At 32.3% G+C, this 72089-nt stretch overlaps 5 protein-coding genes and 1 non-coding gene across 6 annotated transcripts; 3 read left to right on the top strand and 3 right to left on the bottom strand.

The window, feature by feature from the left end:
• Positions 1–4742: 4742 nt before the first annotated feature.
• Positions 4743–11204, top strand: LOC125829487 (bifunctional aspartate aminotransferase and glutamate/aspartate-prephenate aminotransferase). Its single transcript, XM_049508700.1, has 10 exons — positions 4743–5074; positions 7256–7490; positions 7589–7682; positions 7761–7864; positions 8519–8767; positions 8871–8984; positions 9107–9190; positions 9553–9723; positions 9902–10015; positions 10895–11204. The coding sequence occupies exons 1-10, from the start codon at positions 4938–4940 to the stop codon at positions 11033–11035; spliced, it is 1443 nt and encodes a 480-aa protein (XP_049364657.1). The 5' UTR covers positions 4743–4937; the 3' UTR covers positions 11036–11204.
• A 1549-nt stretch (positions 11205–12753) lies between these two features.
• Positions 12754–14382, top strand: LOC125829507 (protein NEN4). The gene is made up of 6 exons (XM_049508727.1): positions 12754–13239; positions 13313–13359; positions 13441–13504; positions 13592–13669; positions 13762–13941; positions 14032–14382. Exons 1-6 carry the CDS (start codon positions 12787–12789, stop codon positions 14119–14121), a joined length of 912 nt encoding a protein of 303 aa, XP_049364684.1. The 5' UTR covers positions 12754–12786; the 3' UTR covers positions 14122–14382.
• Positions 14383–19224: 4842 nt separating this feature from the next.
• Positions 19225–21009, top strand: LOC125829478 (uncharacterized). Its single transcript, XM_049508692.1, is given in 3 exon segments — positions 19225–19683; positions 19686–19925; positions 20017–21009. Coding segments are annotated over 3 exon segments (1512 nt in total). The 5' UTR covers positions 19225–19289; the 3' UTR covers positions 20895–21009.
• Positions 21010–23961: 2952 nt separating this feature from the next.
• On the bottom strand, positions 23962–31864 carry LOC125829464 (low affinity sulfate transporter 3-like). The gene is made up of 12 exons (XM_049508674.1): positions 31360–31864; positions 31237–31285; positions 30939–31146; positions 30677–30848; positions 30501–30569; positions 29412–29642; positions 28726–28852; positions 27048–27334; positions 25969–26162; positions 24785–24876; positions 24582–24658; positions 23962–24319 (listed from the first exon to the last, which is right to left on the bottom strand). Exons 1-12 carry the CDS (start codon positions 31777–31779, stop codon positions 24176–24178), a joined length of 2070 nt encoding a protein of 689 aa, XP_049364631.1. The 5' UTR covers positions 31780–31864; the 3' UTR covers positions 23962–24175.
• Positions 31865–42358: 10494 nt separating this feature from the next.
• TRNAM-CAU (transfer RNA methionine (anticodon CAU)) lies at positions 42359–42432 on the bottom strand. Its single transcript has one exon. It is a non-coding gene; the product is annotated as a tRNA-Met (tRNA).
• Positions 42433–45184: 2752 nt separating this feature from the next.
• LOC125829588 (uncharacterized) lies at positions 45185–45802 on the bottom strand. The gene has a single exon (XM_049508794.1). It carries the CDS (start codon positions 45800–45802, stop codon positions 45185–45187), a length of 618 nt encoding a protein of 205 aa, XP_049364751.1.
• Between the last annotated feature and the right edge of the window lie 26287 nt (positions 45803–72089).

Consider the following 72089-nt stretch of genomic DNA (forward strand, 5'->3'; position numbering starts at 1 on the left):
ATGATTTGCTCTATGGCTAAAAAAAATTGTGGAATACTTTTGCTATTATTGCTAATGTGCAGTGACCATTTTTGCAGCTTAGTAATTAACACATACAGAAATGACGGAGTAGAGACTACTCGTCAAAGCTTAGACCTCTCTTCAAGGTTATCCCGTCATTTATCACTTGAAAAAAGTTGGAAAAAAAGAGAAATATAATTTCTCAGGAAGGTAATATGTCATTTTATGATATGATTATGGAGGTCAGCATAAATTTATATCATCTAGCTATTTTTAGCTATTCTTGATTGTAAAACTTTCCTAGTACTTGACATCTGATTGGTCGTCTTTTTTATTGAATACACATTATTTATTAATTTTAAGATGGTATACTGGAAATTGCCTAGATTAGGGTCCTACAAGTGTAACTCAAATGGTGTAGCGAAATGTCACGACCCAAAAATGGACGTGATGACACTCGTCTATCCCACCATTTCAGACTCAACTAATTCTGATTCATATAGGAAAATCTAGCAAATCCCCTCTAAAGTTTGAATTAGTCTCAACCCAAAGAAAACGAAAGAAATACGAAAATATAAAACAAGAACAAGACAAAGGCGGAAACATATTCATTCTAAACAATACTCCAAAACATAGTTATCGCGTGTACAAGCCACTAATGAAAATACAGAATTCGAAAAATAAATACAAGTCTCAGTCTTTGTTTCTCAAGTAGAACAAAACTTAAAGAAAAGGAAAATAGGGTCCACCAGGATAACAAGTAGCTACCTCTCAAATCCTTCAACGAGCCTCGACTATCAGAAGGAGAAGAAGATCACACGGGTCCAAGCTTGGAACCTATACACGTGTAGAAGCAAAGAGTGATTACCAACAACACGGTACCCATCAAGCAACCTAGAAAATAAGGCATCTAGCTAGAAAACTAATACCCCTTACACTTAAATTGAACCTCCTCAAACTACAACCTGCACAAAAATCAGTCCAATGTAGCAATTCTACAATACACAGCTCACAAGGCTCAATATACACAGTTCAATCTTCACAATTCAACAATCAAACAAATCAAATAAGTCAATCTCAATGTCATGTAGTTCAGTTACACACACAAGTACATCAATCTCAATTAACAAGTAAGTCACACATAAACATCAAAAGTATCAAGTCACAATGATCAATATCTCGTCGGAACCATTTCTCATCGGCACAATATCACTAGCAAGAACCATTTTTCATCGGCTTTATACCAAATCACTAATCAAAACCATTTCCTATCGATTTTATATCACTAGTCGGAACCATTTTCCATCGGCTTTATACCACTAGTCGTAACCATTTTCCATCGGCTTTATATCAAATCACTAGTCGAAATCATTTCCCATCGGCTTTATAAACACTTGCACGAAATGACCTCGGCATCACAACACTCGCCGACAAAAACATCGGCATCACAAATCATCACATGTCTCATCACAGTGTTCACAATCAATGCATACAAGCAATATCACACCACATAGAAGAGACAACAATTCACACAATTCAAGTCCACATTCATATTTTCAAGTATTTCATCAATCAATCAACAAGAGTCACAATAAAGCAATTCACATCATTATGTTCATCATATAGCCTTTTTCATTTCCATATTCATTTAGATGTATCAAGTGGACAATTAAACCCTCTACCTCATCCACATTACTCCCAACACATAAGCAATGAAGGAAGCACATGGATTTTACTAGAATACAAAGTTTAGGATATCACTTGACTTAAATCAATTAATATAACTCCAAGAGTTGAGTCTTCCCTTTCCGAATCGCTTTCAAAGCCACACAATCTATGCAAAAGCAAGTATTCACAATAAATTTTCGAAAACAACATTACCAACATCAATCCTCTTGAAAAGTGGTTCAATCAACACAAAATTCAATTCCAAAATAAGGTTTGAATCCAAAATTTAATACTTGAAAACATTACTCAAGTATTTAAGAACTCATTAGGGGAAATCATTTCAAAAAAGGACTTAAAATCACTTCAAAATCACCATTTTACTAAGTTCTTGGGTTCTTGACGATAACCCTAAATTTCTTATTTCAAAAGCTTGATTTGAACACATAAATCCATAAATAATAATGGGTAGTTGAAGCTTTAGAGTGAAAAATCGTTACCCAAAAGATTTTCCTCAAAAATATGATCAAAATCGTCACCCCAAAGCTCCCAAAACTAAAAAATGATGAAATGGGACTTAATCCCCAAAATGGCAGGTCAAAAACCCTCTTTGATGTCGCAAAAGTGACTAGGGGTTCGCTTCGCAAACGCAAAGTCTCCTACACTTCAGCGAAGTTCGCTTAAGCGACATTCCCTTCGCTTAAGCATATGTCACTTAAGCGATAGGGCCTTCGCAAAAGTTAGGTCTGTTGTACTAGAAAATACATCCAAAATTCAAAACATCGAAAAGACCCTTGTGATTCATTCGAAACCTCGTACACATGAAAATCAATTATACTCGATGTTGCGGACTCAATGGAATCGTCAAAATAAGAATCTGAGGTCTCTTTGACCCGACATTTGTGATAAAACAAGCTTGAGACCTCTTGAAAATTAACCAAGACCTCACTTAGGCCTAAAATCATCCCCCAAATTCAACGGAACTCTCAGAATTTCGATATGAGCATTCGGACCCCAAAAGTTGACCAAAGTCATCCCAAAGGCTAAAATTCCATAATTTCACAAACTTAGGACCTCAAATCCCCAAAAAGACCCGGAATCAACAACTCTCACAGATTAGATTTCACATTTCAGGACTAATGGATTCGATGGAATCCCATTTTGACTCCCTAAACTTCAAAAGACACCGAAAATCACTTTCTTAACAACTTAGCCTTTCAAACTCAAAACTTGCCAAATTCTCAACTTTTAACTCAAAGTTCAAACCAACTTTTCAAAACTCACTCATAGAAGGGAAAAATGAAAAATTCATGAAATTTTCTAAAAATGGCCGACCGGATCATTACACGAAATGAGTTGGTGGCCCTAGTGCAAGGCCTTTTTGTATTAGAAATGATGTAGGAAATTTGGTACATACTAAGTCTTTTGGTTTGGGAGAAACTTCAGTTATAATGCCTAAGATAGTGGTTTTGGGAAGAGGACTGGAGTATTGTATACTACGTCAATACTTACCAATAATATTGGGGAGTAATATTGGAGACTGACTCATTTATGCTCGACAAAGTTTTGGATGAAATTTGGGAGGTTCCTTGGAGCAATGTGGTGAAGGTGAAAAAGATTAATGGTTTGAGAATTAATGTTAATGCAAGAGTGAAACATATCCTTAGGGAAGACAACACTTTTGCAGATTATTTAGCTAAACAGTTTTTTCTTTTTGCAAGCACAACAAATATCATTTATTCAGATTTTCAAGATTAACCAGCAAAAGGAAAAGCAACATTACACCTAGATAAACCACAAATACCCAATCTTAAAATTAGAAATATCCAAAACATGAATTTTGATACACAAACATAATTGAGACAAACAAGAACAATCAGGCATGAATGACAGAGAAATATAAAAAATGATGGCAGTACTCACATACTTGCATGTGTGGATATAATTATATTAGACTGGTTATGCCGAGACGAAACTCATATGTGACCTCCTTATGCAATGGTATCAACCTATTTGGAGGCTCAACCTGTAGAAAAGGTCATGTATGAATTAAATCAAAGTATAACAGTGCATAAAAATGATAAAGGAGAGTTTTGTTCACTTAACTTCATTTTGTGGTATAAATCTGATCAATTAGAGTTGAAGAAGTCTTCAAAGCACCTGATTTCACGGTACTTGTGAGCGTTTTTGAGTGTCTTCAGTGAAATCTATCCAAATTCGAATCAATTTCAATCTATGTCTATTTATAAAAAGGTCTTTGAACTATCTTCTATCCTCTTCTCACCGTTACCATCATAAGATAGGTCGATTTCTCCAATCATGGATCAGCTTGGAGTCTACGAAGATTCAGTTTATTGGAAATGGTCCAGAGATTTGTGTCCTTTCTTTTTCTATTTTTTCTTTTGATTTATTTGTTTCCTATTTCTTTTTCCGGGTTGTTCTAATTCCCTTGTAAAACTTAAAGAATCTCATATAGGAGTTAATTACATCCTATCCCGAAAATTTTCTTAATTATAAAAATCTCAAAATTTTCATTGCTCTCGATGCATTCCTTAGTTTTCCGATACATTACAAATGATACATTACTTAATAGGAGAGTTATGTCTGGGAAGAGATAATGATACATTCAAGAGGGGATAATGATCTATCCGAGAGTGGATAAAGATGTATATGAGAGAGGATTTTAAGTAATAATTTTTTTAAAGATTATGATATCTTAAGTTATATATTTATGTAATTCTTCCTTATAAACATTGAACCTCTTTTATTTCTAATAAAATCAACTTTGGCTTATAAAAAATTCTTAAAAAAGAAGAAGAGGAACATCATGATAGATTTATTCTAACAAAAAAAATAAAGTAATAAGTACAAGAAAAGAAAAAAGAAACAACTTCACCAACCAAGAAGAGCAAAGCAGCCTCCAACAACAATTAGGCTTCTTCCTCTAATTTTACCAACCCACTCCCATTTCTCTATATAAAAATAAATTCAACTTTGGCTTATAAAAAATTTCTTAAAAAAGAAGAAGAAGAGCATCATGATAGATTTATTCTAAAACAAAAAAAAAAAGTAACAAGTACAAGAAAAGAAAAAAGAAACAACTTCACCAACCAAGAAGAGCAAATCAGCCTCCAACAACAATTAGGCTTCTTCCTCTAATTTTACCAACCCACTCCCATTTCTCTATATAAAAATATTTATTCCATCGCCCAAATGAAGTTTCATCATCCACTTGAAAACCCAACTTTGAAATTGCTTATAGAACCCACCAAATGACTGCTGCTTCATCTTCTTCTCTACTGGGTTCATCAAGAATTGGTTCAAGACCCACCATTTCTAGACTTCATTCAGATTCACTCAACCCCAGATCAATCTCCTTCTCTTCTACCCTCCAAGGTCTCTCTCTCAGGTAATTTAATCTCTTACCTTGTTGTTTTCTTGGTTGTTAATTGTAATTACCTCAAAGAATTTTGAATTGTTAACAAAATATTAAAGTTGGTGGATTTAGTTTTTGTTTAGTTAGAGGAATCTTATTGTTAGTATGTTTTCTGGACTTGAGAAAATGCTTGGGAAGGTGAAAGTTTCGATTTTTATGCAGTAGAGGTTCGATCTTTAGGGAGGAGGAAGGGGATAGGAAGTCACAGTTAGAAGGTTATATACTTTGAACATGTAGATATCATACTGGGGTTGGTTCAAAATTTTTAATTTTGTATTCATGTACTTTTTAAAAGTGTGTTCAATCCCCAAAATGACGTCAATTGCTTCGGAGTTGGAGTCAATGTGTAATAACCCAGACAAATCAATAAACTAACTGATTATATTAGCTTTAACTAAACAGAATTACAAGCCACTAATAGCAATGAAACACTAAAACAAAGTTTGAATGAAATAGAGAGGAGTTGAGAAGAGAAATACAGCAGAAAGATAGATGAGATAGCAGAATCCCGATACACAAGAATAGCCTAGTTTCTTATGACTCCTGATAGCTACTTGTATACTTTGCACTTGTAGATGTCATACTGGGGTTTTAAAAGTTTTAATCTTGTATTCATCTCTTTTTAAAAGAGTGTTCAATCCCCAAAATGACATCAATTGCTTCGGTGTTGGAGTCTATGTATCGTCTTGACTTTTCTGGGAAGAAATGTGTATCACCGGATTCACAAGTAATTAAGCTGGTTCTCCGACTAGAGGATCTATTCCGACGTTGTTTAAAGATCTGTAGCTGGAGGTAGAAATATCTGTAGTGTATGAAAAGAAAAGAGAATGGATGATCATGAAAACTAAACTAGGAGGGTACTTAAAAAGATTCGTGCAGCACTCCAGCATTTGCTGCAGAGTTGTAGCATTGAGGAATTAGTCTTGGTGGAGAGAAAATGCTAAGAGTGAAAAAAATCGGAGAAGAAAATTTTATATTGTTATTGATTTTTATGTCGATCACCGTTAATTGTTTCTGCTCTTTAAAGATCTAGGTTGTATGAAATTAATAAGGGAAAAAAAGTATGAGGTCCACATGACAAAAGAAGGTTTGTTAGAAAAGGAAGGAAAAGTTAACAGAAGGATGATTTTGGTGAAGTTTGGTAAAACTTAAAGGATGTTGCTGGTTAGGTAGGATAGCATAAGGATGTAATGGAGGTTAGGGTGAAATAATAGGGATGATTTTGGTCAAAAACTCTTATAGTAATTGACACTCTATGAAACCTTGGGCCACAAAACTAATTAATGTCATCACTGTTATTAGTTTTCTGATTAATAGTTAGTGGCTAAGAAAGAAGATAATGCTACAGAGAGAGCCACTGCTAGAATCTTAAGTACAATCATATTTTGATAAAGAATCTTAGCATAATCATTTTTTGATAAAGAATCTTAAGCATAATCATTTTCTGATAAAGAACCTTAAGTATAATCCTTTTATGGTAAAGATGTTAAGTATGATTATTTTTTGATAAAGAATTGCAAGTATAACCAATTAACCATTATTTAATGATGGTGACGTATGTGTAATCTTTCTTCTTATTTATTGGGGACAACAGGCCTTCTCTTTTCCTTTTGTTCTCTCACTATTGTTTTTCTAATCTATTGTGTTATTTTTAATTTTTTTTTGACATTCAATCTTTAGCTACCCTGGTTCTGCTTATAAAATGTTTCCAATTGCAAAGATAGCGTCTCCCTGTCAATTTTGGTGTATTACCTGATTTTCATTCTAGGCCATCCCAAGAAGGTTAACCTTTTAACCGTAAGTGAGAAAAGTTGTGATATTGAAATGTGTGAATGAACATGTAAATGCGATTTGCTACTTTTATTATTTGAACTTATTATTACCAGTCAAGAAAAGAAAGGGGAAAAGGAAAGAAAGAGAGCTTGAAGAGATATCATTTTTATAGAAAGGTAACACGAGCTTGAGGAGAAATCTTTTCACTGTTTTTATCCTCTCTCTGACAAAGACATAAAAACATGGACTTTCCTATATTTGCTGTTCTCTAATAACATGAAATAGGGATGTGTCATTGAACCATTGTAAGCATTCTGTAAAAAAATACTCCTCCTATATGTTTTTGCTGAATCAGAATATTTGTTTATATATGTCTGGCAGATCTTCAGGGTCAAAGAGACAGCTATACTCACGTGGAACAGGTTCAGTTGTCACAGCACAGAACATGGACAGAGTTGAGGTTGATCTCTCTCTCAGCCCCAGGGTAAATTCAGTAAAGCCTTCAAAAACGGTTGCTATAACTGATCAGGCAACTGCCCTCGTGCAAGCTGGTGTACCTGTTATTAGGTTAGCAGCTGGTGAACCTGATTTTGATACTCCAGCCCCAATTGCAGAGGTAATATTTCGTAATCACGTAACCTGATCTGTACCTATTCTGAGGAAATCAATGTTCTACTCTTTTCTCTATTTACTAACTTAGTCTCACTTATTCAGGCTGGCATAAATGCAATTCGTGAAGGTCATACCAGGTATACACCAAATGCAGGTACAATGGAACTTCGATCGGCTATTTGTCAGAAATTAAAAGGTACTAATTTCTCTAGTTTATGTTCATTACACAGTTTTTTGTTTCTATTTACTTTTCTGATCTAATTTCTTGATGTAGAGGAGAACGGGCTATCATACACTCCTGATCAGATTGTGGTAAGCAATGGGGCAAAACAAAGTAGTGTTCAGGCAGTGCTTGCAGTTTGTTCTCCAGGGGATGAGGTAACTCTACACATCCAAGGTTTATTAACTTTCCACATAATTGTCATTTCCATGTTGAATTATTATAACATGTCTTCTTTATAATTTTTTTGTTATAACGGGTCTTCCCACAATTTCACTTTGGTGGTGAATGACTTAAAAAGTTGATAACTGTTTGATATTTTAAACGTCTCTTTTTCTTTTGATTGCTGCACTCATTGTTTGGATACAAAATTTTAACTCAAAAGAGTTATTTTGTTTTCACTAAAGGAAGTGCCAGCATATTTCACCTTTTCTCTATTGTTTAATCTCTTGGTAGAAAATTACTATAGCTGGTTTAATTGTGACGGGAAATATAATGTTATAGTACCATTACTTAAATCAGTTTTCTGCATTCCTCCCCTTCCCCCTGAAAAGAGAACTTTCATTTTGGTGAAGTATCTACCGTTTGTCTTCTCTCTATCTTAAAGTATCAGATGCAGGGGATAAGGTTTGATACTCTTTAGTTTTTCCTCCTCGAATATGAATGTTAAGCAGTGGAATTTTACAATAGAAATCACTCAATTAGTATTGCCATAGTGACAGTTTATGTACTGAAGATTGTTTGTTAGCTCTGAGATATAAGTACTTCACTTCTGAAGTTTGTTGGCTTATTAACCCACATACACGGCACAGGTTCTTATTCCAGCTCCCTATTGGGTGAGTTACCCTGAAATGGCAAGGATGGCAGATGCAACGCCTGTGATTCTTCCGACCAGCATATCTGAAGATTTTCTATTAGATCCAAAGCTTCTTGAATCTAAACTGACTGCAAAGTCAAGAGTTCTGATTCTTTGTTCTCCATCCAACCCAACAGGGTCTGTTTACCCTCGGAAATTGCTTGAGGAGATTGCTGAGATTGTGGCTAGGCATCCGAGGCTTCTTGTAGGTTCATCATATCTAACTCGTCCTGAATATGATCCCAATCTGTTCTTTGAATCTGAACTACCCCCTTCCTGCCCCACAAAAAATGCTTTCTGGTCTGCAGGTTATATCAGATGAAATTTACGAACACATTATTTATGCACCAGCAACTCATACCAGCTTTGCATCTTTGCCTGGTATGTGGGATAGGACTCTCACTGTAAATGGTTTCTCTAAGGTAATGCAGCTCTTATTGTATGAAAATTATAATTCCTTAGTTCTTCCTTGGCAATGACTATTTCTTTTACATATATTGGAATATATATCTGGAGGTGTGCCTTATAATATGCATTCTTGTAGGCCTTTGCAATGACTGGTTGGAGACTTGGCTATATTGCTGGTCCTAAACACTTTATTTCTGCATGTAATAAGTTACAGAGCCAGGTAATATCTTTTGTTCTTAATAAGTTTATCGACTTAAATGAATGTGGTATTTTTCCTTCGGAACTCTTATTAACAAGTTAACTGGTCTGGAAACTGAGTTTCATTATTGGATTTTGTTTAACAAGATTGACAAAACCAGTTTTCATCCGACCATATGTATTGGGGTGTGTTTAATGTGTCCATTGAAGTACTTTCATTGAATGTGGTCTTTTATTTGGGGAGAATTTTAACCTATTCACTATAGACCCATGGAAAATAGTAAAAGACGTGTTCACTGTCTAAATAACAGTCTTCATATTATCCAGTGTCTATTTCCCCCTATGTGAGAGTTCACTTTTAAATCTATTTCTCTGCTGTTGCAGTTCACATCAGGTGCAAGTAGCATCTCCCAAAAGGCAGGTGTGGCTGCTCTGGGACTGGGCTATGCTGGTGGAGAAGCAGTTGCAACTATGTTAAAAGCATTTCGTGAGCGGCGAGATTTCCTTGTCAAGAGCTTTGGGGAAATTGATGGTGTCAAAATTTCAGAGCCTCGGGTAACAGTCCAGTTGTATGAAATATGAGTGTACTTAATAGTAAAGTTTCTTGATGGAGGACTTGAAAAGTAGAGAAACAGGATTATGTGCATCGAGTAGTTGTCTCTGCTCACTTATTTCCTTTTTGCACTCTTACCCCTGATAAATTGAGCCCAAACTTCCCTGTTTTCTTTTGCAGGGAGCATTTTATTTATTTATTGATTTCAGCTCTTATTACGGAGTAGAGGTTGATGGATTTGGCACCGTCAACAACTCAGAATCTCTTTGCCGATATTTACTGGATAAATCTCAAGTAAGATTCTTCATTTTTTGAACTTTAATAAGCATAATTACAAAATGACAGATGTGCAGGATGTTTAGTTACCTAAAGGACCAAAGTTGCTTGCACTAAAAAATAATTTCAAGGATACAGTCTCTTGACCTTTATTCAGAAAATATGGATACTGCAGCTTTCAAACAACTCTTAATACTGACCATGTGAGCGTTATCTACTTGAGCATCTAACTTGTGGATTCTGCAGAAAAGCTTTCCATCTTAACTATGTCATTCTCGATTGTTAGGCAAATATAATCTGGTCAAAATCCAGAAAGACAATTCTAGAAAAATCTGACAGCTGTGCATTAGGTCCTTGCTAGGGGCGGAACTACGGGTTCATCGTTGTTTGCTTTATCAAAAAAAAAACTACGGGTTCATCGTTAGAAAGTTACACTGTGTATATAAGGTCAATTCATTTATGAGTGTATAGATATTAAGTTTTGAATCCCCTTAACATAATATGAACTTTAGCTCAGCAGCTGAAGGTCTTAATGTTTAGCCCATTGTTGCAGATTCGATTCTCGCTAGAGAGATATTCTTTCTACTTTTTTGAATAAAGGGGGGCTGCCCAGTGCACTAAAAGCTCCCGCTATGCACAGGGTCCGGGGAAGCGCCCGACCATGAGGGCCTATTGTATGCATGCAGCCTTACCTTGCATTTTTGCAAGAGGCTGTTTTCAACGCTTGAACCTGTGCCCTCCTGGTCACATGGCAGCAACTTTACCTGCTACTCCCCCCTCTTCTTTTTACTTTTTTATGAATTCATTCTCAAAAAGTTCTAGCTCCGCCCCTGCTCCTTGCCACTCATTTCTTTTCTCCATGCCCTAATGCATGTGCCTCACTCTTACCTTAAACAGGTTGCGCTTGTCCCCGGGGATGCATTTGGGGATGACACATGTATCCGTATCTCCTATGCAGCATCGCTTTCGACCTTGCAGGCAGCTGTGGAGAGAATCAAGAAAGCATTGATTACTCTCAAACCTCCTGTTCCAGTGTAAAACATGCATCAGTAATGTTTGCTTATTTGGGTTCTGCTACAGCCAAACATGCATAAATAATGTGTAGTCTGACCCAACCCTCCATGTTCTCTCATTATATGTACACTGAAATTGTTAAATTTGTGTGCAATTTCTTGGCTGATGATTGAAAATGAAAATAATTGAGTGACATTTATCTCTAAAATTACGAGTTAGTGATGTAGAATTAGTCAGAAATTTACCCCTCAACTATTAATTTGTACTTAACTATGCCCTTTGTAAGTAATTGGAAAAAATGTTCTCGCCCTTAAACGTGTTAGATATGCGCGAAGGTTCCTTACCACTGCAGAGGCGTACCGATGTGGTGAGGAAGGGGTCACGTGCACCCACTAACTTCGAGAACAATTCTCTTTCTATATATATAGTACTCCCTTTGTTCCTTTGTAGTTGTTACGTTGTGCTTTTCGAAAGTCAAATTGACTAATTTTCAAAGCTAAATTAGATTACATTAATTTGATGATTTAAAATAAAATGTTAGATATTTAAAAACTATATGAAAAGTGTTTTTTGACTCCACCTCTATTTACTAGTTTTTTTTAATTCATAAGACTCGAACTTGAGACCACCTTTCTTTAAGAATTGACAAATCCTATTCAATCCCACAACCTTGGTGGTGTGACATGGAAGTTCAATTGACAACATCTCATTTGATAGATCTAATTTATTATATTTCATATTTTGATGAATTTATTTATTATATCTCATATATCGTTAAAGGAAGTAGTTTTATGAATTATGAAAATTTTAGACATAATTTAACGGATCAAAAAAGAGTTAACGTGTGATATGGTACCATGTGACTTGTGAGCATGTGTTGCCAACTTTTTCTGTTAACTAACGTAAGGGAACAGGGAATTACTTATCTTGTTGGACTTCCTTTTGTTTCAATTTCTCATTAATTAATAAAAAAAAATAAAAACGTATTTTAATATTTTTAAACCACCAAAAAGGCAATAGTAATTGCATGTTTTTTTATATTACTATTCAAAACGTTTAATCTTTCTATTCTTATTATGTTCATCTTGAGTCCAATGTAAAGTTGTACTTTCTCGAGTTAAAACTTATTTAGCCTAACTAATATTTTTAACTTTTTAGGACTACTTTTATAAAGTTGTACTTTCTTTATACTACTTCTTCCACATTTCAATTGTGTGACATAGTTTGAACTGATGAAGAGTTTAATAAAGAAATGAAGATTTTTGAAATTTGTGATATAAAACATGATGTAACATTTGTGTGTGGCTATAAAACTATTGAAACTTATGATCTTAAACATGCCATAACATTTGTGTGATGATGAAATTAAACTTCTCATTAAGAATAAAATAACAAGTGTGAAATTAGCAATACGATATGATACATTATGAAATAATACGTAACAACGAAGACAATTTATCCAACTAATATCAGGTTGACAATACCATTGAGAGTAGGAGAGGGAATGTTACCTATCTAACTGGAATTCCCTTTAAAAGGATATCATCAAGTAGAAGCTAAGGACAACTTTGTACAAACACCAAAACATAGTCTAACTTGATTTACAATACAATCTACCAATTAATGTCTCTCATACACATGAAAGAATATTCTTCAATCTTTACATTCTTTGGTTTTTTTTCATATATATATAACACAAATGGACCATCATTTCCATCACTTCATCAAATAACAAACTATCTTACAACTTGTTGAACCCCTAAAAGGAAAAGAAAATGGCAACTCCTAACATTTCAATCAACAAAAGGTCCTCAGAGATTGTGTTTTTCGACTTGGAAACAAACGTTCCATCGAAACCTGGACAGAAATTTTGGGTGTTGGAGTTTGGTGCAATGGTAGTTTGTTCAAGAAAGCTTGTTGAACTTGAGAGCTACTGCACCCTTATTAGGCCAGGGGACTTGTCAGTTGTTGGATTAAAGTCAGGGAGAGTCGATGGTATTACGCGAAAAGCAGTTGCTGATGCACCTTCATTTGAACAAGTTGCACAAAAGATCTTCAACATTTTGGATGGTAGGATTTGGGCAGGTCATAACATACAGAGATTCGATTGTGTTCGTATTAAGGCAGCTTTCGCTGAAATTGGTTGCCCTGCACCTGTGCCTGTTGGAATTATCGATTCCTTAGGTGTTTTATCTGAGAAATTTGGTAAAAGAGCTGGAAACATGAAGGTATACCATGTACATTTCACTCAATATAAAGTTCAATTTTGACTATTGCTTCTTAAATTATTCGTTATTGTAGATGGCTTCGTTAGCAGCTTACTTTGATCTCGGGGAGCAAAAACACAGGTTAGACTCAAAAGCTTGAACTTTATGGTAAAAAAATCATGAAAATGGATCCTAATTTGGATTGTTTAACGTGAATGGCAGGAGCTTAGACGATGTTCGGATGAATTTGGAAGTCCTAAAACATTGTGCAACAGTTCTATTTCTTGTATGTTTTGTAACTTATCTTATCGTGGCAAAACCATTTCCAAGTTTGATTATATTTTGCTTAATCGCGATTCATTTCTACTGTTAGGAATCAAGTCTACCAGATTTGTCAATTGGGAACTGTCAAAGCACATCCAGCATTACTACAAGAAGTAGAAGCCAAGTGGTATGTATGCATATTGATCAAATTAAATACACGACCTTTTATGTGATCAAGAAAATAAAACTTATGAGGTTATTTTTTTTGTTTCTTATCAGCATAATATTCCAACTTCTCCGATCGATAAGTGGCAGAGTAGTCCTTCCTCAATAATAACAAGGAGTAGTAGCAGAGGGAAATTTCCGTGCAGAGAAGAAGCAAGCCGGAAATCTCCTCCATCGACAAGTGCTATTGGATATCAAAGAACTGTTCCTTATGCAAAACAAAGTTTGGGAAAGGTTGATTTTTCGTTAAATCTTTACTATATGCATGATGGTATTAGTTCATTTTCTGACTTTGGATTTTGGAATTATTGGACTATTCATTAGGTGACTGCAGGTGTGAGGAACTTGTTGTGTAAAGCTCAAAACAAGCCTCTGAATACTTTACTAAAGCATTCGCAGACTCTCTTCCGATGAACAACATGAATCGATCCTTCTCTCATTTATTGGATCATTCAAGCATAAGGGGTGCATAGATACCTACAAGTTAACTTTCTTGGAAAATGCCTGGAGGAATTTTTTTGGTCCCCTATGTGCCTGTTGATGGAAAATTCACTTGGTTCTAAGTTAACGATTCTGTATTCTTTGGTTACTGATTCTTCAAGTTGTGGAGTTCTCTGTAAATGTTTGTACCTCTCAATGAATAAATTTCAGCTGATATTCTTTGATTCGAGCCAAGTGAAAAGCTAGCTATCATTCTAAGGAGCATTAAACTGGCATTAGATGTATGTAACTGAACCCCAATGTACGCGAAATTGACTCACATATATAGCAGATTGAAACTTCAAACATACACATATGTTATAACATGATATGATAATGTTCAATTCAAGCTAAAGATTGAACGCCACAACTTAATTCGTTCTTACAATGACAGGGAGCAATAGTACTATTAGCTCATTTTTATTGTAGTATCATTGATTAATGAACAATTTCTGAACAAGAAACCTTAATGATACCTATACAATGTATAATTATCAGTCTTAATGATACCAATACTGTATATGATCCTGATTTTGTATTTAACGAAAGGAGGTATGGGCTGTAACTTTTTTTTTTTTTTGAGAGAATGAGTGTTTCTTGAATTACTTTGAATTGAGATTTGAATATATAATTATTTTGAATTTTATGCCCCGTAGTTTTTAAAAGATGTTGTGTATTTGTCTTAGGGTTCTTTTTTGTGTCAGCCAGCCAATGCCTCTCCCTCCATGTGTTTTCATTTTCCACCTTTTAGAACTTTTTTTCACCTTTTCTCTGAAGAAACTTTGATGGGGTCTCTCCAGTCATTATACAAGTGCAAAGTCAGGTTTCTGATAGCCAGCCTGAAATTTGAGAAGCATCCCAAAGAATTCCAAGAAGTAGCCTAGCTAGCGTTTGGCCATAGATTTTCAAATATTCTTGGCAAATATTATTTGGGTGAAAATTTGGGTGAAATTTCACCATGTGTTTGGCCATAGTATTTGGGAAATATATTTCACTTTTTAGAAAAATATGATTTATACCCATAAGTTTTAAAAACTATCAAAATTAACCATAAGTTTGTATTACAAGTCAATTGGATCTTCGTTGCAACAAATAACAAGTAGTGTCCATGTCACTAGAGCAATATGGTAGTTTGGAGTGAGTGCAACATGCATCATTCCATACATCGTGAAGTAGACAAAGCACATGACTTTGTTACACTGAGCCGATTGTTCATCATTTTCATCAACAACCATATCATCGCTATCATATTCACTGAATATTTCATCACTACTTTGGTGTTCACGTAAAAAATTATGTAATACAATGCAAACAACTACTATAGAGAGTGTTTTTGTAAAAGATAAATATTTGGTGTAAAATTTCAATTTTCAAAAGATCCCAAATAATGAGATTTGGCCCAAATATTAGAAAAAACTAGTATTTGGGAATTTGGGATATTTGCCAAAAATATTTGCCAAATAATGGCAAATTGTATGGACAAACACTAGTTGCCAAATTTTTCCCCAAATATTATTTGGGAAATTTATGGCCAAACGGCCCCCTAGTACTGTTAAGTAAAAATCTGGTTTTTATTGACAATCTTTTATCTTCGCAATTTTTTTTACAATTTCCTCGGTTCCCGTCCAATATTAGTTGATCATTATATTATGAGAACTTTCTATTACTTTCTTAGTCTTATATTAGTTGATCATTATATTAAAATTGATTGTCTCGTATTAGTTGTCCATCTTACTAAATCAAGAAATGTAAATTAAATTTTTCCTATATTTGTAATGACCCAGAAGGTCATTTTTGAATTTTTCTTTATATAAAATTATCATTTTACCTCTCTCGATAGTTGACCCGAATCATGTATAATTAATGTGTGAAGTTGGTTGGAATTTTTGAAGTATCTGAATATCTATTATTATTTAATTAGTGGATAATTTCAGATCAGTATTTTAGTTAATAATTAATGGGCCAAGTCCATGAGTTATTGAATATTCAGTATCATTTGGCCCATATATACGAGTAAATTAGAGTTAGAGGAAAACTGTTGCGGCGGGCACACATTTACCAAAAGGCATCATGGATAATTGAGGTAAGGTTTCTGTTTGATGAAAAGAAAATTGTGAATTGGTAATCATTACCTAGTAGCACTTGCGGTGATTATGATTGGTTAGTAGGAATGGCTATTACTAGTATATGTATGTTGTTCGCGTAGGTTGAACTTCCTGTTAGGCTCCTATGAGCCAAAATAATTAATTTATGGGTTTATCTTTGCATTATCATGAGATAGTGAATTGGGAGATAGGTAATAAGTGTGAGTGGATTAGTTCAAAAGGGTTTCAGTTTTCTAATTGGTAGTTACGGTGAATTAACATATTATCTTCCAATATGCTAGTTTCAACAACTCTCGTTCGTATGCATCTTCTCTTTGTTTCCCGTGCCTCTAGTGAGTTAGAGACAGAGTTCGAAAAGGTCGGAAGGCGGCGGGGGAAGGAGGGGGACACTGGGCGAGATCTATCAGCAGCGAATTCCCCATACAAATAGAGGCACCTATCAAAAAGATACTTCGAAGGCTTCGGAATCGAGGTCTCATTAGTCGAAGAAGACCCTGGCCAATCCACGTGGCCTGCTTGACAAACGTCAGCGACGGAGACATCGTAAATTGGTCCGTTGGTAATTTATTATCCAAATTTCCATTAAGAATTTTCTTAAGATTATTACATTATGATTCAAAGTTTGATATATTGGAACTTAACCCTAGCCTTAAAATTTGAAAAAAAACAAGAGAATTGACATGTTAATGGACATCAAAATTTAGGAACTTGATTTTAGGTTTGTATGAGATTTTGGGTTTACGCTAGACCTATAGTAATATAGGTGTTGTTAGTTTCGAAATCTTACTGTGGTTATCTATTTGAATAGATTGTATTGATTTGGAAGTCCAACAAAAGGGAAGATTCAAGTCCCAAAGTGATTGTTCGACTATTTGAGGCAAGTGGATTTCTAAACCTTTGTTAAGTGTATGGAATTCGTGTATTTCCTTGTAATATATGTTTGGGGGTAATGTGATTTGGTGATGGGTTGACTTGTCCACATTGATTAATTCTAAAGATGAAAAAGAGATAATAAAAGGCAATGTGATTAATTGTTTGTGTGTGATGTGTTGAAAATTGTTTGTGACGGGCATTGGTACGAGTACCGGTGTATAAAGGGAAAATTTATTACTATAGAATGCGGATTGTAATCCGAGAATGCCAAAGCATATGGGCATTAGCTGATATTATATATTGACTTGATTTATTATGTGTGGTTGTGTTTTTTATTGAACCCGTATACAGGTTATAGCTGAGATGACTACATATCATATTGATATTTGATTGAGATGCATCATTCCTTTTATTGAAATCATATTCTGCACATGCATTGACATGAGATTGAGTATAAGTTGGGCACGTGGAGATCGTCCGTGCTCGAGATGGTGAGATGTTAAGATTATAATTTGGGCACGTGGAGATCGTCCGTGCGAAATTTGTTTGATTTATGATAGTGCGTTGAGATCGTTCGCACAGACACGTGGAGATCATCCGTGTCGGTATATGGACCTCGCAAGTCCCCCATGGGTCATGAACTCTCGATGTATTTTCGAGGAGTATCAAGTATATACGGTTGAGAGAGTACTTGGTATTCTGAGGCATATCATTTCATGGTGTCATATTGCATTGCATCCTATGACATCCTTCATTCTTGATGATTATGTGTTTTATTGGTGGTTGGAAGTACTTGATATTTGGTTACCTCTATTTGATGAACTTGATCTTGTGTGTTGCTAATATTGTAAGTGCCTTTTTATGGAACTTTGATTGATGAATATGGAGCTTGTTGTTGAGAATATGTGATTGTTAGAATGTTGTTGTTGAGATATGTGCTTGTAAATTGTGAACGGTTAGTTTGGGCTGGTTTTATGTAGGTTGTAGTTGTGGAGGTTCGGTTGGGGTGTAAGGAGTACCCGTATTCTATCCCCTTAGTTTGTGTTTAGAAGTTTACTTGTTGGGTACCGTGTGGTTGGTACTCACCCCTTGCTACTACATTTTTTTGTAGGTTACTAGTCCAGACTTTTGTGATATTTTCTCTTCTCCTTGTCTGAGGCTTCTTGTGGAGGTTTGTAAGGTAACTGCTTTTCATTTTAGCAGACCTTCTTTCTCTTTAATTATGATCTTGTTCTATTCTAGAAACAATGTCATTGAACTTATTTTTTCTTCAATGCTGTTATAACACATTAGATGCTTGTACACGTGACAACCAGATTTTTGGAGTATTACTGAGTTGATTATAAAAAATTTCGCATTTTATTGTAAGGGTTGAGTTTTAGGCTGACTTATCTTGGTGGATAAGACGAGTGCCATCACGTCCATTTTTGGATCGTGACAATATTATCCTTGTATTTAATTCTTGAAAGTTTGTTTGTAAAATTTCCAAATAGTTTTTTTTTATGGTGAAAATCGATTTTTTTCGGTATTTCGGTTTTCAGTATATGTTTTCACATTTTCGATATTTCAATTCGATTTTCGGTATGTATTTTTGTATTTTTCAGTATAATCGAAATATATTATATTATAATATATATTAATATTATATTAATTATTAATATTAAATAATAAATATTATAGGCCAACAAAATAAAAATTAGGTCATCACTGTCAACTTTTCAGCAATCAGCAGTGCACCGCCGCACTTCCCGCCGACCGCCGCGACCAGCAGCAGCCAACCAGTCCAGGTATGATATATGATTATTTTTTGTTTTCTTGATTTCTATTTTCTTCTTCCGTTTTTTTTTTTTTTTTTTTTTGTTTTTTTTCTGATTTTCGCTTTTAGTTGGTGTGTGAATTGTGAAACCGAACCGAAATAATTCGATTTGGTATTCTGTACAACAAATGCAAGAACCGAAAACCGAAAAAACTGAAAAAAAAATGAAACCCAACAAATGCAATACAATATGCAGTTCTCCATCACTTTTTCAAGTGTTTATAGTCCACCAGAAGGCAATAAAAGTTGTTTTAGCGAACTGACCCTTATCATTTATTTGATCATTTTTCTGCATTCCTTTTTAGATAATGGATGATAAAGTTGTACCGGAGCTTACGGTAGATGATAAAATTGTAGCAGAGGTTACAATCCCGGAAAATGTTGCCAAAGAATTATTACTTGTGTCAAACTCATCTTCTTTAGAAACGGCATTCGAGAAGCTGATAGAACTTGCCAAGGAGGAGGGTGGGCGGTTAGATCTGTCGTCCAAGAATGTTGTCACCACTGTCCTCCATCTCTGCCAGTCTCTGTCATCTATCTCTTACCGTCAGCTGCTTTTATCGTCTCTTAAGGTACTTAGAAATCTGTGTGCTGGGGAAATAAGAAATCAGAATGAGTTTCTTCAACAAAGAGGAGTTGAAATTGTTGTGGATGTTATTACATCTGTAGGACTTACTCCTGATACTGATTGTATGATTATTCGAGTGGGCTGCAACTTCTAGGAAACTACTCAGTGGGTGGGGGAGAACGTCAATGTGACGTGTGGTACCAATTGTTTCCTCATAAGTTCTTGAAGATTGCTAGAGTTAGAAGCCGGGAAATATGTGATCCTTTATGTATGGTCATTTACACTTGCTGTGATGGTACGGATGGACTGCTAACAGATTTATGTTCGGAACAAGGGTTTCCCATTCTGATAGAAATTTTGCGGACTGCATCAGCTGGTAAAGATCAGAATTTTGTAACTTCTGATATATTCAAAACTTTTGTTATTTGATTATTATGGTAAGCTTATGCTTTCATACTCTTTTGCAGTTGATCTTAAAGAAGTTTGGTTAAAGTTGTTACTCTCAAAACTTTGCATTGAGGGCTCCTACATCTCATCAATTTTCTTCAAATTACATTCATTTCCTTCCATTCAGAACATTGGTGTTGTTACACATGCAACTGATCAATTTGTTATTGAGCAGCCTTATCTGTTGAGTATACTTTCAGAAATCGTGAATGACCAAATAGAGCATATTGTTGTTTCTCATGATTTTGCTCTAAGTATCTTTGGGATATTGAAGAATGCTTTTGTGGTTGTTGACTTTTCAATAAGAGGGAAAAGTGATCTTCCGGTGGGGTTTGCTCCTATTGATGTTCTAGGATACTCTCTCACCATCTTGAGAGATATTTGCGCTTCTGATCACATGACAAGCTCTAAGGAAGAAAGTTCAAAGGATGTCGTGGACGGACTTGTTTCCTCTGGGCTTATTGAATTTCTTTTGAACTTGCTTCAGGATCTTGAACCTCCAACGACATTTAGGAAAGCAATGAAGCAGGATCAGATAACGGAGGGGATAATATCTTCTTCATTTAGGTGTTGTCCATACCAAGGTTTCCGGAGAGATATTGTTTCCATCATTGGGAATTGTGCTTATAGGAGAAGGTACGTCCAAGATGAGATTAGGGATAAAAATGGGATCCTTTTACTGCTACAACAGTGTGTTATAGATGAAGATAATCCTTTCTTAAGGGAGTGGGGAATCTGGTGTGTGCGAAACCTATTGGAAGGGAATGCAGAAAACCAAGGGGCTATTACTGATTTGGAGCTTCAAGGAACCGTAGATGTTCCAGAACTTGTTAGACTTGGGATTCGAGTAGAAGTTGATCCCGTAACTCGACGCACAAAGCTTGTGAATGCCTCATGATATGTCAAGATATGAAAGTAAAAGTTGCCACTTCTGGAGTTTGACAAACTGATTGTTCAGGAGACTTGTTTTTTGGTTTGCTTAAGATTGATTGACATGTTCAGGGATGTCCATAAGAGGTAACACACGACTTCATCTTACCACATTTTTAGTAATAACTTATACTTTACCTCATAGATTGATAGGTTTCAGTTTGTATAATTAGTGGAAAAACTTAATATTATTAGACTTGTACTGTTCAAATTCCTTGTGTATAAAATCTACCCATATGCCATTAAGTATTAGTAACTAATTTTTTGGAACTTCCATTACAATGGGCTCAAAAGTGAACCTAGTTGAAATTTTGTGATTGGTGTAAAGTTTTAGTGGTAGAAAGAGTTAGATTTGATGAAAGATATCATGGGTTGCTAAAAATTTCTGATAGAAGTCCTGTTTTAGTTAATTGCTTCTTTATGGATACGTCCACCTCTGGCGCTGTATAATTGTAAAATAATGTTGTATTACCAGTTAGCTGCATTTCTTCTATCTTTCCTAATTTTCGCTTGTGGATCCTACTTTCACTTATTTCATACATATTCCGCGCTAGAGGCTAATTCATCCTGTCATTTCTGGTAGGAATCATTAGCAACTTTCATGTTCAGAGAAGTGCATTGACTGACTAACACCTGAGTTTTTATATTTATTCTCTAGGCTAGAGGTAAGACTCAAGAAGTGCACTTCCTGCCTTTTACACCTGTCAACAAGCGCACAACTATTACTTACATAGACTCGATGGCAATTGACATAGGGCTAGCAAATGTGACTTGAAAAGGTGAGCCATAACATGACAATCATAAGACTTCTTACTACAAGAATAGTATGACTCTTAATTAGATGAATAACTGTACATCATATTAATAATAAAAAATGGGATTCTCCTACATACAACTGATAAGTTTAGAACATCTTAAAGGGTGTCTACTGCCGGTGCTTGCTTGACCCAAACTAAAGGATAATTTCTCGAGATAGCTTTGCTGCAAATGTATTGAAACCTTTTTTTTGTAGTTGTAATCTTGAGATTCTGTTGCATCACTGTTTTTAATTGTGCATTAGGATTCTAAAGACTTTTTATCCAAGTGACCTTAAAGCATCCTAGCTTTCTTTTGTCCTGTTTTGGTCAATTCATTATGAACTTGACTCTAGGTTGAACTCATGAAATTCACTTGAGCAATGCTTGAGCTTGATTCTCAGCTATGTACTTGGAACCACATAGTTCTGAGAGAAAAGGAAATCTTCTCTTGTAATCTGGCTGTGATAAGATCATGCAACTTAAGAAGCCATATACTTGAACTTGAGAAATTGAAAACTCAAGTGCCAAAAATAAAGGTCACTGTATTTTATTTCTGAAATAGCTTAAATAGAAAAGCTGTTGTGTATGTCTTAGAGTTCTTTTTTGTGTCGGCCAGCCAATGCCTCGACCTCCACATGTTTTTATTTTACCCCTTTTTTACTTTTTTCACCTTTCTCTAAAGAAAACTTTGATGGGGTCACTCCAGTCATTACACAAGTGCAAAGTCAGGTTTCTGGAATTTGAGAAGCATCCTAAAGAATTGAATTCCAAGAAGTAGCCTAGTGTTCAGTAAAAATCTTGTTTTTATTTACAATCTTTTTATCTTCGCAGAACTTTTTATTACTCCCTCAGATCGAGTCTCATTAGTTGATCATAGTATTGCGAAAATAATGCAGCAAAAGCTACCTTAAAGTCCATTTTACTTGCAAGAATTATTAATATGCTTTTTTTTCTTTTCTTATAGCTTACTTCAAATTTAGATCTTGCAAGTCAAAATCCCTTTTGTCAATTGCCCCTCTCATTAGTAACAGCAAAAAAATTTCCCAAGATAACGCAATCCCTACCTGAACCTGAAACAGAAGATGACACAAGATAACCTCAAGCTTCTCTTTAATGGCAAATACTAAAAAGTTCCCTCCTTTCTTCTTTGTTCTCTTCTGTTGCTGCTTCATCTCCACATCAAGTTCAAATTTTGTACCAGGTAACATATTTGAAACAATCTTGGGAAAAAAAAACACGTCTTTTTTTTTTTGTGGGGTTTCTTGGTTTTGTGTTTTCTTTCTTATGAATATGGTTCTTAATGTGTTGCAGAGATAAAAATGCAGCAAGACAAAAATGAGCCATATGTGGGAGTGGACATAGGTCAGATGTTTCCAATTTGCTTTCACCTGCAGACTTGGTTGCTTTTTTGCAATTACAGAAGATAACACACATAAGGCTTTATGATGCTGACCGTGATATACTCAAAGCACTAGCTAAGACCAAAATCAGGTAGTGGTGGAGGACAAGGACGAGGTAGAAATACTAATGATGAGAATGGTGGTGGTTCTGGTTATGGTGAAGGAGAAGGCAGTACTGGATATGGTGGCAATTATAGTAATAAAATGGTGGCATTGGAATGTGATTTTGTATGGGTATGGGATTTGGTTTTGGCATAGGAACAGGTACAGTAAGTGAAAATTCTAGTCCTGTTGATGAAGCTAGCAATAATGGTGAAAGACAACCTTAAAGTCTCTCAGTGCCAACTTTGCTCAACCTTAAAGCCATGTAAATTGTATTTGTTTTTTATTTCCTGCTCTAGTATTATTAAAGACAATAATTCGGATAAGATCACTGAAACAGAGAGATTCATGAGTCACAATTGTATTGTACAATGCCACAATGAGCAAAAGTATGCTGTCTTTGCATATTCATTTCAATAAAAGGAACTTTTACCATTTTTCTTCTTTTGTTTTTCCTATTTTGGTTGTATGATTGAACCAAAGTAGTTAGGGAGTGTACTTGATTTAATTTTTTATGATAGATGATTTCAAGGAGTTTTGCCCATGTTGAATAGCCTATTGATCAACATCAGAGTTCAAAATAGCATTCAGATATATGGTTTTTGATCTTATATATATGCTCTGTCACTGTGAAAGTATAGCAATATGTTCAACAAAAGTTCACACTGAGCAGTATTCAAAGCATATATAACAGATTGAAACTTCAAACATACACATATATTATAACATGATATCATAATGTTCAATTCAAGCTAAGATTGAACGCCACAACTTAATTCGTTCTTACATGACAGGGAGCAATAATACTATTAGCTCCTTTTTATTATTGTCCTCTTGAATATATACACACAAAAGGAGAATCAAATATTGATCGATTCACCATTGAGAACATTAACTTCAAAAAGACGAATATTGTGGTGTTCTAACATTGGCAGATCAAACAACAAGTTTCAAATAGGAAGCATGTTCATACTAGTCAAACATGCCTCAATGGCTTCACCAATGGTCAAAAAGACCCTCCCTTCAATTTTCTTCAAAAAATTGGCTAGCCTTAATTTGTGTATCACATGCCACCTTGGGTTAGCTAGTGCCAACTGCAAAACAAACATAAACATTAATTGATTCATGTTGTGTACATTGAAAAACACCATTTATTCAGATACTTTTTTGATTGCTACAACGAAATGTTATTATAGATGTAACATGTCAAATTGGTTTCAAAGAAAACTTGACGCTGTTGTTGTGAAATGTTGTTATAGAGGGTGAATTTCATTGAGAGGCCTGACCGCACGTACTTATTGTTCATTTTTTCTTTTTCATGAATTAGACATATAATTGAAGAGGATTAATAGTCACCTGCATTCCATTTGATTCTAGGTCATTTTGCAGGTCCTCAAGAGCAGCTATGCTAGATGTGTCAATGTTGAGCAAATCTACATCCATTAACATTTCAATATGATTGAATGTTAGTCAACAAGCTTCTTCAAGAACTATATATAGACAATAACTTATGCCATCATAAATTACACCAAACAAGCTTTAGCTTGGACAATACTTACTTGACATGTCAAGAATAACTAGTTGCACTCTATTTTGATTAGCACTTCCCATGACACCCTCATCTTGTTCTTCCAGTGCTAAGTTTAATATCCTGGATAATAAACAACAAATTAAAGGCATTAAGATCACACTACTACAAAAGAGATATTTAGTGGTAATAAAATTTTCTTTTAGTGGCAATATTTATTTTCGCAAAAGCATTTAGCACTATTTGAGTTATTGTCATTACATTTAAAGTCGTTAAAGCCTTCAGCTACATTTATATATATAAAGTGTTGGTTATAAATACTCATATTTATTATTACCGCTAAATATAATATAGCGATAATTATATTGTTGCCGCTAAATCCTTTATTTGTTATAGTCAATAGATATAAGAGAAAAAAGACAAACAGAATAATATACTCATAACATAATTAACTTGTTCGATTGCATAGAATGGGAGTAAGGGTGTCAAATTTTAATACGCATAATATATAAATATGTCGTTTAACTTGACTTTAGGTGACATCTATGTTCTCTAACTTTGGAGGTGCACAAGTAGACACTTTAACTTGTGGCATAATACACGTAGGATGCGCAGGACATAAAAGTGTCATGTAGGACGCCAGTACGTATGACAAATTTGCATATCTATTTGTTCAATTTTATACAAGTTTAAGTGTCTACTTGAGCACACCCAAATTTAAAGAGCATAAATGCCAATTATAGGCAAGTTACTGAACATATTTATATATTATGCCAAATTTAATACATGAAAATGTAACTCACCCAACCTACTCAAATGTTTGATTATAAACCAAGTTAGTCCATTTTTAAAGTTGGCCAATTTGGGTAACCTATATTGCCCAAATAATACAAATAAAGTTAATATATCAAAATATTGTAAATAATTTTTTGGGGTTTGCTTAGAATATAATAACAACACTTATAAATAAAAGATAATGCTTTTGTTAGTTTGATTTGGTAATTAAAGAAATTTATTTTATTAAAAAATGATTTGAGTAGGACAAATTGGATTATAACTCATTGTTAAGCCCAAATTGACCTATATATATCCATCTTGACTAGTTTTAAGCAGATTATATATGACCCAATCTATTTTAATTGGTAAAAATTTAATCCAATCCGCTTATTTGACAGTCACATAATAAGATGGTTATTTATAATTTTGAGGGCATACCTTCCTCTAATAAAGTTGGCATTTGCAAAACAAAGCAAAGCAGATTTGACTCTAACAATAAGAGCCCCAGGAGTTGTTGTAGCTACGGGATATTGTTCCACATCTCCAAACAAATCACTTCCTGGAAGCCTTCCTAGTTTTTCTGTCCCAGGCTGGATTGAGTTCAAAATTATCTTTGCAAATGATATACCAACCTGAAATAACATTTAACATGTATAAACTAGGAAGATCGATCATACGTTTTAAAAGTTTAATCGCATAAATATTGTGACATATTTAATTAATAGTTTCTTACTTTGTGATTATGATTTCTAGTTATTGATGCTTAAAAACTTATTGAGAGTGATCATATTCATGTTTGTCATCACATATTTTAATATTATAGGATGAATTAAGGTGTAAAATAAGAAAACCATTTGTGGAGGTTTTAAAAGCTTGAAATTGACAAAAGAATTTTGTTATTAGTTGAAATTTTTGACAAATTGATGATTGAGGTTTGTTGAGGATGTCATTATGAAGTTGTGGTTAAAATTTAAAGTTATTCTATTCAGATTTGAGCTATCTGGTGATGTTTTTGACCCATTTCTGATCGATTTCTATGGGTTAGATTTCGTAAGAGGCGAAACACAATTTTTATATAAGTTTGTAAAATGTTTTACAAATATATAAAAGTGTGTATAAACACCTCTTATAGAGTATTATTATTATTCATTTTTATACAAGATGGATACATTATTTACAGTTATGTATTAATCTATATATCTAGGGATTAACTATGCAAGATTTAATTATTGATTATTTCATTTTTTATCCTGCATAAAATTATACACATATTTCCTCAAAATTATATGTATATTAGTTATGCGAGTTTTTAATTTGTTAACCGTATTAGGCGTGTTTAATTTTATACATAGCAAAAAACTACCACCAAACATGATATTAGTTATGCATGTGATAACAATGTAGCTCCTAACCAGCTACCAAACCACCTCTAATTGTATAATATTGTATATCGGATGTATAAATAATACTTTTTCCTAAACACAAAGTTGTACAAAATTGAAGAAGAAGTTACATACCGCAAGGAGAAGGCCAATCTCAACAGATACAAAAAGGACACCAAGAAAAGCAGCAGCACAAGCAAGAAAATCCATCTTATCAACTTTCCATATGTATTTAGCTTCACTTATGTTGATGAGTCCAGGCAAAGCAGAGAGAATAATAGAAGCTAAAATGGCTACTGGAGTGAAGTACAATAGCCTAGTGCAAAATTCAAGTGATATAAGCACTGTTATAGCCATCACTATGTTGGACACTGCTGTTTCACAACCAGCACTGAAATTCACTGCTGTTCTTGAGAATGACCCTGCAATTGCATGCAGCATTTAGTACATTGTCAATCATATAATATTTGGAAAAACTACATAATTAGACATACTTTATAACTATATATACGGTTATAATCTATATTTTCAAAATATTATGTATCATTCCACTTATTAAGAGTTTCCTATCATTTGTTGAGGAAGATACACTTAGATACATGTATTTTTGCTACAATATGCACTAAAATAGGGAGAGAGGCGAGGAAGATTCGTTATGTATCCTAGATACATGTGAATCACATGACTAGATACACATTAGATACATGTATATGTATTTATCTGGTGTGATTCGCAAGTATCTGGGATACCAGATAAATAAGAGAGGCGAGGGAGGCGAGCGAGATTGTATGTATCCCAAATACATGCGAATCCACTGGGATACAATGAATCTAGAACAAATTACACTTAATTTTGACCCCATGTATCCTGAGATACATGTTTCTGGACGCACCAAAATCTGATAAGATACGTAATATTGCAAACTAGAGTGTATCTAAGAAATTAGCTTCTAAATTAGTGGGACTTATGTACGTTCCCATAATATTTTTGACATTTTCAACTATACACTGAAAACAAAGAATAGAAAAGAAACAAAAGGTCCTAGCCCAACTTGTTTCTACAAGATCATGACTATTTATGGTTAATTAACATTTATTATCACCTCCATTTATTATTTAATTTAGATAACTAATGTAATTTGATATAAACATTGAGCGTGACTAAATTGTATCTCTTGTACTTTTTCGCTCTTGTATTGCATACATTCATTCACAATACAAAAATACAAGATAATACAAGATTGTAGGTTGATATAACCATTAGAGTGATACAATTGCTACAAGTATTTCCCTCCTATTTATTCATTCCCTGAATTGTATGTCTTGCTATGGAGTATCATACAATGAAATATAGAATTCAAAGATAGGTGGGGAGGGAGGGGGGGTGAGAGATCGAGAGAGAGAGGGGGGGGGGGGAGAAGGACGAGAAAGGGAAAGAAGGTAGTGAGAAAGGCAAGAGGGAGAGGGATAGAGGGTAGTGAGAGAGAAAAGAGAGAGGTGAGCGAGATTGGGAGAGATGCTAGAAAAAGTGAAGTATAGATATAAAATGTAATTTTAAAAAAATATAACTATGATTATTAAATATATAATACATGTTTGCTATATCATTAAAATACTCCTATTATATTTTTCAATTTTACATTTAAATCATCTCGATTATGCATTTCATTGAAGTTGGGATGAGACAAACTTTGGTAAGTAACAAGTTGGAAGCAATTTAATAAGTAATAAAAGAAGTTAAAAAAATATGAAGGAAAATTATAAACATTCTTATTTGTAAATTATAATTAATAAGTAATAAATAAAAGACTGACCAGTTGCAACATAACAAGAAGTTAATGATCCAGTAATGTTCATAACACCCATAGCCAGCATTTCCTTGTTTCCATCAAGACGGTATCCTTTCATAGTAGCGAAAGATCGTCCAACTGCAATAGCTTCCTGTACGTTCAACATAATTAAGAATCTTTTTTTTTTTTTAAATTTAATAAACTACAATAACTAAGCTCAACCGTCACTATCACTAGTCATCGTTTACAATAACCACCTTATATTACCACAATAACTACCACCAATGATCACCACTATCATTTAGTATCACTATCGCCAGCTTTGTCTGTCATCATTCACCACCATCACTAACTATCACTATCATCTACCGCTATTATATTCTTAGTTGTCACCACTATCAACCAGTTAGTACTATCAACACTAGAGCACCACCATTAGTCAATACCATCTCAAATCGACACTCACAACCATCAACCACTAGTCATCACCACCATCAATAACCTTATAATTTTAGAAACGGAAAAGATTTTATCAATTAATATTAAATTAATTTAGTATTTTATTAAATTTTAAATAGATATGATTTTTTTTTGCACATTCTAATATTGAAAAAACAAACAATCTTTAGTAGACAACTCTTAATATTTAGATATATATTCAGATTCAAATATCTTAACCTTAATAAAACAACGCTTCAATCATAACGTACCGTGAGTGCGACAAGTGCAACAATTAGCCCAATTTTGGCAGCTTCAGCAGTATGTGGACTATTGAATTGTAATTCATGGAGTGAACTTGGGTTCAACCCTCCAGTGATGTGTTTCACTATCTTAACTCCATGTTTATCAGCTCTTGTCAAGAAAACAAGTAATGTTGACATTATTACAGACAGCAGTGGTGCCATTGCAGCTAACCAGAACAGTTTCTTGTACTTTCTTGCCTGAAAATATCAACATGGTGTTCAAAAAATGATAAATGTTCTTAAGTATAGACCAAAACACATGGTAGATAATATTTTATGCTCAGAAGCGAAGCCAAAATTGAATTTTGGGGTCATTTGATTCGTAGACAAAGTTGTTCGGGGATTATAGTCCTGAACTCCTGATATTATAATTTCGGGACTAATAATATCAAGTTGAGTGGGATATCCCAAATTGAGGTTGAGATTAAATTTATACCTACACATTTGGTTGAATGTATAAATTCATCTCAGACTAAATTTATACTTTCAACCAAACAAAGTATAATTTTAATCTCAAACTTAATCTTGAAATTTCCACCTTATCGTGTGTACCAAACGACCCATTAAAGTTTATGGGTTCTGCCTTCTAAATTTGCCACATATAGTCACAATATATAATGATTTTTAAATAAAAATACAAAATTTAAACAAAGATAAATGATTCATTCCAACTCGTAAGTAACTCTGTCCCTACTCCTATTCGAAATAACTAAATTATCACAACTTTTGATAGTATTTCTGCTTTTAGCATTTTTTTTCTACAACTTTTTAAGACTTACGCCAATACTATCACAACTTTTCATTTAATCCACTAAAGTTGACCTTCTTCATTCAGTCTGGGATGGATAAAGAGTACAGATAAGATTAGAGTCGGATTCAGAATTTAAATTTTATGAGTTAACCTTTAAGATTTTTCTTACTGAAATCTATTAAATTTTTATAATTATCGATTCACACCTACTATTTATTGTGAATTCTTTACCCTATAAATTTATATTCCGCTTCAAAAATACGGTGAGTGAAACTACAGCTATAAAAAAGGATATAGTTACTTGCCAGATAGTACTTGGTAGAAAGGATGAAGATCAGAAATGAACTCCCAATTATAAAGCTATAAGAATTCAACTGCCAAAAAAAAAAAAAAACATAACATTAAAATTAGCTGATCTTATATATAGCTAATACAAAAAATATTAATTGAGAAAGACAAAAAAGGAACAAATTGAATTTACAGTATGCATTGATTTGCAAATAGAAGTCAAGACAGAGATAATATCTGTCTTGTTTGTAAAATTTGAAATCCCAAGCAGTGATTTGAGCTGTTGTAGTCCAATCACACAAGCAGCACCAGCCATAAAACCAACAATAGCAGCATGTGACAGAAAATCAACCAGAAATCCCAACCTGTAATTAACCAGTGAGAATTTTTATCAAGCTATTCAAAAGAGGTAAACTCACGAAGAAATCAAGGAGGTAAACATCTACTTATATTACCTAAGTAGTCCAAAAGCAGCTTGAAAAGCACCCGCGAAGAAGGTAACAGTAAGCACGAGTTTTCGATATGCAATTGGATTAGTGGTAGGATCTTCAAGTTTCGGAATCATTGAGGACAAGAGTAGTGAAACAACAGCAACTGGTCCAATTGCTATATCTCTTGAACTTCCCATCATAGCGTAAATAAGTGGCGGAATAACACTTGTGTCTGATGAGGAATTAATAGACAAAATTGTTAGTAATATGTTTTAGTCGTCTAATTTCATAACGATTTAGCTAGTATAAAAGAATCACTTACATAGGCCATATTGAGGATCAAGTTTTGCAAGAGTCGCGTAGCCAATGCTCTACATGAATAACGAAAAGATCAATATTGAAACAGGACAGATGTTATTAGTGGAAATTTAGTTAATTAAGTTACCTGAGGGATGCAAAGGCTTGCAAGAGTTAAACCAGCCAAGATGTCCCTTTTGAATTTTGTGACATTATATTCTTTACACCAAGAAAGTGGTGGAAATATAACGTTGAGAATCGAAACGAGTGTAGGAACAGGATGCTTTCCAAGGCATTGAATCTTGTTTTCAAGAGGACAGAGTAGTGTTTTCTTGAATGAAGTTTTCAGATTAGATAACAGTCCTGGTGGTTCGGGCACATTAAGTACCCAATCGCGCCTTCTCTGAGAAGCCACGGGTGTTTGAAGTGTTTGGGAGAACACAGAAAGTTGTACTTTCTCACTCTCAGCAAAAGATTGAAGTGTTTGGGAGAACTCTTTTGTGTTTGATGGATCAGTATTTGGTGTAAACTGTGAAGACTCTGTCTCACCTTCTCTTGTTACCGCCATCTTCTTCGTTTCTCTTTAGAGGAATGATTTCAAGATGAAGTTAATAGCTTGCTAAGGCTTCAAAGTGAATTGAAAACCTTTGACAGAGCTGAAGTTTTTCAAACCATACCTTCCAACTATTTAAAAGGCTTCATTAACTTGGAAAAATATTAATTTTCTGACTAAAATTTATTCTAAAGAAAGTGAATATTATCTCAAAAGAAAACATATTTTTCTTTTACTTTATCATCCTTTTTAGGGCTAGTAAAGGGATTTGACTTGCGCGCAAGAGAAATGAGTTGTAAGGTAAATTGCCCCAACAAATAAGTCAAATATTCTCAAGTCCCTCGTACATATAATTTTAAGACATAATATATAAATATGCCTTTTAACTTGACTTCAACTGACATCTATGCCCTCCAACTTTGGGTGTGCACAAGTATACACTTAAACTTATATAAAATTAAATAAGTAGACACACATGTCCTATGTGGCATAATACACGTAGGACGCCACGTAGGACACAAGATTGTCACGTAGGACGCCATGTAGGATGAATGTATCTATTTGTTCAATTTTTATACAAGTTTAAGTGTCTGTTTGTCACACCCAAAGTTAAAAGTCATAATTGTCACTTGTTAGCTGAAGTCAAGTTAAGAGTCATGTTTATATATTATGCCTAATTTTAACTAGTTATTATATGTTTCACCTGCTTTTACTACAAATGGTCAGCACAGTTGTTACTTTATGTTATACTTGCTCCTAGTTTATAACAAAAGAACATGTGAAATTGCGAAGGATAATACCACCATTTGCTAAAGACATAATATATAAATATGCCCTTCAACTTGGCTTTGACTCACATTTATGCCCTTCAATTTTGGATATGCACAAGTAGACACTTAAACCTTATACAAAGTTGAATAAATAGACACATGCATCCTACGTGACATCCTACATGTCAATTTGCATCATACATGGTGTCCTGCGTGTATTATGCCACATAAACTTATGTCTACTTGTTTAACTTTATACAAATTTAAGTGTCTACTTGTGCACTCACAAAGTTGAAGAGCATAAATGTGAAATGAAGCCAAGTTAAAGGGCTCATTTATGTATTATACCTTTGCTAAATATCTTTAAGAACAATGTCTTAGACAAGCCTCAAAAATTCAAGTATTATTATGATTTTTCTACAAGTTTTCCCTTGATGTATTTTGTTAAAATGTCATCACCAACTTGATATCCAAAACTAGGGTTGTTCATGGTTATGGTTAAAAAATCAAACCGAACCGCAATCCAAACCAAATCGATTAAAAAAATCGATAGTTGGTGTGGTTTGATTATGTTTGGTTTTAAATTCAAGTTATGAGCAACCAATTGTATCCAATAGTATTTCAACAAGTGTATCATAGTCTCGTGGATCAAGAGAGATTAGCAATTCAAGGGAAATCCTACAAGCTATTGTCAGGGAGTATGAGTCAAGAGGCACTAATTAGTGGAAGGTTTGCAAGCACCCTCAATAACGTTGAGAAGTTCAACGCAAGAAACTTTAGATTGTGGAGCATAAGGATGCGATATTATTTTTTCAGTAAAAAAATAAGCAGTATTATTGGTGTCTCAGACACCACACCACCAACATATATGGATGCAACAAAAGAGTGGAAGGTAAAACTGGAAAGACTATGTATACTTTTAATGTAACAGTTGAGAATGAGTTCTCAACAGAGGATTAAGAGCGTCAAGACACAAAAAGAATATTGAGACACATTATCAACAATTCTCACAAAGAAGAATGATGTGAAATTACTAAAGTTCGAAAATGACCTTTTGTCAATCTGACATCAAAATATGATTTTTCAAAGACAAATTTTTTATGAGATAAAATATCAAGATCAGATCTAGAAAATATCATTAATTATAGAGACAAGGATGAGAAGAATAATTATTCTTGATCTGAAGCCATAGTATAAAGACATAATTATGAATATACACGGGTGGCTCATAAAATCAACTTTATCAGAATTGAAAAATTTGTTGGCAAATGAAGAAGACTTGGAGAATCTATCTATTATCAAGATTTTTTTTTATAAAAGATTAAAGTAATACTGTCTTAAGAAAAAGATCAGGCTTCAAAGAAAGAATGAGGAGAGATTCACTGCCAGGGGGAGGCTTAAAGAATCAACATCAAAGAAGCTAGCGAGTCAACAAGCAGGTAAACCAAAATTTCAACAATCTACAAATTGATAATTGCGAGAAGAAAGGGCATAACGCTAGGGATTGTTGGTACACGAAAGTTAAAGATAATATAGACATTTATACTTGAAACAAGCAAGACGAAGAAGAAGCTTTCCATTTAAATACATCATATGCAGTTGAAGAAAGAAAAACAACTAGAAGAGATCACCTCTCAATCTGATGGAGAAAATGAGTTAGCACTTGAAATTGTAAGTGAGAAATTAATCGATTATGAACATGATTGAATTATTGATTCAGAATACTTCAATTACTTGATCGACAATAAATAAAAAAGATGTTCAATATGAATTAATATAAATGTGGTTGAGTAGTGGTAACAATAAATAATTTATAGAATTGCAAATAACTCATATTGGCACAACTTCGTGCCTCATAAAAACTCAAGACAAGAATAACTTCAAAACGTCTACCATATTCCTTGTATGAAGAACTTATTGTATGTGATGCAACTAACAACCTCAGGCAACTATATCATGTTTGGGATGAATGACGTAAAAGTATATCAAAATTTGAAAGTTGCAATCTCGTCAATCATGAAGAAAAGAATATTAGAGTCAATCTATGTCATGTTAGTCTAGATAACTTATGGAGAAAACTCCGAGTAATAGAACATATGATCTATAACATGCACGTGAGCTATAGCAAACTAACAATCATGATGAACCAATCAAAATTAGAAGGTCTTCCCCAACTTGAGATTAGAAGAGACCCTACTTGTGTTGGATTCCAGTATGGGAAAGTACATTATCTTTCATATAGAGCGCCAAATTAAAGTATATATCAAGCCAAGGAGATACTAAAATTGGTGCACTCAGGTGTATTTGGACCATTAAATCCGTTAACCATCAACAAATATTGATACATGATAACATTTATTGATGACTTCACAAGGTACTTGTAAATTCACTTCTTAAAATAAAATCTTAAAGAGTTTCAACATACTATGGAGAATACTATTGGAAGGAGAATAAAAAATGTCTATGTACGATAATGGGGAGGGGGAGATACGCATCATGTGAGTTCAGTGACTATCTTCAAAAAGATATGGTAAGGCGATAATTGACTGGTCTAAATACGCCAAAACAAATTAAATGGAGTAGCTAGAAAAAAAAGAGACATCTAGCAGAAATATGCAAAAATATGTGTAATGCATGTACCAACAAGGTTTTGGGTAGAAAACATGAATACCATTGTCTACATTATTAATAGGCTACCTTTGAAAGAAGATACAAAGAGTAGTGATTAGAAAAAGTCGATGAAAGAAAAGATTCACAAGTGACTAAATATCAGGATGATTTCAAAGTTTTGAGAATCGCTCAAAGTGACGATAAAGAATAAATCAAGAGATACAGTTAAAAAAGGCATCACCAAATTAATCTCCGAGACAATGGAGAATCTAGAATGTTTAAGTAATTCTAAAGAGTTGAACAATTTTAGTTCTAGAAATAAGTAGAATTAGTACGAGTCCAGAAAAATATAGTTAGGAATATTTCAAAAGAAAATAGTAAATATTTCTCATTAGATTCTTTCATCACCACCTATAAATAAAGGTGATATTTTAGTTGTTAACAAATATAAGAAAAAAGTAAGAGATCAAGTGAGAAATAATAGAGAGCAACAAACAAGCTAAGGTTGTTAAAGTGTAAGTGAAAGAAATATCGAGTATAAAGAGTTGTAAGATCAAAGTTAACCCCCGCTTTAATTAAAACAATAAAATTCAAATTGTGAACAAACAATTGTATCCAACATACCAACCCAACAAAATATTCAGTAGGTAGTACATTTTCTTCTTTTAAAAAAAACTTATTCGACTCATGTTGAGCACTTGGAATGTAATATTGTCTTCATGATGCATTGCGTGAATTTGAGGTAGCCAATCCTAGAAAAATTGTAGAAAAGGTGAAGTGTACCCTCCCTATTATTTCTATTTTTCTACAAGTTTATAAAAAAGTGAAATATTCTCCACCCACAAAATGTTAATCACAAAATAGTAGTGGTACAACTTAGTTAGTGCCTAGAATGCAACTATACAAAGGTCACCAAGGGATACTGATGTAGTGCTTCATTGTTTTGCTTCTTTCATTTGGATATCGATGTAATGCTTCATCAAATTCTTATCTCGTTTGGAGGTTTTTATTCTCCAATTAGTCCTACCATTTCTTCATTCAAACTTAAGCACACATGTAACAAGTTTCAAGTTTATTTTCTTATCTTGCTCATAAAAAAGTATGCAGCCTATGAAGGGCTAAGAACAAATATGTACACTTCTAATGCCATACATTTATAGAAACATTTTTTTGTTAAATTTGGAGAAAAAGTTTGAAATAGTCTTTTATTTTTGAGCGTAGACTCAAAGTCATCTTTGTTCGTTCACATGGTACATTATGTTAATAATAGCTCCATGTTCGCAATTTGATTTTTTCCAAACGTTAGTCTATTTTTTATTGATTTCCTCCACAATCTAGTGTATGGAATGCTTAGTTCTTTCTCTTTGTTGAGTATAAACAAAAATCCCACGTTAAAGAAGTTGAAAAGAGAGACAAAAGTTTGAAGGAGGGCAAAAGTACTCTAATGTTACAAACATGCAGGGTTATTAATTTCAAAATTAATTTAAAGCTATTATTTAATTGCAAATTCTGTTTTCTTAGATCTGATTATGGATATAGAAAAATAACAAATATGTTAAGAGAGCCAAATTCTTATTTACTTAGATTGTATTTTTTTTTCCCATTTGGTGTCTGCCTGTTTGGTACTCACATTAGGGTCCGACTAAATTCTGATTTACCCTGGAAAGTTCCATATTGAGGTAAAACGCTCCCTAACAAAGACAATTCCATATCCAGCAGAGGGACTCAAACTGGTTAAAGATATAGAAGTACTTACCATTCCACCACAACCCTGATTGATACTCGATTATATCTTCAATAATATATTGTTTCACGAAGAATATATAACGATCAAAGGTACAAAGATTTGGTGGTGTTTCTTTAAAGTCAAAATAGATCACATAGACATGCATAATCCGAAGCTACATTCAAATAACAATATATCACTTCAAAATTGACTGTTGTTTGTGCTCCATTATTAACTACTAGTACATGTATGAGAAAAGTTATTCTAAAATCAACTCTCTATTGTGTTCCATGGTCCACAATATTCTGATGACGCTATTAGTTAGTGAATAAATAATTAAAGTGCTACTAGTTTAATGAAAAGTTAAAAATACCTTTATGTCAGAGGACAACTATTTTACTTTGTGGAATTGGTGAACCCTATGTTACTTATTTAGCCAAATATCCTGTCCATATACAAGATTTATTACCACCTTCCCTATTTAACAGGCTCTATTCATTTACCAATGCTTTAAGGTTGGTCATGATGTGATATGTCATGGATGAAGTAGCATGATCTTCCCAAGGTTAAATGGTAGACTGTATATAATAATGTTTTTTTAGAAAAAAAGAGAAGAACTAATTAAGTCATGATATACATACCAAGGGTTTAGTCAACGTCATCCATGACATATCACATCATTATCCAAACCTACATGCTAAGGGATAATTGTAGCATTTGGAGATATGAGCTAGATTGACTCAACTAGGCCGGGTTAATTGTGCCACCAAATGATGTGACGATATAGTGGATGAGACTACTTCTTTCTTAACCAAATGTCTCGGGTTCGAATTCTGGATATGAATTTTTTTTCCATAGAAAGTGTTTTCCCCTTAATAAGGCCCTACGCAACACAAATCCAGAATAATCACTCTAATATAGATAATGAACAATAAGTAAAAGACAAAAAAAACCACTAGGGTTAATTATGAGGTATCTTCCTGATTGTAATGGTATTCTATTCTTGAGGTTTACAAGAAAAGAATCTAAGAATAGTACTCCCACTGTCCCAATTATGTGACATAATTTTTTTTTAAGTATGACACATAAATATGCTCTTTAATTTGATTTTTGTGGATAATTATTCTCTTCAATTTTGATTATGCATAAATAAACACTTAAACAGTTATGGAATTGAACAAGTACATACATATGTCCTACATGGCATAATACATGTAGGATGCCATATAGAACACGTAGGATGTCATGTAGGACAAATGTGTCTATTTGTTCAATTTTATACAAGTTAATTAAGTGTCTATTTGTGCACAAAAAATAAATAAAATTAAAGGTCATAGTTGTCCGTTTAAGCCAAGTTAAAGGTCATGTTTAGTATTATGACTCTTTTTTTTATCCTTCATGAATGATTATACTTATAAATATCTAAGATTTATTTTGGACCACAAAAAAAATATTTTTTCTTAATTTTTTTATTAAATTAAATGATGTCACATAAATTGAGACGACAAACAACAAATTGACCATCTAATTTGGTTCCTCCAAAAGGTGTAAATACTATTCCATTTCACGTCGTGTGATTTCCTCAACCTACCACATTTCTCCATTAAAATTGATGGTGTTCGCTTTTTCCCCATTCAAATCATGACCAACTAATTAATCTTCCCCATATTTCAGTCTCTATACACATCTCCACTATGGATGAACTATATCAACTCTAGAATATCATAATAAGTAATCAACCTGATTATTATATATATTCCTTAATGACTAGCAAAAACAAAAAACAAGTTACCGCTTTGTTAAGTATGATTAAACTGTTGGGATATATAATATTAACCATATATTTAGATAAAATATTTATTATAGAATAATTGTTTATTCAGTTTTAATAAAAAAAATTAATAGATTATATATTCGTTTATGGTGTTTGTTTATTTATATAGTAGATGATTAGTGTATAGAGATTTAGCTTATACACAGATGATTAAATCATCGGTTCTTATAAATATAAAGTTTTTTGTTCACAATCTAAGATGAAAATTGGACATGTCATCGGTATGGTTATAGCACAAGATTATATATAGTTTATCTTGATTATGAGAATGGTATAGTTCCAACTTATTGTGCTATGCATTTTGTATGTATTGAACGGGAACTAGTAGAGATAGTTGTTTTAGACTGATTGACAAAATCATATTCTCTAAAATGTTAAATGTATTTATATTCTCAATAATGATATAACTATTATGATCTGTATATAGTAATTATCATTTTGATTTATTAAAAGGTGAGATTCTGAGATAGGTCAATATGTCTGGTAGATTGGATAATAATAATATATATTGGTGAAATAATAAGTTAATTGATGGAATTCATGTCTCGATATAGAGATTGATGATATGTCTTTTTGAGAAGCTTGTAAGTTCTCATCGTGTCAAACCTTGCAAGTGGATTTATGAATCCGACACATGAAATAAGTTAAACATTGCTCTAAAGGAAATTAATCATTGAATTAAATCAATACTTTAATTTATTGATTGGTATCTGTAATCTTAACATGGAGAATTACATAAGTGTTTAATGGGAAATTTCGAAATATAAATAGAGGAGTGGAATGATTTTGTAATTTATCATGGTAAGAATAATTCAAATTAATTATTTGAAATTATTTCCATAATAGGAAGCCTAAGTAATTAATTATGTGGTCCCTACAATGCTCATATTTAACTAGAACTCAGAATCCTATTTCTAAAGGGAAACGGGTAGACAGGCGCAAGTTTTCTTTTAAAAAGAAAACAAGCGTGTAATATTGTTTTTGAAGAAAAAAACGTGTCGTTTGGTTCTCCTCTTTGGACTGGGAAGAAATCTCTATAATTAGGGATTCTTCTAACCCTGGAAAAAAGAGAGGTTTTCTATACGATACTTGCCCACCCAAGTATTGAGAGAGTTTGGATGTGAACTTGGAATCATTGTAGAAGACTGCAAAGTTGTTGTCTATCTTGTCGATTCGCTTGAAGGTCTGTCTAACTTGTGGATTCACTTGAAGGTACTTGCTCAAGCTTCAAGATGTAATTCTTGAATTAAATTTCAGTAGTTTATGTGTTCTAGCATGATTATATATATTCTAGCATAAACGTTATTGGTTATCTATTATTCATGTAAGCAATATAACTTTGGTATGCTTCCGCTATGCATATAGTTTTCCAACATAAACTACTTCCTCGGTTAACTTTTACTTGTTCATTAACGCACAAGTATCCCCCTAGACTATGACCGAAATCTCCGAGACAAACATTAACTAAACTAAAGTCCTATTACCCCCTCCCCCCCCCCCCCCCAAAACTCATTTTTATTGTAATTTTGTACACATTTTGGCTTACGTATGACACTGCGTGACTCCACATAGTTGAAACGCATAGGAGAAGTTTGGATGTCATGTAAGCCAAAAGGTGTACAAAATTACAAAAAAAATGAGTTCGAGATCAGGGTAATAGGACCTTAGTTTAGTTAAGGTGTGTCTCTGAGATTTTAGTTATAGTCTAGGGAGGTACTTGTACCATATCCCTAATAAATATTCCTTTTTACTTGTCAATTTTTAGATATTTTTTTACTTGTCAGTTTTTAGATATTAAGAAAAAAAGACAATTATTTTTCCATGTTTTATACTTAGCATTTAGCATAAATCATTTTTCAAGCCTTAATACTAAACATAAATTAATAGAGATAATATGGTAAATAGTCATGTCAATAAAAAAAAATTCTTAATTAATAAATGTGTCAAATTTAAATAGGATAAGTAAAAGTAAACGAAGAAAGTATCCGTATATAGCTAGATTTGCTTTTTTTTTTCCTTAGCGTTTACTCACAAAAATCTCAATAGCATATAAGAATTTCGATATTCCATTTATATATCCATCCTTATTACTTAATTATGTGAGTATATTTTAACTTTTCACTAATTTTTTTGTCCCATTCTGTTTTGGGAGTTGCTCAACCATTTGAGCAAGCCTATATTTTAACTGTTCACTGCATAGAAAAAAGCCTTTCATCACATTTTAAAAGTGTCACACGAAATTTACTTTTGAGGTGTGTGTTTATGAAGAGACTTTTTTCTTTAATTGTCACCTACTTTGATATTGCTAAAATTTCAAATTATACTTCTCATGAGCAGTGTAGTAGAAGAAGGAAATAAGGCAAGACGTTTTATATAATATCGAGACATGAAATGTAATATTCCCATGACATGACCTTTTAATTAATTATAAGTTAATACAAATTGTATAATAACACCAAAATATAGAAAGTACCGTAAAAGTTGAAGAAATTTATAAAGGATTAAAGAAATTCACAGAAAATAAAATATCTACCATATTCACTATTTGAAACAAAGGCATTTTCTACCGTATATCAATGAAAAATTATGTTATAAAATATGATTTTCATATTCATTTTTCACCAAACTAGCTCATTCGAAACACACGTGAAAAACAGATTCTCACAAAAGCTTCTTAATTTTTCCTTGTGAATTGAATACACTATTAATTTTCTTTTCTCATCGATTCAATCAAAATATTGTTGAAAATGTAAGATTAACTACTTTCAAGATCTTGAACACGATAATCTTACATAGAGATTGTTAGGGGCACATACCTGATGCGGAAGACATCATCACAGAGAGAAGCGAAAGCGTTAGTCGTAAATTGGCTTCTACCTCCTTGCCCTAACTTTATGTTACCACAACCGTCAGCGATGAAATTATTGTAGAAAATATGTGCTAACCCTAATGGGTGGAGGGAGGACCAATTTATAGAGGTTGTGACTTAATCTGGTACGTCCATCAAGTAACCAATGTACATACGAGATCTATTCCTTATTAAATATTATTTATGATATTACTTGGGTTACAAGTAAACTTGGGACATAAGTAAGAAATAATTAATAATAATTAATAATAATTCTTACATTCTCCCACTTGGCCCAATGACCATATAACATTAATATTTCATAAACATTAGTTGCGCGTATAATAATCTCTTCTATAATCTCCATCATGCATACCACAATATTACAAACTACTACTGCGAGTTATGGCGGTTGTACATAAATTTTAAGCTACATACTTCCTTCCATATAGTACTACATTAGCAACTTATCATACTAGGTTCATAAGCTATAAAAACATATAACATTATGGTCCACAATAATGTCTCATAGAGACTTATCTTGTAATATCTCAAAACAATAATGTGTACACCATTATGAGAAACAAGAAATTCATTAATGTATATCAGAAACACATAATTGAGCTCAGAGTGTAAAAAACATCATAAATGTATTAATCATAAGTACAACCAAGACCCATTCTTTGAACATATTCTTTAAATGTCTTTGGTTGTAAGCCTTTTGTTAACGGATTTGCAACACTAGCCTCATTTTGTAGATGGGTTGGGACCGGCCTTCTATCCCAATGAACAATGTTCCACTGATTAGGCGGGGACAGGATTCGAACCTACAATCTTCAGGTCATGAGCCTGATGAGTTGACCAATTCCTCTACCCCGCTTCTCTCCTTCTCTTTCGAACTCCGAAAATCAAGGTTCGACTTGCATGTTGCTGGAATGAAACGAAGCTTTGGAACAAAATTATGCTTCTTGCTAGGCCCAGTTCTAATATTCTCAAGTAACACTCTTTGTTTCTGAACTTCTTCCTTGACAGTAAAGTACTTTAATTTCATATGTTTGGCACATTTGAAGTACTTATCGTTCTTGGAGAAGAATATTGTTGCAGTATTATCACAATAAATTTTCAGCGGCTTGGTAATGGTGTCGACAACCCCAAGTCCTGAAATAAAGTTCTGCAACCATAATGCATGAATTGTGGCTTCATGACATGCCACAAACTTTCTTTGCAGTTTTTTTCAGTGATCAATTCCAGGATTACTTTGATATCTTCCTAGCATTCCGACTTTGTGCAAGTTTGAACATACATCAAACTTCCAACAATAGAAGATAAAGGAATTGATTTCATTTCTTTTCGTTCTACATCATTCTTTAGACATTGCATGAGATTAAATTTGTCCCAATTTTTTTTTAATAGGAACTATTCTTGCTGAACAATTGTTCATGTTAAATCTCTCTAGAACTCTTTCGATATATCCTTTTGAGACAGTACCAATAATCCTTGTGATCTGTCACAGAATATTTCTATCCCTATCACATAGGATGTCTCACCCATATATTTCATTTCAAAGTTCATAGAGAGAAAGTCATTTGTCTCACGCAATTATGCCTAAATCATTAGCAGCAAGTAAAATGTCATCAACATACATGACTAAAATATAAACTTACTCCCACTAATCTTTTTGGCATATGTATCGATCAACGATAATTTCCTTAAATCCAAAAGATGTTATAGTATTATTAAATTTTATATACCATTGTCGTGAGGCTTGTTTGAGTCCATATATTGACTTCTTTAGCTTACACACCATTTGCTCTTTTCCTTTAATTTTGAAACCCTCTGGTTGGTCCATATAAACATCCTCATCAAGGTCTCCATTAAGAACGACAGTTTTCACATCCATTTGATGTAACTCTAAATCATAATGAGCTACCAAAGCCAAAACAATTCTTAATGAGTCTTTCTTTGAGACCGATGAAAAGGTCTCTTTATAATTAATGCCTTCTTTTTTAGTGTATTCCTTGGCAACAAATCTAACTTTATATCGTTCAATATTACCATTTGAATCGCGTTTGATCTTGTAGACCCATCTACACCCAATTCTTTTAGAACTTTCTGGTAATTGAGCAAGATCCCAAACTTTGTTGTATTCCGTGGATTTTAACTCTTCATTCATGGTGTCAAACCATTTATCAGACTCAGTGCTTTCTATGGCCTGTGAAAATGAAATCGGATCTTTATTAATTCCAATGTCAAAATCTGACTCTTGTAAATAAATCACAAAATCATCTGAAATGGCCGATTTTTTTAATGGCACTGTTTGTGGTTTATTTGTGTCAGATACTTGCGAGTTAGTTCTTTCTTGAAGTGTTTCACCCAAATGTTGCTCAACATTGTTAAAGTGTTCTTCAACAAGAGGAACAACATTTGTGATTGGTGCGGAAGTAGGTACATTCATGGGCAATGAAATATTTACCCTTACCACATTATTTTCCACACTTTGTCGTTCAACACTCCCACTAACTTCACCATTCTCAAGGAATTTTGCAAATGGACCTGGACATTGTTCTGATTCGTTATACTTTCCATAATATTTACCACCTCTATCTGACCTAATGATTTTCACTTTCCTATCTAATTGTATTTCAACCTCATTAACATACACTTTGAGAGCGTCCGCTGCTTGAGATTTTCTTTCAACAAATAGATAAATTCCAAACGTGAAAAGTCACCGATAAAGGTGATAAAATATTTTTCTCCACCTAAAGATGGAACATCAAAGGGTCTGCAAATATCAGTGTGTATAATTTCAAGAAGCTGAGTACTCCTTGTGGCACCTTTCTTGGTATGCTTGGCTTTCTTTCCTTTAATGCAATCCAGGCATATATCAAGATCAATAAAATTCAGATTCAGAATAATCTCATTCTTTACTAACCTTTTTAATCTTTCTTTGGATACATGACCCAAACATTTATGCCACAAATAAGCAGAACTTTCATTTAGTGATCTACGTCTAATTATTATTGAGTTTCAATCTATATAAACCGTTAATAAGAACACCAAAATCATAAAAAAAAATAGTATTCTTATATCAATTGAAACAACCATGTCCAAACTTAAAATCAAATCCAGAAACATCAAGTCTTGAAAGAGAAATCAAATTCCTAGAAACTAAAGGAACATAAAGAATCTGTAATAGATCAAGGTGATGACCAGTCTCCAAGATCAAACGATAAGTCCCTATGCCTTCAATTTTAGCCTTCATGCAATTTCCCATGAACAAGAAATTTTTTTATTTGAATTCGTAGTTTGAATCGTAGTGAATCCCTGCAACATAGTGGATACATGAGTAGTTGCACCAGAATCAAGACACCAAGTATTATTAGGAACTTTTACTAAATTTGATTCGAAACATACAAGGCATTAAATGTACCTTTCTTTTCAAACCAAGCTTTACGTTTCAGGTAACCTTTCTGATAGTGTCCTTCCTTTTTACAAAAACGACAAACATCAGCTTTGAGTTCATTATGAGCATCTTGTGGAACTTTAGCAGGTGCTTTATTTTTCTTAAACTTGTTGGCTTTCACTTTAAGTCCTTTACCAGCTCCTTGACCCATGCGGTTAATGGAATGACCTCATTGTTTCTTAAGTCTTGACTTCTCTTGAGTAAGCATACTGGACAATTCACTAACATTCCACTTATCTTTAATAGTGTTATAGCTAATTTGAAATGGTCCATACTCAAGAGGCAATGAATTTAGAATAAACTGAACCAAGAAGGTGTCATCCACTTTCATCCCCAAGGTCGAAAGTCTTTCTGCAATGTTAGTCATCTCGATGATATGATTTTGCATACTGCGTGACCCATCAACCTTCATGGTCGTAAGTTCAGACATTAGTGTACCAGCGAGAGACTTATCAGTAGAACGAAAATGTTCTCCCACAAACTTTAGGTATTCCCTGACACTTTTTGTTTGTGGAATAGTACTCATAATGTTGTTAGCAACAGTCATTCGCATAAACATAAGGATTAATCTATTAAAGCGGCCCCATAATTTATGAAAAGACTTCTTATCCTCACTGCTCTTATCAGTAATGGCAGTAGGTTTGTCATTCAGCAGAGCCAAGTCAAGATCCATCACACCTAAGTGGAACTGGACTTGTTCATGCCATTTAGAGAAGTTCATTCCATTAAACATAGTAACAGACGAAGCATATGAATGAAGAGGAATAACTGTAAAATAGATATACATGCTCACAAAATTATAAAATAATGTGAATTCAGTAAAGCAATAAAAATATATCGTAATTCTCTTTTAGTTAGATACTACGACATATTATCATAATTTAAATGCCATTCTTTTTTATCTTTAATAGGTGATTGAATATTTTTAATCAAATATATACGACATCTTTGGATATACAATATATGTTTGACTAAACAAATATTAATTTACCTCATAATTTTCACTATTCGTAGAATGATAGATTCACCTTTGGGTAAATTCTTAAGTTCTAGCAATAGTGAAAGTCAATTTATCTATTTATTTTCAATATAGGCATTTCATTAACTTTCATAGATAAATGACAATTTTATGAATGCATATTCTTCTTAACCATACTAGTTTGGTCACTTTGGTGACTTACAAACCACATAAATACAAATGCACACATAATATCATAAAATTTTGTGCATGTGAATAATTTATACATTTTAGTTTGGCCACTTTGGTGACTAACAAACTATAGAAACATAATACATGCATCAAGTGATCATAAACATATGTGTAGAAGTTAATTTCTCTAGTTTGGCCACTTTGGTGAGTAACAAACTATATAAATACAAAGCACACATAATATCATAAAATTTTGTACATGTGAATTGTCACGCCCCGAGCCTATACCCTGGACGTGGTCGGCACTCGAAGACCATTGCTAGCCCCCAAGCGAACTCTTGGCCTGACTTTCTTAACTCAGCAGAAAACTCAATGCAATGCAAGGTTTCAAAACAACCTGACTGAAATAAAAATCTGGCCACAAAGGCAACTCGAGTATCAAAATAGAATATTTACATATATACATAGATGAGAGACTCCAAACTAACTGACTGATTGTCTATGAAGCCTCTAAAATACTGAGATGGATGTTGGGACAGACCCCAAGACATCCTAATAAAACAAAACTTGAGAGAAAAAAATAACCGAGTCCTCCGAAATGCAAAGAGGCTCAACACTGACTCTGAAGTACTCAACTGGATCAACGGTGAACCGGATGCTGGCCCTGGGTACCTGTGTCTGCATCATAATAAGATGCAGGCCAACTGGCATCAGTACATTGAATGTACGAGATGCGAGCTGGAAAGCTAAACCACAACTCAAGCTTGAAAAGAGGACAAAAGAACTCTTACCTTGGCTCTGTTCAACTCATGAATAACTGAACTCAATATATAAAGCAATAAGACACATGCAATATATAAAGCTTGTAAAACAGTGTAAACAACTTAGCTTGTTAAAGATCAAACAATAACATCTCAACTTTACTTATATAAAAGTAATATAACTTTAGTAGGAGACTCTTTCACCGCCAATCACCACTATGAGCCCTAGTGGTGATACAACGTTTTACCTCACATTACCCGAGGACCATCCTATACCTTGCCGTGATATAGGAAGCTAAAGATACAACGTTTTACCTCACGTTGCCCGAGGACCATCCTATACCTTGCCATGATATAGGAAGCTAATGATACAACGTTTTACCTCACGTTGCCCGAGGACCATCCTATACCTGGCCATGGTATATGAAGTTATCTATACCAAGTAGATCCACTAGCTTAATCTTACGTGATCATCTAAAAAGTACGATCCGAGAAATCCCATGTTTGGCTACATGGCTCTTATAGAGAGTTGAGTTAATATGAACTCGTGTCTCCAATTCAGTGCTCAAGACTACTCCCAAAAATACTTTAGCTCATTAGTGTTTTAAACACATCTTTCTTTAGTTGAGATAATTACTCAAAACTTAGCTCAAAGGGCTCACTTGGAATCGACGTTCCTTTTCTTGAAAACTAGCACAAAGGCTCTTTCGGAAACATAGTTCCTTTTCTTACTCAAATGTAAAAAAAACATTTAGAAACTTCTTTGGGAATACATAGTTCCCTAATACTTTTGAGAAATGAACTCAACTTTAAACTCTTTACTCAACTTGAAACACTTACTTGACTTAACTTGAAACTTAACTTAACTTGCAACTTGACTCAACTTGAAACTTGAGCCTTAAAATGAGGTTAAAACATTCAACAAAGACTCTTGGAAAGCTTTAAAGACTTGCTTTGACTCCCTTCTTGAACTTCTAGACTCAACTCTTAACTTTCTTTTACTTGGAAACTTACTCTCATTGAATTGGAATCATGGATTCAAGGTGTTTGATCACGTGTTACGGATAAGTTCTTGATGTTTAAACGTACCTTGGGGTGTTGAAAACAACTTGGGATCATAGGTACAATGCCTAGGAACATGTATGAGAAAGTGGGGAAAGAATGGGAAGACTTGGCGCTCTGAGAGGCGCGGAGCGCCAGACCTCAAACTTCAGAGAGGTCTGGTTGGGGCTCTGGTAGGGGCGGCGCCCCAAGGGCTGGACCTCAAAGTCCCTCTTGGGGCGCGCTGGTTAGCGCGACGCCCCAACCCTTTTCCCCGAAAACTTGACTTTTCTTCTCCTTTTCTCCAACTCTAAACCTTCTAGACTTCAAAGCTTTATCCCCCAAACACTTAGGATCATCAAAACCCTTAACATACACTAGATTCAACTCAAAAACACCACCGGAAACATACACCAAACCAACAAGAACTTCAACACAACACAACTACAACTTCATCAATTATATCCAACAACTTCAATCAAACATAATCAATCTTTTCTCGAAAATAAACGAGCTTGGCGTGTGGGGGAAAGAACCAACCCAACACTATGAACTCACATACCTAATAGGGATCACCCCCGACGATATCCACGACGATCTTTTGACGAAATCTTACTTCTTCTTCTCCTTTCTGTCCTCTTCTTCTCTTCTTCACGCTCAAACCCTTACTTTCACTCTTTTAAAATGAGGAAAACTGATCAAAATCAGTCTAACACACTAATATATATCCAAAAGAAAAGGCTAGGGAAAAGACCAAAATACCCTTAAAATTTTCGGACAGATTTCCTGCCAACTGCCCAACTTTCAAAGGGCATAACTCGCTCATACGAACTCGGAAACGAGCAAACTTTATGGCGTTGGAAAGATCATTCCACGGACTTTGCAAAAATAACTGGAACAACATCTAGATCATCCTGAGCTAGGAGTTATAACTGTTCAAAGTTGGCCAAAAACTCATTATTTTCCATACTTAGCCAAATTTTTCAGATTTGAAATTTTTCACATTTTTCCAAAAATGGCTATTTCCAATTTCAAGCTTTTGTAAAGTTATTTCATATTGTCGGATGTTACATGAATAATTTTATACATTTTAGTTTGGCCACTTTGGTGACTAACAACTATAGAAACATAATATATTCATCAAGTGATCATAAATATATGTGTAGACGTTAATTTCTCTAGTTTGGCCACTTCGGTGGCTAACAAACTATATAAATACAAAGTACACACATATTATTTTTTGCTTAGTCTAACGATCACTTTAATTTATTGCACAATTTAAAAACAAAACATAATTATTACATTATGAGAAGATTAAAATCTTAGAATTTGTGCAAATTAAACTTTGCTAACAAGACTTCATTAACTTAAGAGTCCAAACACTTTTAATAGTCAAGCACAAAATAAGAATTGATTCATGTTATTCTTACATCTACTTGTCCACCGAATTTTTAATAGGAGAAACAAGGTACTGCTTGTCAATTCCATTGCTCAAGTTGTTTGTCAGACTAGACATAATAGAATTGCAATCTATATTCATTGCCAATCAACTTTAATTTCAAGTCGCACGCGTACATAGCAAATTGCTAGAATTTTGTTACAAATAAAAGTTTTTATATGCACGTATTGTATATGAAAATTATCCGTTCAAACAATCCAGGCTCTGATATCACATGTAAGATTAAATACTTTCAGGATCTTGAACACGGTAATCTTACATAGAGATTGTTAGGGGCACATACCTGATGCAGAAGACATCATCACAGAGAGAAGCGAAAGCGTTAGTCGTAAATTGGTTTCTACCTCCTTGCCCTAACTTTATGTTACCACAACCGTCAGCGATGAAATTATTGTAGAGAATATGTGATAACCCTAATGAGTGGAGGGAGGACCAATTTATAGAGGTTATGACTTAATCTGGGACGTCCATCAAGTAACCAATGTACGGACGAGATCTATTCCTTATTAAGTATTATTTATGGTATTACTTGGATTACAAGTAAACTTGAGCCATAAGTAAGAAATAATTAATAATAATTCTTACATAAAATAGTCATTGAACACCTCCCTATTGAAGCCATACTCTATCAACCTCTTTAATACTAACATAACTCTAATCAGCATCCAACAACCCCTTATTTCTTAGCATTATATATATCTCATGTGTTTTATTTTTTCCTTTTCTATTTAATCCAAAATAAACAGGGAATAAAGAATTATAAAGAATATACATATTTTACAGATTTCGAGTAGATCGTCAACGAGACTCCAAATGGCAAAGCTAAAAATCCCAAGTACTAAGAAGATAATAGTTTTTAAAAAGATGCATAAATATATTAAAGTTACTTATCCCAAATATATATACATAAAATAATTAATTTGTTAATTATAATCAGGCATCAAATTCTTTCACTAGTAAACTTTTAGGACAAGGAGAGGAAGCAAAATGAGAACTATTTTTGGCAAAAATAAAAAATACGAATAATAGATGTACATGTCAAAAGGCGAAAAGGAAATCGAACTTCAAAAGCATTTTTTTAAGTTTACTTTTACATGCTTATTTCTGAATATATTATTATTATTATTATTATTATTATTATTATTATTTGTATATATAAAATAGGGAGAAAAAGAAACACAAAAAAGCAAAAGCCAAAAAGAAATGAAAGAAAAATAGAGAAGCCATTCAAAATTTACACTTTTCGGACCCACATTTTCTCTGTATATTTCATGTTAGTTCGGAACGATCCACTTAATTTGCACTTCGATTATTTCCTGACTCGTTTGTGATTGATTAGAAGGTAAGTTATTTTTATATTAAATGGTATATAAGTAATATTTTTTTTCATCTTAATTTATGTAATATATTTGATTAAATACGAATTTTAAGAAATATACAAAGATTTATAATTTTTTAAAACTATCGTTAAAATAAATATTTTTTTAATAAATGAGTACAATTTTTGTGGATCTTTTGGCCAAAAAAGTGAAATCTAACCTGAGTAAATATTGATAGTGTCATTAAATATTTTGCAAAATAAAAAATATATAATTCTGTTTGGGATAGAAAAATGTGACATATAAATTTAGATAGAGTAAGTACTATGTTTCGTGGCATTCTTTTACAATATATAAAATTAATACATGTTTGATGTGTAAGTTAGAAACTCACAATACTAATATATATATATATATATATATATATATATATATTCTACTATATTATAAAAGGTAAAAGGGAGTTTAGGCCCAAATATAATATATAATATTTAAGATTGGGATCTATATTTCTTATTTGGTGTACCTTGATCATAGCTTTGTGTTGTATATATATTTTTACAAAAACCAGTCTCATTTTGCTTTAATTGTTTTTGTATTTGTATATTTGTACACTTTTCTTGTAATATTTCCATTACATGTTGTATTTTATGTCCGATAGACCAATTAACATTTGGATCTTGCATAACTCCTTCTCTTTTGCTCCATCTCTCCTCTATTTCTCTTCCTAATGCTCCAGGGAGTTTATTAAAAAGCTTTTTTCCTAAGCTTTGATCAAACGCATTGCCGCTTATAGCGCATAAATAAAAATAATCCTTTAAAAAGTTTTTGATATGGCTCCAATTTGTAATGCTAAGTTGTTCTAGTTTTATTAATGCATTCTTTTGTAATACTACTAATCCACTATTAGGGTCTTCTCCTGTTATTAGGCTGTGTATTTTATTAGTGAAGTTATACGGATTTGGTCCCATATTTACTAGTTCTTGGAATTCTTGAGGGTAGGTTACTTTGTATGCTTCCCACATTCCTTTGATTGACTCTCCTAAAAAGGTTTCCATGTATCTATACATAGTTTCTGCATCTGTCTCACTATAATGATGTATGTAATCTGCTACTACTATTCCTTTCCATACATCTATAACTGAGTTCCACAACTGAGGATCATGAGCTGCTATATTTAGTATCTTACCTCTATCTCCTCCATCTTGAAGCTTGATAGGGGCTTCTATTGGCATTCTTATTCCTATTGGTCTAACCATCTCTGGTTCTGTTGCCGGGTCTTGCCTATATACCCGATGATGTGGTAAATTACCTATAGTATATTCTACTGGCGTTATGGGGGTTGTCTTTTGAAATGGACTTGAACTAGAAGAACCGATTTCCATGAATTCTTTTAGACTGCGTGTTGTCTCATCATCGCTTTCTTCTTGGGTGTTTTCTTTTTGTCTATACCCATAATTATCTATTCTAAATTTGCATTCTCTAAAATGTGTTTCTACTATAGAGATATCTATCTTTCTCATTTTACAACCTTTACACTTAAACAAAGTTGTTTTATTTTCTTGATGTAATTCTTTAGCCTTTGCTATTGATAAGTCTACTTCGTAGTCTTCTTCATTTATATTTTGGATATTCATTCCTTCCATATTAATGGTGGATTCATTATCTTCTAAATCTTCTTCTATTTCTTTTTGATCTGTATATTTATAATCAGTGAATCTAATTGATGTCTCTCCTTTAGTATTAGTGTATGTGAGGTGGTCGTTTGGTCGTAATACTTCCTTTTTGCAGAATTTTTCTAAATTCCATTCTCTACCGGCATATTCTTCTGAATTTATTTTTAAAGGGTTCATTAACTTGATTCCTTTATTTCCCATTATACCTACTGCATCGTCTATCTTTATTTTAAACTTTGAACTGCTGTTGGTGGCTAATTTTCCTATAAAGCCAACACAAACTAAAAGATTATTTGCACAGTTCATTTCTTCATACCCTTTGGTTTGTATGCCTATGTTTATGTACTTACCAAATTCTTTTGAATTTATCATAAAATCTGGACTACAGTAAAATATTCCTCCATTGTTACTCATGTCTACTTCGGTTAATCCTATTATTGATCTTTTAGATTCTGACCATCTGTTATCATATAAAGTGATTAGTACTTTAGTACCTAAATTTTTTCTAGTTAATCCTTTAAGCCCTATTACCACCAATCCCATGTGCATGAGATTCATTCGTCTTTTCTGTATTTCTTGCATAGATTCTTTACTAATTAGATTTATACTTTCACTATCGTTTTCTGATACACTTAACTGTTCTTCTCTATAATGTCTGTATAGATGTGCTGTTGATGAGAAAAATCTTGTATTGTAAAGAACTTGTGGATTTAACAATTTTAATTTATTTTGTTTAAAAATTTCTATGTCTCTATCGACATCTATTAATTCATCCAGCTGATGACTACTACTAGGTCTAGATGAGTTATTCATTATTCGAGCTAGCATGTTGTTTCCTAGTCGATCTTGAGAGAAACTGGTCCTTTGTCTTTCTTGGGAACTTCTATTCCTGTTTGAAAAAAGGTCCATGTTTTATCTTTCCTTTTAGGTCTATCCTCTTGAGGAGTTAATTCAACTCTCTTGAGCTGTTCTATCAAGTCTTGTATATCGTTTTCTTGCTTACCTTTTTTAGTAGGGGTTTTATTTTCCAATAAAATATCTAACTTTTTATTTATATCTGTTATTTGGTCTTCTAGGTTTTTATTTAATTCTAACAAAGCAAATATTATCAAATTGTTTTGCTTTACACTTATAGAATCTGTTTTGCCTGGTGGAATGTAATCTGATAAACCTTCAGGGTTAGCTTGAAATTGTGCTGTTTTTCTAAGGACTTCTTTGTAAAAGAGATTGTTCATGAAAGGGTTAAGTCTTTTAGCTTACCGAGGTCTTTCTTAATTTCTTTTGTCTCTTTATAAAGGTTTTCTAGTTGGCTATTTAGTATTTCTAGAGGACTATTATCAGTTATTTTATTTACTACTATGGTTTGTACTTTGGAAATTATATCTAATTGCTGATTTTTAAGAAAGTCAAAATTCTGTTCTATTTTTTCTAATGATTTGTTTTGTTTATGTTGCAGGGTTTCTATGGTTTCTATTATCTTTAGAAATCTTTCGTCTTTGGACTTACTATGTTCTGCTAAATTTAGTATTAAATCTGTAACCGTATTTAAGTGTTGATTCTCGCTATGTAAAATATGGTCTCCTTCTGCGAAATTACACTTAAGTAATGATCCAAATTTTAGTCTTCGATATTTCTTCTCTGAAACTATTTCTAAATCTAAGTATTCTAACCTCTTAATACTTCCTATTATGCTAAATATAAAGTTCTATTTTTGCAATCCTGTGTTTCTATTCTAATTTCTTTTATGTAGTGATCAACTCTTGCTCCTATAGTGGGTATTTGTGAGTTTAGGCCCAAATATAATATATAATATTTAAGATTGGGACTTTTCCCAATCTTGAATATTATATATTATACTTGTGGGACTTTTAAAATTCTATTTTATACCTAAGTATAATATATAATATTCAAGATTGGGACTTTCTTGAATATTATATATTATATTTATTATATAGTAGAACTTGGGCATAAACTCGCTTTTAAAATAATATAGAATATGTATATATATATATATATATATATATATATATATATATCTCACAAATGGAAAAGTCCCAATCAAGGAAGCAACATATATCATTTACAAATGAGTTAAAAAGCTTTAAAATATTTAAAAGTTATATAATAAAATAGGTTGACTCTCAGAATTCTATCAGACTCACATATATTGGGACAGAAAAAATAACACATATCATTTTAATATTACCAAAAAAGTATTATAAATAATAATAATTAACAACTTAAAATATCTTAAAGATATTTTAAAAGGGTTAATTTTGTAATTTTATCCATATCACATAAATTAGGACAAAGTGACCAGTAATGTACATTATTTCAAAGTTACATAAAAATATTATAAATCACAATAATTAATAACTTCAAACATTTTAAAAAAAAATATGAAAATTTGGATGACTCTCCAAATTTCATTTGTGTCACATAAATTGAGACAACAAAAATAACATATATTGGGTCCATTTTAATTTATTTGTCTTATTTTTTTATATTTAAAAATTGCGTAAAAATACTATAAATCATGATAATTGACAATATAAAATATGTTTTGAAAAAAAATACAAAAAATTTCACTGATTCTTGAAGTGAATCTATCGTAAAAATACTATAAATCATGATAATTGACAACATAAAATATTTCAAAAATGTTGTATGTGGGTAGTCTTATTATGCCTTAAATAGCGTCAAAGAAAGTACAAGTTTGTGATAAAAAAAACTTATTCCTTTATCCACGCAAATAATCGCTTCAAAAACTCGGTTATTAGCCCAAAAAATATCATTTATATTATTGGGCCCGTGCATAGCACGGACAACATTATCTAGTATATATATATATCTTAGAGAGAGTTTCAACATGGCAGCTTGGTGACATTAGATGAAAATTTAAGGGTATAATAGTATTTTCCTAGATCAATTTGCTTAAAAGGAATTGTATTTTCTGCTTTATTCTTTAGACCACATCAACAGGTCCATAAAAGACCCATCATTTTCTGTTAAATTACAATTGATGTCGTCCACTGAAATATCATTAAATGTGATTGGGACCCATTGAACTACACTTGTGGAGTTGTGGTCAGTCAGTGTTCCCTCAACTTTTGCCTTATTTATTTTTCTAATAAAACACATTAGCCATTTTATTTATGAAATGTCCAGTGATGAGTTTGGAATTGGTTCTAAATAATTTTTTTTTTAAAAATGAAGTATTATATTACATTAAAAAAGTTACGAATATTAAAAATTTAATAAATAGTCTTATATGATTTATGATATGTTAATTACAAATATTATATATAAAAATAATAATAAAATAATTAAAAAGTAAAATAGAGAGTATGAATAATAATTCTTCAATCATCTCTACAAATGATGAATAGAGAGTGAAATAGAGAATGATTGAAGAAAACATTCTTTATTTTACTCTCTAAATATAGAGAATATAGAGTAAAATATAGGTGGATCGGAGATAGTTTTATAGGTTTTTTGTTTCCAAGATATTCATAATTGATAAATATAATCTTTAAAATTAATTATGATTAAATATAAATAATAAATTTTAGAATTTTTTAAAAAAAATATCATATAAAATAAAATGAAAAAGTTGATAGACTCCTTACACTTCGAAATAATTAATTGTGATTGAAAAACATCCTCTTTACTATATTATAATTTTAGATAATTGAGATTTATTAATTAGAATATCAATAATATATATAATTTATAAAAATAAATTATGCATAATTTTATCCTAATATTTTGTATATAAATATAATGTTGGGCCCATATTTTTAATATTAATTACTTATTTAAAAAAAAATATTTTTCAATACCTAATATTAAATATTAGTTAATAGGAGTATTTTGTGAAAAAAAAATAGTTATGTTAATCATTATTTTCTTAATAGATGAATGTGAAAAATGAAATTTAACAAGAGAATATATACTTCAAAGTTATATCGAGAAAGTAATTTGTGGAAATAAATAAATAATGAAGAGAACCAATAATACGATAAAAATGTTATTCTCCAATTTGTTGGTATTTTTTGTGAAATCAATTCATATCAATTAATTATAATTAATAACATATATAATTGTTTTTTAATTTAAATCTTATATTAAAATATTTGCTCTTACACTTGTTCATTTTAGCAAATTAAGTAAAAAAATATTTTCGTATAATATATCAATTTTATTAAATAATTATATGAAATACTAATGGTAAATTTTATTAATATTTGATAATTTATTTTTATAAAATAAAAATAAATCTAACCTATATTTTAATTAAAGAAACCTAATATTTGATCTGGTTCAATTCAATGTGGTCATTATTTTAATTTCTGGAATTTGATTATTTGAAAAACATCTTTTCGCAAATGCAGACTATACTTCTAAATAATTAGGAATTTAGATTTATTTAGAACATTAGTAATATATATATATAAATAATGGGCCTGTGCTGACACGGGCCATTTTTTCTAGTATATATATAATTCTTTGATTCGAGCACTTCAGTGCTATGAATAATTCGTCTGTGATGGAGTATTAGATGGTCCGAGAATAAAATCTCAAATTAGTGGTTCACCCATTGTGCTTGAAGAGAATCAATTAGCTTCATTGGAACTTACAGAAAATAAATTTTCATCTAATTATAACATATATAGACTTTTTTACAATTGTTATTGATGAATTTTGTGGGTTATATTTTTCCGATTTAGTCGTATAATATTTATTTTATACTCACTAGGAAACAATTTAGCCATCAATTGATCAAGTAAACTGTTAAATTAGGTTTTGGGCTTAACTCACACCCCAAAAGCTAGCTCGAAGGGCGGAGGATTGCCCCAAACCTTATAAGGAGTTCACCCATCTCATTAACCACCTAATTTAACATACACTTTGGACAGCACAAATTGATTGGGGCACCAGTGCAGGTATTAAGACTGGGAGTGTGTGTGATAGAAAGGAATATGTTTTCTACAGAAAATGAATTCCTACAAAATATTTCTTGATAAACAAGTGAGTTTCTTACTTATTTTCTAGTGTTTGATAATCAAGCAAAAAAAATATTATGCCAAAACATTTATACTTATCTAGCAAAACTCTATGGCGACGGGATGGGAAGGGGAGCTGGGGTTCAATTCGGGAGGGTACGGTGGGATGGTCAAGGGGGGATTGGATGGGTTGGGAGGAGACAATAAATTTAGAATTCCACCAAAATAATATATGACACATGTATATATAATTTTACATATGATATATAATATACATATTTTATACATAGTATATATTTGAGCGGCCTAATATGTTAAAAGCCCAAAAAGAACAAAAAGCTAATGGGCCGAATGATGAATGGACTGTAGCCTTAGATGGACTCTTGTTAAACAGCAATTAGTCCAATTATTTCTTGCAAGTTTTTCTACTTGAGTTGTCAAAACTATCTGAATATTGCCTATCAACTCTATAAAGTTCAAGCAACATATATATTTTTTCTTGGGAGTCTAGACAATATTCAAATATAATTTTTTTTTCCAAGTTATAAATCCTTTTTCATTTTACAAGTGGAGCTTCTTCTTTTTGAAGTTATGATGATTTAAAAATATATATATTCGGTAATATTGGTCATGTGTGAACAAAGTCTCACAATAATAACTGAAAGATTGAAAACCTACATATAGTGCATAAGATTGATTTCTGAATGGTGTGTGACATTTTGAAAAAAATCGTACAAACAATAGCACACCTTATTACTAGTACTTTTGGGCTGATTTAGCCCAATAAGTAGTATTCACAACAAAAGGGACTAAAAGAACACAATTCACTTAAAGATAAATTTCAAGAATAACCACTCATCTCATAAATTCTTACAATATTGCAAGCTGCTGTTAAATGACAATAATTAATACATAGAAATAAGATTCATTTAAAGAAAAACAAGGGCAGATGAAAATAATTTATCAAAGAACTAATAAATTAATTAAACAAAGAAAGATAAAAAAAAAAAAAAGATATGAGTAATTTTTTGCCACTAATTCCCACAATTATATGCTTCTCTTTTTCTCCATCCTATGCAAAGATCTTCTTCTCAACCCATTGAGTTGCCTTTCCCACACATCCTTATGAACAATTCTACTACTATTTTCTGAAGAGTCCCTCAAGCTTAGCTGATAATCATAATTTTCGCGTAAAATAGGATCGGAGAGAGTCTCGTAGGCCTTTTGTAACTCAATAAATCGTCTCGTGGATTCTTCCTTGTTCGAATGATCATGGCAAACATCAGGATGATATTGAAGAGCCATGCATCTATAAGCTCTCTTTATATCATTAATCCCTACGTTATTAATATCCTCAGAGCGTAGCGAGAGAACTTCATAGAAATTGTTGGATTTTCCACTTTGCATACATGATGTTATTTTCATTTGATGATTACTATTAGTCTTCCATTTGTTCTTTGTGAGTTTTGGAATAATTTTGTTCATGTTCAATGAAATAGTGATCTCCATTGTCATGAATGTATGTGAGGAATAATATTAATGTTCGACAAAGAAAAATGAAATAGTAGAAACATATATATAGTGAGGGTATATATATGTGTATAAGCATGATTAAATATTAATTTGTATGACTAATTACACTATGCTAGCTGGTGATTTAATTCTTAATAAAATTAAAAGATTTCTTGTTAAGACGCGGTTTTATGTTGAATGGTAATTTGGCGTGAAGTTATCGTCTTCTCATTCATGTTGGTTTTCTCTTCATTTGTTATTCTGTGTCACTGTAATATATATATAGTTTCACGGCACGTGCATTGTACGTGTGTATCGTATATATAGAATATGATGTTGTAAAATAGAATTAACATTACTAAATTAAAGTTTTTTAGTAAATAAATTATAATTGAACGAACATAGGACAAATATTTTTAAATTATTAATACATATTGTCACAGAGTTATTTGTATTTTGAGATCAAAATGACCATATATTATTAAAACATTTTAAAATACATTCAAAGTTTAAATATGGGAGAAAGTGACATTTCTTTAATAATATTATTTCTTACTTCTCTCAATTTTGTAAACAAATCTAACCAACAAAATAGAAAAAAATATACATTCAAAAAATGTCACCAATAGACTTTCCTCTTTGAGGTTATGAACATAAATACACCATTTAAGTACAAATTTTGTCTTAAATATTCATACTTGAAATTTTGTATGTGCATGACACTAATAAGGATTACCATAAGTATTTCAATATTTGATCTTTATATGTAACATATCTTTTACGAAATATTATTACTCAATTGATATTTGAGTAAGGTTATCATAGAGAGGTAATTTTACCAAAAAAGTGTACTTGGTTGTTATCATTAATAATGATTATATATAATTCAGTAGAATAATTTGATTTTAATATATGAATAACATCACCTATGTTGACAAATATTTCATTTCATTAAGTTTCTACCTTATCTTTGTGGAATTGTAGTCTTATCCTTTTTTTCTGCAGCATACATGTCATATAGTTGTTGTCTGATGAAAGTATCTAGTATCATATAGAAGTTGTATCATGACATAAAACATATAAATTTTTCAATAATCAGTTGATATATGAATAAAATTTAAAGTATTATTTATAGAATCATTAATTTGATTTAAGATCATTTTATGATCAATCACTATTTTTTTAATCTATTTTCTCTTATTATATAAGTGGGAGTTGAGGCTACCCATTAACTTGACATGTGGAATTACTAGATTTTTCTCTTATTATTTTCTATTCTTTCTACTATATAATAAAAGGGATTTTTTGATGGGACATTCTACTATTTACAAATGACTTAAAAATTATCTTAATAAACCATTTACAAATTACTTAAAATATTTAAAAGATATATAATAAAATAGGTTGACTCTCAGAATTCTATCAGGGTCACATATATCGGGACAGAAAAAATAACATATATCATTTTAAAATTATCAAAAAAGTATTATAAATAATAATAATTAACAACTTAAAATATCTAAATGACATTTTAAAAGGATTAATTTTGTAATTTTATCCATATCACATAAATTAGGACAAAGTGACTAGTAATGTAGGCTATTTGAAAGTTACATAAAAATATTATAAATCACAATAATTACTAACTTAAAACATTTTAAAAAAAAATATGAAAATTTGGATGACTCTCCAAATTTCATTTTTGTCACATAAATTCAGACAACAAAAATAACATATATTGGATCCATTTTAATTTATTTGTCATAAATCATGATAATTGACAACATAAAATATGTTTTGAAAAAGATACAAAAAATTCCACTGATTCTTGAAGTTAATCTATCGTAAAAATATTATAAATCATGATAATTGACAACATAAAATATTTTAAAAATAAATACATATAAAAAAATTTGATTGATTCTTGAAATTAATCTATTGTTAAAAATTATCTATAAAATACAATAAATCGTGATAATTGACAACTTCAAATATTTATTAAAAAACACAAAAAAATAAATTGACTGATCTATTTAGAAATGACTTCAAATATTTAAAAGATATATAATAAAATAAGTTGACTCTCAGAATTCTATCAGGGTCACATATATTGGGACAAGAAAAATAACATATATCATTTTAAAATTACCAAAAAGTATTATAAATAATAATAATTAACAACTTAAAATATCTGAAAGACATTTTAAAAGGATTAATTTTGTAATTTTATCCATATCACATAAATTAGGACAAAGTGACCAATAATGTAGGTAAATGTAAATAACTCACTATATTTTATATGTACCACATACATTAGGACAAAAAATAATAGATATTGCTCTTAGTCACTAGTTTATACAGCTAGTAAGGAGTGTATTATCTGACATAAAGAAAAATTATATGGAACAATACATAGCCAATGAAGAAGGAAGACGAAGATATATATTCATGCTATATTCACTCTAGTGTTCCATTTGATTTAAATCTCTTGCCATCAACACTTTACTTTCTCCCTTCATTTTTACATACAAATCTATAAAAAATAATTATTATCATGGCTATGTTATCATATTATAAGTAAAAGTGAAAATCTATATTTGAAATAGTGAATTTAATATCAAAACTAATAATTCAATAGACTACGTTGATACCCATTGTTTTAGCAAAATTAGGAAGAAATTCCTTCGTTTGAGGGAAAAGAATAAAAAACAAAAAAAAAACAAAGAAGATATATGTTACCCAAATCATATGCCTTTTTTCATATTTGTTTAATATTATTGTGTCTCCCACAATTTTTCGTCACTGCTAACTCATGAAAATTGTAAGAAAAAATACGAGTGTGAATTGATGAATGATTTGCTTCAATTTTTTCACCAACTCTTTCTTATGAGGTACCTCGAATTTCGTTGAATTTCAAACTTGATCAATTTTTGCAAATAAAACTTGAGATTTCTTAACAAGAAGAAGAGTAGAGAACTTAAAGAAATCGTAGTTTAAAAGTGTGAGGAAATCCCTCTATTTATAGCTACCAAATAGTAGTATGAATATGTGTTAATTGTGCCTTATCCAAAAAGTCACAACCTTTCGAAAAAGTCATTGTTTATCGGAAAAGTCGCAACACTTTGAAAAAGGCACAACCCTTCGAAAAAATCACAATCCTTTGGAAAAGTCACAACCCGTCAAAAAAATCACAACCCTTTGAAAAAGTCACAATCATTTAATTTGAAAAGGTATCTACTTTCAATATAATAAAATTAATTAAATTAATAAATTAATTATATTGTGTATTTTTAATTGGGGGTATTATAGTAATTCAACATTCAAGTTTAGAAGTTCATGCTATTAAGATAGTGTGTGTATATATATATATATATATATATATATATATATATATACTAATTTGTAATCTATCGGTTTATTCTTACTTGTTCATTATTTTAAAAATAGATTTTTAATTTTGCTTGTCATTTATATTATATCAACAAAAGATAGTTATTCTTTTTTATGTTTTATCATTAACATTAATTACTTATTTTCTAAAATTTAATATCAAACATCAATTAATAGATATAGTATAGTAAAATAATCATATCAATCATTATTTTCTTCATATGTATGATTCAAATGTGATAAATAAAAATAAATGGGAGCAGTGGCGGAGCCAGCAATTTCATCAAGGATGTTCAAGATTATTTTTTTTAATAAGTGAGTTGAATGTTATTTGCTTAACCTAGTGATTCTATCATGAACGATCTCAACATTTGTCAATATCAAATATAAACAATCGAGTTTTTTTCTTCTTTTTGATGCATTGATTTTATATGATAAAAATATATGATTATTGTTTTTAAAGTGAAATATTGATAGAACAAATGTGTCTAGCTTTACGAAACATAAATCACCTCAGTAGAAAAAAAATTTCTTAAAAAAGAAGAAGAAGATAAAACACATATATTGATTTTAGCCTTGGGTTTAAAGTTGTTAACATATATAAACACAAATAATGTAAAATGGTAGCTTTTTTGTTTTCACCATTCGAAAGTGCATTATATCCTAGATACAAATTAGAAATACATGATATCTAAATATTCAAAATTAAAATAATGTATTCATATATGTTACTCTATATTATTAAAATTGTAATATTAATAATTAAGAAACTTGAGGAACATAATAATGATGTGTGAGGTTGTGTTCTGCTCTCAAAATAAAATCAAAACTTGTGCGCTCACGGGATTCGAACTTGCGCACCTCGGGTGGAAATGAACACGCTTAACCACTCTGCAACGGAAGAAGTTATGTCAAGGTTGTTCAACATTAATTAGTTATCCCTTAAATCCAGAATTTAACCTCTCTATACGGTGTAATTTTCCGGCGAAGGGTGGTCAGCTGACCATCCTTGGATGGCCGTAGCTCCGCCACTGAATGGGAGAGTAAGTTTTAGATTGTTAGTTGCAATTTCAATGATAATTGTTATAAAAAATTAAAGAAAAATATAATTCAAATAGGTACATTTTAATAAAACCAAACTATGTTGCGACATAAAAACCAACCATTAAGGGTGTGTTTGGTATGGAGGAAAACATTTTCTGGAAATTTTTTTCCAATTTTTTCATGTTTGGTTGGCTTAAATGTTTGGAAAATGTTTTTCAAATCAACTCATTTTCCTCAAATTTAAGGAAAATGTCTTCCCTTCCAAAATTAGGGAAAACATTTTCCTAAACTCTACTTCATCCTTTAATTTTTTTTCGTACCCTGCCCATACCCGTACCCGACCCTTCCCATTCAAAAAAAATTATTTTTTGAAAAATGTTTTAAATTTTAAGATTTTTTTTTACATCACCCCACCACCCCTCTCCCCCCCCCCCCCAAATTATTTTTTGAAAAAAGTCTGGGTCAGGTCCTAGGTCAGATTTTGGAATGGTCATCGGAGTCTTGTCCTAGTTTGGGTGTCGGTGTCGGGGTCGGGTCCTAGATCAATTATCGGGGTTGAATTTTGGATTAGAAATTATTTTCCTAAAGAGTATTTCTTAGTCTCAAGCAAAAAAATAAAAGATATTTTTTGAAAAATATTTTCATTCACCAACCTAACATTAAAAAATATTTTCCAGAAAATATTTTCTACTCAACAACCAAACATGAGAAAATAAGTTAGAAATCCACTTGTTATTCAAGAAAACATTTTTCTAGGAAAACATTTTCCTTCATACCAAACGCACCACAAAAGATTATCACAAACCTCCATTGCATATGTAACTATCATTTTATTTTTCATGGTTCATTAAAATAATAATAAATAGAAAATATAATTTATATATTTATTTTTATTTAATAAAACAAAATTATTTCCTCCTAAAATACGGTGCTAACTTATTATTATTATTATTATTATTATTATTATTATTATTATCAATTATTTTGAGTTGAAATGACGGTTAATTTGGGAAAGAAGAAATTTCTATTTTGTATAGCTAAATGCTGAAATACATTGAGAATAGGGATGGCAAAGGGGCGGGCCGGGAGTAGGGCAGGGTGGGTTTCATCATTCGCGGGATAGGGTGGGTTATAGTTTTTGCGGGTTTGGGGCGGGGAGCGGGTTTGAGATAAAAATCTTTTAAATTTGTTGATCTACACTAACTTTTACATCAGTTTTTGATATGTTTGGTCACTATTTAGTATTTTTTTTTCTTTTAGATGAAAAAATATTTTTTAATGGCCAATAAATTAGAAAGGAACTCTGCTTCTGCAGAACTTGGAATGAAAAGCAAAGAAGCAAAGCATAGTCTCAACACTTCCTTTTAGTTTTCAAAATGTTTGGAACATTATTAACTTATTAATTTCAGAGGTTAAAAAATTATTAAGCAATTAAAATAATTTAATTTTTTTGGTTAAACACTTATTGCATCTAATATTGATTTTTTTTTATAAATTATGTAGTGTGGGGCGGGGAAAAGCGGGTTTATGTAGGGCGGGGTGGGGTGAATTGAAACCAATGAATTATGCTATACGGGGCGGAGTGGGAGGGGGGGGGTTTATAATTTTAGCGGGTTTGCCCCGCAACCGCCCACCCCACCCCACCCCCATTGCCATCCCTAATTGAGAAGCCCCAACATACATGTTGAAATTGATTCAAAATATGTTCACACAATTCTCCATTAATGTCATTTTAGTTAATCACTTTTATTTTTTTAAGGCATAACCTATTGTTGACTCCCTAAAGTAGATATTAATTTTAACTTAGACACTCTAATTAGACTTTGTTCATTTTAGACACCTCATGTCATGTTTCGCTGTGTTATTTTGACACTTTTTGCTGACATGACATAGTGAGTGTCACGTGGAGAGCTTATTTAACCTATTTTTATTTTATTTTTTGTCTTCTTCTTCCCCATTTTTAGCCACCATTTTCTAATGCTTAAACTCCTTCCATGGAGAAATAGATGCGATGATGCTACACGACCAAGAGATTTCAATCTTAAACAACTTTTCTTATTTTGTTGCCATTCGTACTCCTCGAAATGTTTTGAAAAAAAATTGACATATTTTTCTAAAAGAAAGTTCTAGGAAATTCTTTTAATATGAAACTCTTTGTTCAAATTTGAAGAATTTAATTTTATTTGAAGTTATAAGTAAGACAAATTAGTTTTTGATTGTGCTTTCGTAAAATATTTTTTTTCAAATTGTTAAATTACTATAAAAGTATTTTGGAGAAAGACAGACGGAATTGTGGAGAGGTTGGGGTTCGGGGGGTGGGGTGGGGTGTGGGAGATGGTGGAGAAGATGATTTGATTATGGGAGAGGTAGGAGGTTGTGGACTGTGGAGAAGACAATCTGATGGGGGAGGGGTTGTGGACAGAAGACAATCTGATAGGGGAGGGGTTGAGGATCGGGGGTGGGGGTGGTGGAGAAGACACCATAGGATAGGTTGTTTAAAAAAAATTGGATAAAAATTGTCATGTGTCATTAAGTCATTGGCCTCTTTTTCTACTCAAAATTCATCATTTAAAAATTATTTTCAATATGTATGCCACATGTCTTTATTTAATTCATTATTTTGACATGTCATCGCGAGTGTGTTACACACACCTTACACATTTGGCTCTTTATAAAAAAAAAGTCAAAATGACACACCAAAACATGACATGAGGTGTCTAAAATGAACAAAGTCTAGTTGAGGTGTCTAAGTGAAAGTTAGTGCCAACTTTAGGGGACCACTGATGGGTTAAGCCTTTTTTAATGACACTCTCGTACGCATGACTTTTGTACAATGGTTAGAAAATTGATCGTTAAGCCCAACGATGGATAAACTATTTTATTAGACATACGTCACTATTATATATACTAATTTTACCTCTACTTCCAAACAATTACTTATATTACCACTTTTAATATTTTATACCTAATATCATATATTATTGAAGATACAATAAATATTCATATTAAAACTAGGATTGATTAATTATCTTTACATTTTAACTTCAAAATTAGTATTTTAATTAAAAACAAATATCTTTCTCTCAGAGAGTATTGTTGACACCCAATTTTGACCCTCCACAATATAAATTAATCATTTCGAGCTTCTCCAATTTCAAACGATTTAAAATTATTAGTTTTATAAAATTTCTAAAATAAAATAAAATAATAAAACTAAATAAATAAATAAATAATAATAATAATAATATAGTTTGCAAGATTTTTAAATAGTTTGTCACTTTTCATAAATTTTAGATGATATACATGTTTTACATAATAATGTTTATAATTAGTATATTTTATGATTATTCGAAAATCGTCTCAAAAAAAGATTTTTTATATTTTTAAATATTAGGGATGGTTATAATTTTGAATTAATGAGTTTTTTGAAATTCAAAGTACTTTCAAGTTATTTTTAAAGTAATTTTATCACTTTATAATAATAAATATGTATATTTTTGCAATCACGCTATTTTATAAATATTTGAAAATCATCACAAAAGATTTTACATTTTTAGTTAAATATTTTATTAATTTACTTTAAGTATAGCTATAATTTTGAGTTAATTAGTTTTGTAATTGAATTAATTAGTTTATAATTAAGTTGATTATGTTTTATTTCGTTAAGATTAAGAAGCTCATTAATTAATTTATATTAACTCATCTTGTTTAAATTTTAATCAAATTCACCTATTAAATTCAATTTGACTAAGTTTTACCTTAAACCCATTTGAAACCAAACTTTGGGCCAAAATTCATTCCCAAATAGGCCCAATACCACTTCTTCAACTTTCCAACTCCAGTAGCCCTCTCAAATACATGCGACCCGGCGAGAAATCGCATACAATTCCAAACGACCCTTGCGTCCTCTTTCTTCTTCTTCACGTGAAAATCCCAGTAAATTTGGCGAGAAATCCGCGAAATCGCCTAGACCCTGTAGCAGTCGTCCCATCCCCTTTTCCCTCGTTTCAGAAATTTCCCAATCTCTTCCACTGTTGGCCTTGAAAAGGAGCAAAGAAATTCAAATTTGAAACGGGAAATTTCACCTGTTTTTTCCCCTAAAAAATCAGCCCTATTCTTGATCTATTTAAGATGGTTTTCTCTATGTGTTTAAGGGGGTGGAAATTGATAAAAGGGGGAGAGATATAAGTTAAAAAGGTCACACAAAAAATACACATTAGAGATATTTATTATCCTCGTTCCCTTGTGGGTTGCTGGAAACTTGCCGGAATCCTCGGAGTTTTTCGAAGTCAGTGGTGATATAGTTCGCTCCAACTCACTCGTCTTGTCTCGGTTCGCTGCCCAGGAAAAGGTAAATTTTCTCTGTTGTTCTATTGTGTTTGCTCCAATCATTCTCTGCCTCCTTGCTCATGTGTTCCTAGTAGCATTTTGTTTTTTTCTTTTCATATTAGATTTAAGAGAAATGGATGATTACCTAAACTAGATTCTTTGAGTTATTGAAATCTCGCCTACTATTTGATTGAGGCGTAGTTGAGAATCTTTAGTTGATTTGTTTGTTTTGATAAAATTGCTAGCATCTTTATTATCTTCATAAATTTAAGTATTGAGTCCGCCTATACATACCTAGTGTCACGACCCGAGCCTACACCCTGGACGTGGCCGGCACTCGAAGACCATTGCTGGTCTTCAAGCGAACCCTCATCCTGGCTGACTACAAACGGAAAACTTATTCAAGCATACAAAGCTTAAAAACTGAAATAAAAGTTCATAAAACTTAAATACAAACTTTAAGTCCAAAGAAAACTCTGTATAATAAAATATATACAACTCGCCATAAAAAGGAAACTTTAGTCTTTTAAAACATTTAATAAAATAAATGATACAGACTTCTCAACTATACTGACTATCTATGAAGCCTCTAACTGATAAAGATGGAAGTCGGGACAAGACCCACGACATCTTAACAACTGATATAACTGAAAGGTAAATGAAATCCTCCGAAAGCAAGGAGGCTCACCATAGCTAACTCGAACTCTCAGATGTATCAACGAAGCTCCTGTTGATGATCCTGAATACATGTGTCTGCATCATGAAAAGATGCATGCCAAATGGCTCAGTACGTGGAATGTACGAGCATGTAAGAGGAATTCTAAAACATAAACATAAGCTTGAAACTTGATAGAAATGAAACATATTTACCTCTTCTCAAACTTACTTAACTCAAGGAATACTCAAGGGTACTCAAAACTACTCAAACTTACTCAACTCAGAAGTACTCAAGGATAAGATACTCAACTTTGAGATTAGATACTCAACTCAAGGATATAATATTCGACTCTGGATACTCAACTCTGGATACTCAACTTTGAATACTCAACCAAATATGACTGAACTCATTTCAATATAAAGCAATTTAAAACAAGTGCAATATAAAGAAATAAACTGTTTAAAAACATGCTGTCAAATCTGTGTGTATGCAAGGATACAACATAACTCTGAAATGTATATAAAAATACAATAAACTGATGTATATAAAAATACAATAACTTTTGTGGGAGTTTCTCTAACCGACAACCATCACATAAGAGCTATAGTGATGATACAGCGATCTACCTCACGCTGCCAGCGCATCCTATACCCGGCCAAAGGTATAGGACCTGAACTACTAATGGATCCACTAGTCTATGTGAAAAAGGTTCATCTAAAAAGTATGACCCTTTTCTACCCATGATGGCTACATGGTTTATGGGGGCTGTGAGTTGTCTGAACTCTCCCCCATATCGGTGCTCAATACTACTCCCAAAATATACTAGCTCTTATGTTTTAAAAACATACTTTTTTTCTGCTGATTTGAGATAATTGCTCAAAAACTTAGCTCAAAGGCTATCTTGGAAATCTCAGTTTCCCTGCTTGCTTCATTTAGAAAGCTATTACTCTTTTCTGAAAACTAGCCCGAAGGCCCTTTGGAAATCTCAGTTTCTGTTCTTATTTAAATGTGAAAACATTTATAAACCCTTTGGGAATACTTAGTCCCCATATACTTTTGAAGAAAAGGACTTCAAACTTTACTCTTCACTCTTTACTGAACTCAAAACTTAAGTCTTAAAACAAAGTTAAAACGTTTGTAAAAGACTTCTTAAAATATGGTTCATACCAAATTATGGACATGAACTACTCAATGCAAGGTTTTCAATAACCACAGATAGAACTCAAATACTTGGAGCTCAAAAACTTCAATAATACTACTCATTTCAAGAATGCTTAACTCAGAGGGTTCATGCGGAATTATAACCATGAACGACTCAACTTAAGGACTCAAAGATACTTCTCTTCTAAAGACTGCTCGACTTATAGGATTCATGCGGAATTATGGGCATGAACAATTCAACTCAAAGACTTTGTGGGTAACTTGTAATAGTCCCATGCTTAGAAATATAATCTCAAAGGGGATTAGGAACTCAATACTCAAGACTTAGAACTTGAAGATACTACTCCTCTCAAAGATACTTAACTTCTGGAGTTCATGAGGAATTTATGGGCATGAACGACTTGACTCGTAAGTCTACATAACATTATGAAACGCATGTATGTGAATCTTCTCATTCTCTGACTTACTTCCTCAAAACTTAGTTCAAATCGATAGTTGATCTCAAAGGATTCACAATTGAACTCAAAGGCTTTCTTGACCTCTACTCTTAACTCTCTCTTGAATTTGAATTATGAATTCAAGAGTTATGATTCATGATATGAAGGATCTCAATAACAATATATCTATTCGATAATTAGGAATAGAACTTTTAAAAGAAATATGAATTCAAGAACTCAAACTCAACTTATCTCAAGAATACTCAAATCTAGGAAAGTATCCTAGATTACTCTTTTTCTGATCTGAAAGTAGATGTAGGGCGTGAGGACGAACTAGTCCAACACTATGATAGCCTTACATACCTAGAAGAACAAGATTCTTGAAGAATCTTTAAGAATCTTGAAGAAGAACTTGATTAGAAGCCTTGAAACCCTAGCTTGAAGGTAAACAATCAAGAAGACCTTTCTTGAGATTCTCGAGTTAGTTTCTTAAAATCTCTATAGCCAAAAATTATGATTTTCATGAGTGAAGATGAAAATCTGATTGTTTTGAGCTTTTTATTAGTCAAGAAATTCGTTGATGGTTTTCTTGGAGGTAAAAAGACAAAAACCGATTATTTTCAATATTTTCCCGTCGGCTAATTCGTAACAGCACTGTATAAGTTACTAAAATAGTCATAACTTTTTACTCAGATATTGGATTGACGTGAAATTGGTGGGGTTGGAAAGTAGATTCAATTACCTTTAATTGGATAGGCTATGACTCACGTAACTCTTAATATTCTAAGAGATATGGTCGTTTAAAGTTGACCTAAGCAGAATTTTACTTCAAAACTTAATGAAACTTCAAGAACACTTATCAATAATTCATCAAGAACTCTAATCTTTAAATTTCAAGAACGAAATTACGCTGAATAAATCATGTTTGGCGTGTGGGTGAAAGAACCCAACACTATGGAAGCTTACATACCTCTTAGGGATCAAATCCATGGCGAAAATCCGCTACAACACGCAAAAATCTCGACGAACACTTGATCCTCTCCTCTTTTCTCTTCTTGAATTCTCCCTAGGTGTATTTTAGGATTAAAAAACTGAACCTAATAGGATTAGACCCTTGAAATATTATTAAAAACGAATTAAATCTGGTTGGGTAAGGAAAAGACCAAAATACCCCTCTTTATTTTCGGCTAACTTTCCTTAACTGGACAGCCTAACTTCAAAAGGTCATATCTCACTCATCCGACCTCGAAACTTAGCAAACTCAGCGGCGTTGGAAAGATAATTCAAATATCTTCCCTACGGTATCTGGTAGCACACCTAATTCATCCTGAGCTAGGAATTATGGTCGTTTGAAGTTGACCCAAAACTCATACTTAAGCATATCTTGCAAAATTTCAGATTTTGCTATTTCCAATTTAATTCTTTTTGAAAACTCAAGGTGCTACATCTAGTGACCTTAACACTTAAGAAATTTTAAATTCCTTGGTAAAATCTCACTCACTACGAAGAACGGTTCGAGTGTTAGTTCGAAAATTTTCTGGGGTGTTACACCTAGTTTGTCTCTCTCTTGTTCATCCGATGGTATTCATAAAATTTATTGCTTGTTTAGGTGTTTATTGGCATCTTATGGCTATTATTGCAAATAAATAATCTTACTGCTTCCTGTTTGTGCTATTAACATTCCTCAAGCATGCCATTAGCTCGGATTCTCTACTTGGTTGAAATTCATGCTTTTTTCTCTTATAATTTAGTCATGATGTTTATCTATTCATGCCCTGCCCATAATATTATACTCCCGCTACGCCTGCTACTTAAATGAATGGAATTCATAAGTGAGTCCAACATTTGAGTGTAGTTTAGGTGTTGTCATTGATTCTAGTCGCCTATTTGAATTAACTGAGCTTCTTTCTTGATTGCATACCTTATTTCATTAACCTAGATTCCTTTCAACCTTTGTTTTGAGATTAGTGTTGCTTCTCTTTTAACTATGATTTCACAAATTTTGGAGTGTCAAAAAATATTTTTGCATAAAATGTTGGTCCTATCCTTAGTTGATAGTCCTTATTGTATATTTTGAACTAATAGTAGAGTATCGTTAAATATTTTAGTTGTTGTGATAGTTTAGGTATTA

Source organism: Solanum verrucosum, unplaced genomic scaffold (assembly GCF_900185275.1).
Source record: "Solanum verrucosum unplaced genomic scaffold, falcon-dt-bn FXZP01000031.1, whole genome shotgun sequence".
In the NCBI taxonomy this organism is placed as follows: Eukaryota; Viridiplantae; Streptophyta; class Magnoliopsida; order Solanales; family Solanaceae; genus Solanum; species Solanum verrucosum.

Excerpts from the sequence above, each read along its gene's own strand:
- LOC125829464 (XM_049508674.1), bottom strand. The coding sequence starts at position 31,779 with ATGGCGGTAACAAGAGAAGGTGAGACAGAGTCTTCACAGTTTACACCA. Across the intron at positions 29,643-30,500 it reads TTTCTACCAAGTACTATCTG|GCAAGAAAGTACAAGAAACT; the intron begins GCAAGTAACTAT and ends TGATATTTTCAG. Across the intron at positions 27,335-28,725 it reads TTCTTGTTATGTTGCAACTG|GGTCATTCTCAAGAACAGCA; the intron begins GTCAGTCTTTTA and ends ATGCAATTGCAG.
- LOC125829487 (XM_049508700.1), top strand. The coding sequence starts at position 4,938 with ATGACTGCTGCTTCATCTTCTTCTCTACTGGGTTCATCAAGAATTGGT. Across the intron at positions 8,985-9,106 it reads CTGTAAATGGTTTCTCTAAG|GCCTTTGCAATGACTGGTTG; the intron begins GTAATGCAGCTC and ends GCATTCTTGTAG. Across the intron at positions 9,191-9,552 it reads GTAATAAGTTACAGAGCCAG|TTCACATCAGGTGCAAGTAG; the intron begins GTAATATCTTTT and ends CTGCTGTTGCAG.
- LOC125829507 (XM_049508727.1), top strand. The coding sequence starts at position 12,787 with ATGGCAACTCCTAACATTTCAATCAACAAAAGGTCCTCAGAGATTGTG. Across the intron at positions 13,505-13,591 it reads GTGCAACAGTTCTATTTCTT|GAATCAAGTCTACCAGATTT; the intron begins GTATGTTTTGTA and ends TTCTACTGTTAG. Across the intron at positions 13,670-13,761 it reads CAAGAAGTAGAAGCCAAGTG|CATAATATTCCAACTTCTCC; the intron begins GTATGTATGCAT and ends GTTTCTTATCAG.
- LOC125829588 (XM_049508794.1), bottom strand. The coding sequence starts at position 45,802 with ATGTATATCTATTTTACAGTTATTCCTCTTCATTCATATGCTTCGTCT.